The sequence below is a fragment of the Ammodytes marinus genome, assembly GCF_949987685.1.
Source record: "Ammodytes marinus genome assembly, chromosome: 19".
Lineage (NCBI taxonomy): Eukaryota > Metazoa > Chordata > Actinopteri > Uranoscopiformes > Ammodytidae > Ammodytes > Ammodytes marinus.
The window spans coordinates 3,541,519-3,613,607 of record NC_137223.1 but is presented as its reverse complement, the minus strand read 5'-3'; the positions used below and the strand labels follow the sequence as shown (position 1 = coordinate 3,613,607).

The 72,089-nt window shown below is 42.1% G+C and overlaps 2 protein-coding genes across 2 annotated transcripts; one reads left to right on the top strand and one right to left on the bottom strand.

The window, feature by feature from the left end:
- Positions 1–15,830: 15,830 nt before the first annotated feature.
- Positions 15,831–39,741, top strand: kcnk10a (potassium channel, subfamily K, member 10a; the record flags this gene model as incomplete). Its single annotated transcript, XM_080048181.1, has 7 exons — positions 15,831–15,885; positions 18,602–18,987; positions 32,429–32,546; positions 34,229–34,389; positions 36,754–36,946; positions 37,471–37,613; positions 39,070–39,741. 7 exons carry the CDS (start codon positions 15,831–15,833, stop codon positions 39,739–39,741), a joined length of 1,728 nt encoding a protein of 575 aa, XP_079904307.1.
- A 5,480-nt stretch (positions 39,742–45,221) lies between these two features.
- LOC307266239 (B2 bradykinin receptor) lies at positions 45,222–47,328 on the bottom strand (the record flags this gene model as incomplete). The annotated part of the gene is made up of 2 exons (XM_080048213.1): positions 45,222–46,292; positions 47,323–47,328. 2 exons carry the CDS (start codon positions 47,326–47,328, stop codon positions 45,222–45,224), a joined length of 1,077 nt encoding a protein of 358 aa, XP_079904339.1.
- Between the last annotated feature and the right edge of the window lie 24,761 nt (positions 47,329–72,089).

The following is a 72,089-nucleotide window of genomic DNA, read 5'->3' as shown; positions in this document are numbered from 1 at the left end:
GAAGTTTTAAATCTTAAAATTGGTTTAAGATGCATGTGGTTACTGGCGGTAACATGGGTACATACATACATTCTGCTGGAAATGCAACCGTAGCCATAAACTGTACTTTGCAGGTTTGTCCAAAATGGTTATTAATTGTAAGATACTTGGGTGAGGAAATGATTGTATGGATACATGGGCACAGTAAAATATACCTTGAGTGTCAGTTCTGCTACCCTAAGTGAACCTGACGGGCCATTTTGTTAGCAGCCAAACAAACATTATTATTATTATTATTATTATTATTATTATTATTATTATTATTATTATTATTATTATTATTATTATTATTATTATTATTATTATTATCCTATTGTCTTAATAAAGAGGATAAAAGGAGGCGTGGTGATACTGAATAAGTTGTGTGCATCACTGCTCAACCAAAAACAATGTCAAACTACTGAATAGAGACAATTACAATAGCAATAATATGAATATACTGACCATATACTATAAGAGCCTGGTTTTGTGTAGGGAAAATAATATAATTAGTATATCTTTAAAACTGTGTCTTCTACCAATAACGTTGGCAAACCCAGGTTATAACAGTGTAGATGTGTTATTTTGTGTTTTTTTTTCTTGTGAAAACATTATTTAAATTGAACTACTATACTACTGGCTAACTAACTTGAACCTTAAGGCCTATATTTTCTATTTAGATCAGTTGACAAACACAATTTACATTGTGAAATATTAATGACATTTAATTTGGCTCATAATATACTGTAAAGTGTATTTTTTTTAATTGTTCCACTGCATCTATTGATCAGTAAATGGCTAGAGAATAACTTCACTTCATGCTGTCTGGCTCTGAAATTTCATAAAGGGATGACTTTATGTATAATTCACGCGCATTTGTTCACTTTAGGTTTTTGCTTCTTGTTCAAGCCATGAATGCTGCTAACCGATGAAGAGAAAAATATCTTGTTTATGTATGCCTGGGAGAACTGCACTCCAAACAGAGAATGATTCATCATCTCTGTGTCCTTGTATTATTCCTTACTGTTTCTCATATTTTACTTCCAGTCCAGTTCTCATTATATAAAATTACAAATAAATTTAAAAAAAACACAAAAATACCAAGTCCTCGTCGTTCATTAATGTTGGGCCCTGCTCTGTTCTGTCACTAAAGATCTGGTTGGTCATTAACCATTCAATGCACTGGAGTGATTTTGTGTGTGTGTGTGTGTGTGTGTGTGTGTGTGTGTGTGTGTGTGTGTGTGTGTGTGTGTGTGTGTGTGTGTGTGTGTGTGTGTGTGTGTGTGTGTGTGTGTGTGTGTGTGTGTTTTCAGTCCCTTGGGCAATGTGGACCAAAGCCAGCAAGCTTATTATGTCTCCTTTGGAGGATTTTAATTGTTAATTCAGAACAAAGAATTTTGCTCAGTGACCAATGCTGTGCAACATCCCATGGTGTTTGTGGGTGTGTGTTCATGTATTTATATACTGTATATACACCATCATCCACAAATACCCTCCTTTATCCATGGTACCAAAAAGAAAATGAATAATACAAACAAGGGTAAGTGATTATTCAAAAGATGTGTTTAAATCTGAGATGGACCAGGTTAAGAATTAAGCTGTGATTCTTTTTGCAACACAATAACTATCCTACAAAAAAATAAGCTGCTCACTACAACTTTACCACACAGTTAAAGACCATGTTTCCTAATTGCTCTTGATCTGACACTTAACTTCAGATAATTTGATGATTTAGGATGACACAAGTATGAACTATTAAAATAGCATAAACAAATCACTCCTTGACAGAAGAATTGATTTTTTTACTGGTCAATCATAAGGTTCAAGACATGAGCAGTAAATGTCCCTGGCTCAAAGAAACATAGATAAAAGCTCATAATCATTTTGAAGCCCCTGGCACAGAGCTGGGCATAAATTTAGTGCTATCACAACCTGATTTCTGCCACACATTTTAATAGGCTGATGTATTGTATGAGTGCATGGCAGACCTGTTATGCCCCCTGCTGGCTCAGCTGGTGATCTGCATTTCCTGGCTGGACAGCGCAACACCGCCATCTACTGGACAAATGACCATACAGTTAGTTGTCAGGTATTATGGTTTGTGACAAAATTCCCCAGTTTACAGTGTCATTGTCTGACAAGCACTGTTATGCACTGTTTCCTTTGCCTTGTTCCTCTCATTCATATGGCCTTTTAATTCATAGTCTTCAACCCAGTGGGAGCTCTGCAATTCCTAACCATCAACTTCCTCCAGTGGTGGACAAAGTACTCAACCCCAGTACTTAAGTCAAAGTATAGATACTCCTGGTCAAATATAACTCAACTACAAGTGAAAGTTGCCCAGTCAAAATGGTACTCAAGTTAAAGTACCAGTGTGTTTACTTTTAACAATACTTAAGTATTTAAAAGTACTAAGTGTAAATTTCTGCTAGATAATGGTTAAGGATTAACGTAGGACTGGGGCTCCAACAAGACAAGCGGATAAAATTGAAAAGTGAAGTGACACATTTGAGGGAATTTTGGGCCTTTAGTTGTAATATTAATGGTAAAGATTAATAGGTCATATATGCCTATCTTCTGTGTCGGTCTCACAGACTCTAGGTCAGCCTTGGAGCCTGTTAGGAGACACTCAGGTCAGTTGTATAGATAAAGTCTCATCTCCTTCTACTCCAGAATGTTATGGTTCACTGTGTTCAGCTCTGAACCAAAACATTGGTACGCTTGGTGCCCGAGCCGGGGAGGTGGTAGAGATAGCGCAAGGTTAAAACACAGCTCTAAGCATGAGTTTGTCAGAATTGAAGTGCAAGTCATGAGAGTTGCAGTCCGGTTCTCCATGGCCAAGTCTGTAATAAATATCGCTTCATAATTCATCTAAGTCTCCTGAAATATTCTTCCACCTGAGTTGACCTCCAACGTTAACAGAACTTCCTTCACAACACATATTTCGCTCGAATTATCATTTTAAAATGGTAAATTTTGGAAAATTGCCTTGATTGATGGCCATGGTTGCTCTGTCTTGGTCATGTGTTGTTCTCCATCTCTAGCAACAGGTTCTTCTCCTGCCATCACCATTACCACAATTTTTTATGAATGAAAGAGCGCACCTGGGTGACGTATTTTGGTTTTCACTTGAACACTATCTAAGAGCGGGTACTGTAGTTGGTTTCCTCATGTGATGAAACTAGCATGTGGCTAATTGCATTTTAGAAAATAAAAAAATCAACAGCGGACTTCAAAGCTTTGCTTAGCCTGAACGTTTCTTTTACTTTCTTTGCCTCCTAGAAATGAAGTGGAGTCAGAAGTACAATTTTTGTCTTGGAGTCAAAGTCAAAGTTTCCCCAAAGCAGATACTCAAGTAAAGTACAGATAGTCAGAAAATGTACTTAAGTTCTAGCCTGGAAATCCAGACCTGCCTCTGGCAAATAAAAATTTGCTGGGCCTGTTGGTCTGGACACTCTCCATTGAAGCTCATTAAATATGTCCAAAAATCTGGAGCTACCAATCAAATCGATTTGGGCGGGCGGGGCTCTGGGGCGGACGTAACCGGATGACGACAGTGCTGTGCATGCGCCGTCCAAGCTGTGATAGTAAACAACAGAGATGGCTTCGGCCTCGACACTTACGATTTGGAAGACTCAAATCTTTCATTAGCAAGAAAGAGGAATGTTCTGTTTTGCCGACCGACCACGCCAAAAGTTCAATTTAATTAACAGTTAACCGGCTGTTCGCTAAACGAACGGGCCTTAATACATCACCTTGTTCATTGCTCTGATTGGTTGCAGTGCTATCCAATTGCGTGCAGTGGTATTTGAAATGCACGCGAAGGTGCCCCCCCTTGAGTTAGGAAGGTCTATTGATCGTGGCCAGACCCTCTATCGTTCTAGATATGGGTCTGGATTTCCAGGCTACTTAGGTTCTGTACTCAAGTAAATTTACTTAATTACTGTCCACCACTGACTTCCTCACAGGTGCATGTTAATAAAGAACAGGTTGATATATATATATATATTTTTTTTTTTAAAGATATTTTTTTTGGCATTTTTCAAGCTTTATTTGACAGTACAGAGTTGAAATGGGGAGACAGAGAGAGAGGGGGGGATGAACTGCAGTAAAGGTCAACAGGTCGGACTCCAACCGGTGACCACTGCAACGAAGGCCGGAGCCAATATGGTACGCACTCTATCCACTACACCACCGGAGCGCCCCGGGTTGATATTTTTTAGGGAGATAATTCTAGTGCTCTTTCTGGTTCGAGTTCACTGTAGATGTTTAACCAAGATATGTTATTGACATCGTTTAAGAATGCTTCCTGAGAAAACCCTCTGTACAACCTTTTCAATACGACTCTGGGTGGCTTAGGGTATTTTACTCTTTCTAATTGTTACTACAGTACATTGTGGTCATTACAACCTATTGGAACTTGCAGCATTGGTATATAAATCATCTTTATTTAAGAAATGTCATCTATACAAGATATATATATCCTGGCACCTTTATTAGTCTAGTAGTTTGCATTATAACCATGTATTTAAAAAGGTTGACTATGCAGCATTTGCATTTAAAATTAAATCATTGAGTCGCACAAAAGTAATCAGACTCAATTATCACTTCTGCCTCACTACAATAGGGGTAGCGTGCCGTGTGAGCAGGCACCTACGTTTGGAGGAGGGAGAGAGGACAACACTTTCCAGTTAGACATACAGTACATATCAGTGTGTTAGCCACTGAGCTAACCAAAGCTCAAGGAAGGAAATGGAGAGGCTTCTGCTCTGTGCTCTGGGGCCTCATTTATCAAACTGTGCGTAGGATTTGCATCAAAAGGTGGTGTTCGTAGGATTTAGAAGTGTGTGTGCAAAGAGATACGCCTGTTTCCCTTTGTAAATCACAATCAATCCTAAATGTGGGGCAGCTTTCAAGGTTCATATCACGCCCATAAATGCCTAAAAATAGTCCTTGAAACACCCCAAATGAATATTCATTCACAAAATCATGTTGGAGAGAAAAAAGAAAAAAAGAAACTCGAGGTGGAGGTGCTGATAAGGGAAGTAGAGACACCGAAGGCTATTTTGTTCGGAACCCATACGTAGTGTCGGCATTACAAATGCAAAAAGCCATAGAGTGGCAAAATGTGGCCGATACTGTGAATTCATCTGCGACTGAGGGTCGGACAGTGGCTGAAGTTAAAAAGAGAACGCTCCTACTCAGTTGCACACCATAGGATGCACATTTTTAAGTGATTAATATGTTCATCTCTGTCAGAGCAAACACTGCATTAGTATTATCTACGTGTACATCTCTAAGTCTTCAGCTACCCGGCACAGCCAGCACTGCAAGTCCATAGTTTCTGTATCTAAAAATCACCCACACTTGAGGACTAATGAGAGCACAGCAACATACATACCATTTTGAATTATATTTTATACTTGGCCTTTATTTGCTGCCAAGTCCTCCTCACCGTGGTATTGCAGCTAACACAGAACACAGATGAGTAATACAAATTATTTGACAATTGGTTATCTTTCACAGACATAATTTGACCAAGGAAATTATGCCTATAGGCCCATGTCATATTGATTTGTTACAAATATATTAAATTATTATTAATTCATCATCATTTCTAAGTGTACGTTTCAGATTTGAGAGCTTCAATATGCAGTCTCGATATAAAAGGTGATTTAATTGCATTAAGTGGTGAATAGTGTTTATTTAGCCTACTAACAAATTAACACGATCGATAATGTTTTGCCAACACTCCTTCCTCGCCTTGTTGGCCGGACCTGTGTTTGATTTAGCTGTTATTATATTTTTAAACTCCTCATATGAATTCCTAATGAGAACCTGCTCGTCTTGAGTAAAATACGCCACTCTGGACCTTTCAATTTTGCTCATAAGTGTCAAATGATACGTTCAATGCCCCTTTTATGTGAACGCGCACAGATCCTTGACAACCTGGTTCAACATAGAAAGTTGATAACCGCCATCGTGATATACCCATTATCTCTGATAAGGGCTTTGTGTTATGTTGAACCAGATCAAGAAAAGAGAGCCGGGCTCTGTTGAGTTTGCTTCGTAGTACACCCCTCAGAACTCGGTTCATTCACAACAAATGAAACCTCCTTTCCCTCACAAGAGAACGTCACGGGAGGTGCACAGCAAGCAATCAAGCACAGGTGTGCCCCATACCAATCAAGGCACAGTCTGGGAGCCACAAAATTAACAGAGAACCGAAATGAAGCTTTCGAACATCAGAATCCAGGTTTTTAAACACATGGATGGTGCACAAATGCTTATCAAGAGTTGATTCAAAAGGTTTTCAGTTCAAATGGACATAGCCTCTCATTTTACGGCCCGGCTCTTGGCCACAACAAATATGGAGACACACTCGTGCCAAGCGCATCTGTCGTACAATAAAACGCAAAATGTGTTATTTTTAGTTTTTAAAAAGCTTTAGAGTAGTGCTGAAAGGGCAAATACATTCTAATCATTCAAACCTCTGCAGAAACTTATTTATTTCATGGGAGAAAAAAACAAGACAGGTGTTAAATGTTTAAAATGTACCATTATCGGACAGTTGGTGGTGTGTCGGTTTCTCCTCCACCACTTATGCCCACACCTCCAGTTGGTGTTGCATTTCAGAGCAGCAACACTCTTTTTAAGTCAGACCACTTTTTCTTCACCTATGTAAAGAAATTGCGACATAAAATTGCATTTGAGCGATAACACTGATAATACACCAATCAGCTGGAGATCGTTTGTCAACACCAACGCTGTTCACAGCAGCAGGTATATCCTTCCTAACGGCTGCCTTCTGACGTTCTTTGATTTTAATGCTCTGAAATTAAACACTTTTATTTTTTCTACTTTCGCTGTTTTGCTGTCAATTTCTAATTCAGAGAAGTTCCTCTTCTTTACCATAATGTGCATATCCATGTCGTAAAACCTCTGGGCGAGGCCTCTAAACTGAGAAAATATAGGGCCGTGATATTCAAATCACGCTTGTTTTCAACCGCCACAATGCCGATCTGGTGTACGCTGAGATTGGCGAGGTACGACTGTTCGATAAATCCCACGTGATACCTGGCGTAGGGTGATATTTGCGCCAGAATCTGCACTAGTTTCCACGCAAGTTTGATAAATCAGGCCCATTGGGTCCACAAGGTCAGGGGCCACCAAAGGCACAGCAGGGGGTCTCTCTCTCCTGATGGTGGCGATGTTATGGAGGATTACGCAGGCCGATGTCACTTCACACGCCCGCTGTGGAGTAACCCTCAAGCCACGAAGATAGTTAAAGCAGGACTTGATGACCCCAAATGTCATCTCTATCCTGACCCTGCATTTACCGAGCGCCACATTGAAGGCCCTCTGTGGTGGTGTCTGCAGGTCAGGATAGGGGGTCATCAAGTACTTTGCGCTGGCATAGTGGCATAGCCCCTGTCCCCAAGCAACAGTCCGTCATAGTGTCCTGTTAATAAAAGGAGAGAATAATTAATTAAGCATTGTCAAACTCAAACAAGCAATATAATGATATATTTAGAAGTCATACCTTGCTCAAATAGGTGTCCTAGAGATGACTCACGGAAAATGCGTGAGTCATAGACTGAGCCCGGCCACTTAACGCATATTGAATGAGATATTGCCTAATTTGCATACTTTATTAAACGTTTTAGACTAAGTGTAATACAAAAAGTATTTCTTATAATATGAAGATTAATCTGGTAAAAAAGTATGAGGATATCTATAAAGGAAAAAAAGTCCCATTCACCACGTAGTGTGATACTAGTGTAACCTGTTGTGGTCATTTTCAGGACTTTCCCCCCCGGATAGAGATTTTGTCACACATCCCACGTTGTTCACTGGGGTCATATTAGTCTATAACAGTTGAGATATTCTCCGCTAAATGAAGCGCATACAAAACTTTCCCAGGACCTCCACTAAGCCTCCGACCAAACCTCCTGACAATTTAAAAACACAGTTTTTAAAACATGGAATAAAACTTTTAGTCTGTGAAAGTCCAAATAACAATGGACCAGAGTCTCAATTTGGTCACAGAATGGACAGTTCTCGGATAAAGTGGGGTTGATATTTGCAATGAAAACATTCACTGCCAGCGCCCCCTGCAGGATCCTCCACTGCAGGTCTCCTGTTGTCTTGTTGAGTGGAGGCTTGTAGAGGAGCCTCCACACAGGCACACGGCCCTACAGCCTCTCCTTCCACGACGTGTCCCTCCTAGTGCCCAGTTTTTGACTGTAGATCCACCCTTGACTTGGAAAGGCCCATGGGTTTCACCAGTCGGTCGGGTCTACTGACAGACCGAGCTCTGGAAACGGATCCCCTTCATCCTGTACATCCGCCCCATTGAAGTAGTCCTGCAGCATCTCTAGCTGGTCACTGGTCAGTTTGGTAGTCCATTGGTTCATGATGCTTCTGGTTCGCCAGCTGGACCTCAGGCCCAGGAGAGAGCTACAGCTTCAGTGTTGTGGAGTCCGGGCCCTGGCACGTCAACCACGTCCCTCAGCTCGACGACCCCAGTGGAGCATAGGCACTTGGTGAGGCCAGGTCTGCTGCTATCCTGCACATACAGCCGGGCCTTGCACACCAGGGGTTACTCCAGGAGCCAGAACAGAGATGCTGCGGTCCCCAGTCTGCCCCATTTAAAAAAGAGTCCATGCTTTAAAAACACCATGGTAAAAAGGAGGCAAGTTACAAACACGAAAAAAAACCACAATTCAATAAAAACAAAGATTAATCTAACACCAGGCTCGCTATCTTCCTTAAAATGATACCTGTTACCTGTCTCCAGATGACATCATCATGGCCCCGAGAGGTACAGGCTGGACAAACTGCAGCCTGAAAGCCGCCGTTCTGCTCCCCAGGTGTACTAACCCCTGCCCCCCCTCTTCTTTTGGAAGGTATAATACACTCTGAGGAACCCAATGCAACCTATCCCAAAAGGAATTTAAAATGACAGTTTGGACTTTTTGCAACAGAACAGCAGGGAGTTTCTAAACGTCTAAGTCTGTGCCCCAAGGTGGAAGATACAAGATAATTGATTATCAGGACCCTTCCTCTGTACGACATGTGGCGAAGGAGCAACCTCTACTTAGCCAGCTTCCCCTCCACCTTCTCTAGCACACACTCCCAGATGTTCTTTTCTGCTCATCCCCCAGATGAACCCCCAGGTATTTAATTGACAGCAGCTTATAATCCACGCACGGCAGCGAGACCGGCATCCAGTTCTTGATCTCTTGCAGGTCTCCTTTCTTGGGGCAGCAGAGTAAGCACAGCTCTCCTGCAGCTCTGGGGGAGAGAGGAGTCCTTAAAGCTCTCTGAGAAACCCCCCAGCATGTCCCATTTCAGTTCTGCCAGAATTTGGGGCATACACATTAATAAATACAACAACAAAAAAGCTAATATTTTGCCTTGACCACCAGCAGTCTCCCCTTCCCCTGCTCCTCCACCACATGAGATAAGGGCACAACAGATTTTGGGAAAAGGAGAGCCACTCCTGCACTTGTGCTGCTAAAATGGCTTGAAATGACTTGACCCTCAAACTCCCTCCTACAGTCTGTTTCATTAAAAACATCACTGTGAGTCTCCTGGAGCATTATATATATCATTATATTCATTTTTTTAAGTGTAAAAGATTCAAACAGGCAAGCCATCTTCCTCACATCTCTAGCTCCATTTAAATAACTGAAATGAAGTCCCGGGGTGCACCTTTCGGTGCAGCCAATGGGACACAACAGTGGGGAAAAGAGGTGTGTCAAGGTGGCGCTCTTTCGTTACTTTAGGAAACATAACTTCAAAGGCCAGTGTCACCAGGGGGTGAGTGGCACTGAGAGGGGGACACTGTCCAGGCTGGGATTTTTACAATACCTTCAAAAGAAAGTCCTATTTCATGTAACTTGCAAACTCAGCGGGGGTTCCGTTCTGTGTCCGTCTGGCTGAAGATACAGTGTCCCTTAAGTCAACATGCTGTAAGGTACGAACACACTGCACTCCGCGGCGGTTGGCCGCGCGAATCGCAGGTTCCGCGCTGTGTGATCATATTGGCTCATTTGTGTCCGCCGCCCGACCAGAGTAGTCTTCTCTACTCTGGGGATATGCTGGCGCTGGTGCTAACCGGTGCTGAGGGGACCAGTCTGCTGTGCTGATGGTGCTTTACCCAAGCTAACCGGTGCTAACTTGGTTCATAAAGCAAAACTGATAGCTGTACACAGAACAGCAGGCAACAGACAAACTGTGACTATTATGTTTTCATCCATCTTAATTTCCTCTGTCCGTCGTCCCGAAGCGAGTGACGTCGGGAGGAGCTCAACGCTGATTGGCTATCAAATCCAATCGCGGCCGGCGTGGTGCCGCGCAAAATACATTGACTTTGTGTGTAAACTCGCCGCGCGGCGGTGTGCAGTGTGTTTGTGCCTTTAATGGGCGGCCGGCGGCGAGTGGCTCACGCGGCGCGACCAGGGCGGCGCGGCCGCCGCAGAAGTTGAAAATATTGAACTTTTTGCCGCCGGCCGCGCCGCGATAGCCAATCAGCGTTGAGCTCCTCCCGACGTCACTCGCTTCGGGACGACTGACAGAGGAAATTAAGATGGATGACAACGTAATAGTCACAGTTTGCTCCCACAAGTTCTGTGAATAGCCTATGTGTCTGTTGCCTGCTGTGTACAGCTATCAGTTTTGCTTTATGAACCAAGTTAGCACCGGTTAGCTTGGTAAAGCACCATCAGCACAGCAGACTGGTGCTCTCAGCACCGGTTAGCACCAGCGCCAGCATATCCCCAGAGTAGGAGAAGGCTCTGGTCGGGCGGCAGGCGGCGGACACAATATGACCCAATATAAATCACGCAGCGCGGAACCTGCGATTCGCGCGGCCAACCGCCGAGTACAGTGTGTTCATACCTTTAGACTTTATTTCTCTGGGAATGCACTCTGGGACTAGCATTCACTTATGGATGACTCTCCATCCCAACAAGACAGAGGCCATTGTGTTTGGACACCCTGGTATGGCAGAACTTGCCTCTAACTTGAAAACATCTGTAGAGAGTCTTGGTGTGTACTTCGAAAATGTTTTTAAATTTGATTAGCAGATTTCCTCAGTGGTTAGATCCGGCTTTTACCAGCTGAGACTTATAGCAAATATCATCCCTCCCAACGATTTAGAGAATGTAATACATGCATTCATAACATCTCACCTAGACTACTGCAATTATTTTTACATGGGCCTAGACCAGTCGTCCATCCAACGCCTGCAGCTTGTGCAAAATGAGGCTGCTTGCCTCCTAACAGGTACAAAAAACAGGACTCACAACCCCTGTGCTGCGTTCCCTCCATTGCCTTCCTGCTCGCTACAGGATTGATTTTAAAATGTTGCGTCTGGCTTTTGAAACAGTGCATGGCTTGGCACCAAGCTAGTTAGATGAACTGTTGCATGTTTATGCTCTTCCCAGAGCACTGAGGTCCTCCAATCAACTGCCCCTGGGTGTGCCCAAAACAAGGCTCAAGACCAGGGGTGATCAAGCTTTTTCAGTAGCAGCACCGACCCTTTGGAACACCTTAGCCCTTAAAATAAGATCTGCCCCCACTTCCGAACAGTTTAAATCATTGTTGAAGACACACCTCTTCTCTTTGGCCTTCCTCTCTAGATGCAAATGTTTTATCCCAGCAGCTTCTACTAGTGCTTTTATCATTTATTATATTTTAAAATGTACTTTCAATGTTACTTTTTTGCACACATACATATAGGTGAGAGAGGGGTGAGATGTGCCACTTTTTACTCAAAGTGACTTTAAAGTGAGGCCTTGACAGTAAAGTCTCCAACTCAAATATGTACATATATTTCAGGGTGTTGTGCATCCCCGGCAACAATAACTTTGGATCTGAAATAAACTGTTTAAGAAATATAGCTGTTGGAAAAAAAGTTGTCTTGTGGCACAACTTGCCCCCGGTGTGGTGTAAGTTGTGCCACAAGAGAGAATACCATGGGGTATGTGCCATTGATATATATCTCATAAACTGTAATGCAAGACAAATCCATTAGACAATCACTTATTTAAGGTTTATTTAAAATAAATAAAGTAAATAGTTTACAAAGATTGAAGGACAATTTTCTTAAACAAGGCCTAGCAGATCTAATGGTTTTACATGCAAAGCTCACAATGACAAAGTCACTTCATCATCTTTCTGGCCATCACTCTCATCAGTGGTGTCGTTAAGTGGAATGGAGATGTCAGTCTCTTCTGAGCTACTGTAGACAATCACTTTATTTTGGTGACCAGCGCATGCAGCCATGCCAATGGCACAACTCTCAGAAATGTACTTTGCACTAGCTGCTCCGCCCTTGTAGAACCAACTGCCACCTGACAAATGTGATTCCCTCTACATTTCTGCCTTTAAATCAAGGCTCAAAACCCATCTGTACACCCTGGATTTTCCTCCCCATTAACTATCTTACCTCTGCACTACTATCTTTGTTTATATGTGGATGTCGGAGCTTTATGTCTTTTATTTTTGTTATTGTTAATTTACCTCCATTTTTTACCTACTGAATGCACTATGCTCATCACTTTGATCACTGATCACTTTCAGTGCAAACTGTTATAAATGTGCTTTTATAAATACATTTTACTTACTTACTTACTTATAACTCACCCCAGGCCCTCTGGCACAAATCACCCAAACCCCAGAATTTTGGATAATAAGCATGATGCAGCAGTTTAGGGCTGACATCGTGCTAACTATATAGACACAAAGTGTAGCATACTAAAGCACTAAAACATGTGTCAAATGTTTTCAAACGTGTCTATAATTGTCCAGGCACAATAATCAAAACTTGGTCATGGAAATTTTACTTTTAAAAGCAAAAAACAGTTTTTTGAGCTTAAATGTGCTTATATCTTATTCCATGTTTCTCCCTTCTTACATGATGTGTCAAATGGATGGCTCTTAAATATGTGGTCACATTTCCAATTTCTTCTACAGTTTTCTAGAAACAAGGGGTGGCACAACTTCCCCACTGGGACAACTCACCCCACTCTCCCCTACATACAGTAGGCCTATATACTGTGTACTGTTTCTGTTCCCATTGTTGAGAAAAATGCATTACATGAAAAATGATTTATTAAGGATATATTCACAAGTTACACAAATCATAACTTAAACCAGCAGTCATCCGTTTAATGAATAATTCATCCTTTCAATAGTTTAAGGACACTCACAGAACACTTGTCAACCTTAACGCACAGAGCTGTCCACAGCAAGGAAATGAAATTAATAAATCCAGATCTACTCTTTTGTCTTTTGTACAAGCTGGTACCCAACAACCAATGACAGACACTGCATTTACAGGCAAGCTCCCATTGGTTAAGTTCTGGCAGTAGTAGCTGAAACACCATCAGCTATTTTAAAGTATACACAAAATAATCTGACAATATTGAGGTAAAAGTATATTAAATCAACCAAATCAAGCAAACCAAAAATACTGGAATAGTGACAGAGGAGGAGACATTGCTGACTGACTGTTCATGAAGTGTCTGAGTCAGATGTGAGTGGAATTCTCCATGGCAACCCCCTCGTGTTCCCAAGCCCTTTTGAGGGTCCTTACCAGCACGTGCCTGCTCCAGAGCGAGTGCACCAAAATTGGCTAAGAGATACAGGTATTGGGCATTTGCGGCGGCCCCAAGCAGTTGGGCACAAAATGCTTTGGCACACCTATTCCCAAGAAGGGAAACTACCAAGGTTAATGATAACAAAGTTCCCTCTGGGCTTTTCTATCAGTCTGAGAACACAGGACTGTGATTGGGCATGTATTAGTTTGGATTTGAGTTGATATGGGTTTATGTTTAGGACTATAACTAAAAGGGAACAAAACATTTTGTCTGCAGGACTAACTTTTCAGTTAAGTGTGTTAACGATAGCATTGTCTTTATCGATATTTTTATTTTATTTTTATTTTCATTGATCTTTTGTTTTAAGTATGGTTTTGTTTTCTTTATTTGCTGGTCTTTCCTATTTAGTTTTTATTTTATTTGTATTCTTTAGTTTTGCTTCTGATGTTCTCTGTTGTTGTGTACTTTATTGTGTTATTCTGAATGTGTCAGGCCGCAGGAAGAATAGCTGCTGTCCTGCTGTAGCTAAAGGGGATCCTAAAAACTAAACAATCACCTCTCCTCTCCTCTTCCCCTCATCCTTCTGCCCTTCCCAAGCAACATTAGAGCAATGACAGATAATGCAGCAGGCACACAGGATAAAACTCCACAGCAGCAGAAACCAACCATACTTAGCACATAAAGTGGTAGTAGTACTTTCCTATTTGTACAAAATGAGAATGATGATCATAATTATGATAAATATTAGGCTTTCCACAGCCCGATGGTCCCACAACCCTATGTTCCTGAAATTGGCGATTAGGTTCAGGCATCAAATCTGGGTGGTAAGGGGACAGGGAGAGGTTAATAGGAGTGAGACACACACACACACACACACACACACACACACACTGTTCTCTATTATAGTTAGATTACTTAGAAATGTGGGACCATCGGGCTATTGTTATCACAAGAGATCATAACTTTTTGCATGGATGGAAATTACAATGGAATGGTGTAGTGGTCAGAGCGCTGGCTCACTGCTGGCTGGATTTCTATCTGAAGGCTGTGTAGACAAACACACACAGACACACACTGTCTCGAACCCTGGACAGTGTTTTGGCACAGTCTGGAGCCAGGGTTGTAGTGGTGTGTGTGTGGTAAAGAGGCACACACACACACACACACACACACACACACACACACACACACACACACACACACACACACACACACACACACACACACACACACACACAGCCAAATATAGTAGTAAGATTGGACAAATGGTCAATTATTTATGGCCACTTTCCTGCTCAGCCCCAGCATAGTCGAGGTGTTTTGAGAGATGGCTTCCATGTTTTTGGACCGGCCCATGAATAGTTCCAGTGTATTTCAATCCCACCCATCTGTATAGGCATATCAAATGTAGTAGATTTCATATAAGGCTACTGTTCTTTACATTACCTAAATCACTAAAAACAAACAAATCCATCATGGTGGCCTTTCTTGTCCATGAATATTTTCTTGTAGCCTATAGCATATGTTTGTCACATTCCAAGTCAATGCGACTGAGTTTTTATTTTCATCTATTATTATCATTGTTCTTTGGCTGTTTCCATTAGGCGAAACTGCATTTTATTCCTTTCGGGATATAGCCTTAAGTCATCTTTCATTTTTTAACATTCCCTTTCTCCTCTCCCCCAACTGTTATTTTTCAGTAAACAGACGGTCGTGCTTGTAGTAAGCTACGCAGCCGCCTGGCACAGTGGTGCGCCACGGCGTGAACGCCCAACAGAACCCCACCAGAAGCAGCGCTGCGTTAGGTAGAGGTGGGCGCTGACAGCTCGCAGTGCGGAGTCGTTACCCCGCTGCATCCTGACGTGCGGGCCGACATGATAGGACAGACATCCATCACAATGTGAGCGGTACATTCTTCAATGGAGCATCGTCTCCCGCTGCGCGCGCCCACGGTGTTTACCTCCACACAATGCAGACTCTGATGCGGAGAGCAGTGGGTGTGTGCCTTCAAGACCGCCGTGATTGAAGCCAGAAGACGAGCTGCCTCCAGCAAGCCACTACGGCAGAAGAACACGCCAAGCATGATGTGTTTTTACTCGCTGCCTCGCCTCTCCCGGTTAAAGACGATGGAATCGACCGAAAGGACCCCGACAGACTAAAGATATAGATTTCACCTAACAGCACCAAGCAAGAGTAATCAAGATGAAATTTCCGACTGAGAATCCAAGAAAACCAGGGAGCGTGAACCCCCCACCAGGTTAGATTGTCAATTAGTCTTTTCATATGACTTTAGTAGGCTACATGCTGCAGTATGTCTATAGGCTAAACATTGGTGTCCAATATGCATTACCCGTTAGATTATTTACGGAATTGGGATGAAAGTTCTTATTTTAAGATCATCTCGTTACTGCGTGTTTTGAAATGAAATGCGGCAATCTGTTCCTTTTATAGTGTCCTTATAGCCTTAACCTGGTCTGCACCCACACTGCATGTTTTTACCAGGCAGCACCAGCAGGCTGTGCCAATCAAATATTAATGTTGACCAGAAGTTGACTTTCCACAGAAATATGGCAGCGTAATGGTTGATGGTTGAAGTTTACAGTGGGAGAATACCGCAGCTGCGTCTTCACTGTGGCGTCGGCATATTGATACATGAGGGATGGGAGAAAAGGGGGAACTGATTTTACATAAACTGACTATGTCCATAACAAGGCTTTCACCTATACTGGAGCTGTCAGTCACAACAGCTTTAATGTCATGCAGATTCACACAGGGTCTGGTTAAAACATTATCTCATCATCCATGCCCCCCCAAAATCCTGCATGTTTGTCACGTTCTCCTACAGCGTCAGCATCGGGATGGGTTGCCAACCATTGCAGCCTGCACAACATACCCCATCTATAGGTCCAGCTCATGACCTTCAAGAGGCGAATCACAGTTGTTTTCTTTCATTTGAAGTGTTGCTGCCGGACCATTGGTTCCAGGGTTTTCTGAAAGCAGTTTCACTTGTGTGAGCACAGAGCAATGGAAGCAGGTTTTGTATACTGCTGGCCGATGACATAATTCACAGGAATCGTTTCATTTAAAAAATAAATTGTATCAGAGAACTGTAGCGTCACAGCACCACAATTCCCTAACAACCATCTGTTACACAACGTTATTTAGTGAAAGATAAAACGTAAAAAATCCATCCCTTTGTTATTCCGGCTGTTTGTAACACTGAGAGCTAATCAACACACACACACTGCAGTCTAACTAGTCAACAGCCAGGGATAATTGGCAGCATAGAAAGGGAAGGTGTTGCATTTTTCTATATTAGTACTCAACACTTGTAATGAGGTACACCAATGAGGTGAAGGTAGGTAAAGCCGCCATTTGCTATGTAGTATTCCTTAACTCAGCGACCAAATCTCACTCTCCTACTTTCACCTCTACTATGGCTATGACTTAGTTTTTACTCAAAACTCCATGTGCTAGTGAATATTCAGTTAAAGCTGTGGAAAAGGCTATATAGTCAATAGATCTTGAGCAAAGATTGTCTTTCCAAATACCATCTGACCAAATGGGCCTTGTGACTAAACCTGTCATTATTTCCATTAATGATGAATCCACCAGTTCACTAATGAACTGATGAATAGCCTGTGGACATCACTATACCATCACGAGGGTTCATTTCTCATATTTAACAAAGTTCCTTCACAACGGCAGAAGATAATATACAACAGTATAGTCCACAGAAGGACTAACCATGTTGTCCACTAAAGAAGATTATAAAGTATGTGGAGCCCTACTTTTAAATAGAAAAACTACTACAGGAATCGCAGACAGAAAAAAGGTCCATAGCTTAGAAAGAATGTTTTCAGAAAGTTGGTCATGAAGAGACTGTCAGTCTGATTTGGAAGGCATGTATTTTTGGTTTTCCTCCTGTTGTTGTCGTCAGTGGAGTGTCAGAGTAGAAAGGTAGATAGAGCAGCCCGGTGGAGCGTTCTGCTGTCACATACTGTAGAGCTGCTGCTCTCTTCTGCCTGTCTGCCCTGAATAATGTCTGTCAGTCCTTCTGATGAAACACAGAAAAGCCTACTGTCTATGAAACAACAACTGGTAAACCGCCACCCCCTCCCCCAAATGGCTTCTGGGGTGACAGTCCTTCTGCCTTCTGATTTATTTGATAGTAGGGTTGGGCAGTATGGCGGTACATACTGCACAACGGAAGAAATGTATCTACAGGTAGATTTGGCAATACTGTTTTCTGTGGAGGAAAAAAAAAGTATCCGCCGCGGGAGGCAGCTACCATTCTGAGTCGCCATAGTTACACCATTGCCAAATGAGAGTAATCTCTTCTAACACTTAGGGATGCCCGCAAAGCAGTACAATGAAGATGTGTGGCGCATCCACAGCTTCAACACTAAAGCAGCTCCTCAGGCTCAAAGTAGTGTGGAAGAATCTTTTTCCAAAAGCACTGCATACAACAAAAAAATCTAGACAATGGCGGGAAGTAATTCATGCCATTACGACACACATGGTCTGATTTACACTGTTGAAAAGACAGAGAATTGGTCAGCACCCTTGACCTGAGGTATGTAATGCCTAGCTGCAAGCACTTCAACAAGGTTGAATAAGAATATACTATGTTGTGATACATTCTGTTCCTGGACCATACCGCTGCCCAACCCTATTTGATCATCTTTTTCAGTATTCAGCCTATCTGTGATTACTTTATACTCCCCATATGTGCTGATCTCAGTTTTATTGGCGGCTTTCTTTCTTTTTGTTTTCCTGTTCACTCAAACTTCTTTTTTTTTTTGCATGAAGGTATAGCAGATATTTTGAATTCAAAGAAATTGTTGTTGCCAGTGCTGTTAAGTCATTCATGTTGTTCACCTGTTGTATATCAGAGCGTACGTCAGTGGAAAACATCACTGTATCATGCAGGTATTCCAGCACACATTTATTTATTTTTTCCTTTGTTTCAGTGGCAGTCCAGACCAACCTTGTCCCCCCAAAGAAGATGCAGCCCGGGATGCTTCAGTCCAGCCTGGTTCAGGCCAGCATTGCCACCATGCAGAACCCCATGGGCTGTGCTGTGCCGCGGCTCTCTGTCTCCTCCCGACCCCCCAGTGTGGTGGTTAGCATGGAGGCAGTGGCCGATGGCTCCGCCACCTTCACCATGATGAAGCTGAAGACGGTGCTGGCTGTGTTTGTGGTGGTGGTGGCTTACCTGGTGGGAGGCGGGCTGGTGTTCCGGGCGCTGGAGCAGCCCTTTGAAAACAACCAGAAGATCACCATCACAGCAGAGAAGGCAGCCTTCCTGCACAAACACCCGTGTGTGTCCCCGCACGAGCTGGAGGCTGTCATCAAGGTAAGAGCAGCCGTGGGTCGATACTACTCCAGCCTTGGATGTGGTCCCTAGTGTGGACTCAGGTCTACTGAAACTATAGCTTTATATCGATGTGACGATATTTAAGCTCCACAACCAGTACACTCTGCCAGCCACCATGGAATTGGATACAAACCACAATGAACTTTGTAGTTACTACAAGTGGTAGCTTTGTGATCTTAAAGTAGCTACGAGGAACTTTTAAATATTTAAATAAAGTCACATTTTTCCTTTGATGATTTTGAGAATTTACGGCCTTTTGTGTTGGTTCAAATTAATATAAATGATTAATGTTTCACATATTGCCTGTGTTGCTTCTTCGCCTCTTTGTGGCCTGTTAGGAGACAATGTGAGGTCAGCTGCATAGATAAAGACTCCTCTCACTAGACTCTAAGGTTTTTATGGTTCACTGTGTTCAACTTTTTTGCAAAAGTAGCGTAAACTGAAATATATTTTGTCAGCAAAAATGTATATTTAGTAGTGCTGTCAGTTTAACGCGTTATTAACGGCGTTAACGCAAACCCATTTTAACGGCGTAAATTTTTTTATTGCGCGATTAACGCTCGTCATGGCCTAGGAAACGTTGTGGTTTTTTCACAAGCTGTTGCATCAACTAGTAATGTTAGAACAACTGAAACACCACAAACTATTCATATGGCTCGCCATTAAGTTACTGTTAAGTCAACCGGAACATGTCCTACAGCGTAACTTCACATTAAAATCATTTAACTGGCAAAACGGCTAAACGTCTAGTAAATTCTGACTTTTATTTTGAAGCAGAAACCGGAACGTAGCACTCCCTAGCTCAGCTGCGCGACCTTCACTAGTCTTCCATGTTGTGACTCTGGGACTACGCGGAAAAAGAACAGAAAAGAAAGCTTTTCATTTGCAAAAGTCCAACTTATAACCCTGCACCCCCACCAAAACCTCCATTAACGTTAGTGGCAGCCGCCAGTCATTCATTTTCACTTAAATTTTCGCTATCAAGGGTGACTTAAGCCTCGGCTGCTTAGCAGCATACCAACCAACCACCAGCACACAAGTGTATGGTGTGTCCACTCCACAAACAGTCTGAAATTAGTCGTGGATGAACGACTCCCAAAACATTTAGGGAGCAACCACCTTAATACTAATTAGTTTTATATAGACTAGGCTATAGTCTATGTTGTTTTATGGTTTGGTTTTTAAATAAAAAAACGAAGTTCCAATTATGTTTGTGTATGCTGTTCTGGGGGGGGAGGGGGGGATATACATTGTTGTCTATTTGCACTGAATTGGAAATTATGATATTTTAGAAGAAATACACTGAATTACAAGGGTGTAGAGAATGGGTGTGAGAAAATGAGAAAAAATAATGGGACAAAAAGAAATCAAGGGACATTTAGGCTAGAATAGATAACAATTTGCGATTAATCGCGAGTTAACTATGACATTAATACGATTAATCGCGATTAAATATTTTAATCGTTTGACAGCACTAATATTTAGATAAACAAGTTATATATACAACAATTGTAAAATACAAATTAAACGCTCATTAAAAATAAATTATCATATGATTTGAACTTTGACCTGGTTTGCCTGACCTTTCAAAGCGCAACCGGTGATATAGGCCTACCAGCTGTAGGCTATGTGACGTTACCAGAGGCAAACTAAAAGGGACACCAAGAGCAGTAGGGAGAGATAGAGATGGAGGAAGAATAGATCATTTATTCCCCTTGACTTAATAATACAACATGTGCGCGATCTCGGAAAGAAAAGCAATGCTTGGCGAAATGCTAACATTAGCTTAGCCTAGCTGTTTGTGTAGCCTATGTTCTCTATGCAGCGCTGCGCCCATCAACAGTGACTGGCTTGCATCATGGGAATACCCGGTCAGTAATGGATATAACATGGACAGAAAAGACTATAAATGTTGTATCTTTGTATGAATTTATAAGCCTCCGAAAAAAAGGCACGTTTCGGGATGAATTGAAAAGCTCTGGACAGCTGATTTGGCACAACAAAGCTGTTCGCTTCCTCAGGGAAAAAGTTAGGAACTCCGACTTACTTACTGTTCAAAAGTTAATAAATTATCAACATACTACCCAGATAACTCTTGTGCAACAAACTCGGTTTCAGGGAGTGCATTGGGATTTTTAATGTTGTTTTTGATGTTTTGATGTTTTTATTTTTAGAACGAGTATTCGATTACTCGCTCGGAAAAACCAAGGAGTATTCAAAATGGTAAAATTGTATTCGGAACAGCCCTAGTGTGCTTGGAACCCATTCCAAGCCTGGAGCCTTTAGAAATAGCAAAAGGTTCAAACACTTCTCTCAGGAAGTGTCTGTCAGAACTGAACGGCAATACTTCCACGCTGTCGTCCAGTTCTCCTTGATCAAGCGTGTAATAAATATTACTTTATTATTCATCCAGTGTCTCCTGAAATCGCCTCGTAGCTGACCTCTGACCACTAAAGAGCTTTCATCATAATGACCATACAGTAAATGACATGTGACAGCAAATTAGTCCATCAGTACAAATAATGCTATTCGTAAAATCACTGCTGCTTTTGCCAAAAAGGGCTGCTAGAATGAACCTAAACTGAAAGTTCCTTGAAGCCCCTTTAAAATAATATTCATCTAAGCTTAGAAAAATCAATAAATTAAAACTTTTTTTTTTCCTTTCTTTTTTTAAATTTGGAAAATTACTGAATTTATTTCCAGGAGTGTGGTCGACATGTGCTACTGTAGGCTACTAAAGCAGATAAAACAAAAAATTATTGTGTTTGGTTACAATTTTTATTAATTTAGCCTAACTTTAACTGCTCCCACCTTCAGTTTCACTTTTGTTTTCATCTCCGTGTCAAACAGCTCAGTCCAAAAACAGATGATCGCTAGGCTAGTTATGATCACTTTTAAGTCGAAAGGCAAAATTATGAAATAAAGGTCTCTCTTCCCCTCTCACGGTCTATCTGTCTGCTGGTCTTTGTCACGGCAACAGCATCTGCAAAAAAAAATAAAAAATACATTAACAGCCCCCACCCCCCATATTAAACGTGTACACGAAAAAATTGCAGCCATGTAACCGTTTAGACAATTTTGTAAACGTTCACACCCCTAGTTCAAACCAGGATGAGCCAGCTGTCCACAAGCTCAAACCTAGCCTTGCTTAATACACAGTACTAAGTGGATATTAACACATACAGACTGTGATATCATATCTGACTCTAAACTTAAAGTCCTGGTGAAAGGATTGATGGAAAGAGTTCTCAAAATATTCTGCCAATAACGTAATAAGAGTATAAAGTGAAGTTGTAAAGTTGCAGCGACTACTATTCACTTTGAAACAATGTGTCGATGGAAGTTCAATATATTGTCCCTTATCTATTATTCATCTTTCAAAGTTAGTTTAAGAATGTATGTAACATCTTGTGTTACGGTCACAACCAGTCGAAGCATTTGCTTTTAATCGGAAGGTGCTACAAATAAATAAATATCTTTACTAGCTGCAGTTGTTTTGTAATTGTTGAAGTCTGTCTTAAAACGATAAGAACATTGAAATAAATGAAGCTTCTTCTTGCTGTAATTTTTTCTCCTGTTTGTATGTATGGATCCAGGAGTTTTTCCCCAGTCAAGCTTAGGGCAGAGGGCGTCGTGTATGGACTGTGAAGCCCTCTGAGGCAAACTGCCTCTCTCTGATATTGAGCTATGTATGTAAATAAAAACATTTCAACGTTCAACATTTCATTGTTATTGATGGGGGACAACATCCACAGTTCTCATTCTGTAGTCTACATTTGATCTGAAGCTAATGTTTCACTACAATCTGTACACAACGAAATGGATATTTTCTAAGGTGTCACTCTTTCTAGTACAAAATGACCTCTTTGTGTTTCTATCCATCAGTGCAGAACTAGTGTCTAGGGAAAGAAAAAGGGTAACATTTGTTATTAAAGACTGATGCTAGAAGATGTCCACTTCCATTTGACTATTGTTTTAAGACAGACTCCATAAATTGTAGTGAATCTCTAGTTGGATCCTGTAGAACCAGGGAAGTAGCCTGAAAATCCAGACACGCATCTAGAACGATGTAGGGTCTGGCGATGAGCAATAGTAGACCATCCCAACTCAAGAGACGGCACCAACGCAATGAACAAGGTGAAATACTAAGCACCTTTCGTTTAGCAGCAGCGGGGCTAACCGGTAAATTAACCGACGTCGGTCGGCAAAACCGAACATTCTTCTTTCTTGCTAATGAAAGATTTGAGTGCCGTCTTCCAAATCGTTAAGTGTCGAGGCCAAAGCCGTTTCAAACAACGTATCCGCATTCATCTTTGTTGTTTACTATCACCACATCGAGGGCGCATGCGCAGCACTGTGGACACCCAGATACAGCCGCCCATATTAGATAGTAGGATTTGATTGGTAGCTCTGAATTTTGCGACATAGTTAAAGAGTACCAATGGTTCGTGCCCAGACCAGTAAGCTGAGCAAATATATTAACCAGCGGCATGCAAGTCTGGATATCCAGGCTACCTGGGAAGGGCTTTAGCTACAAAATGGTATGCGATGGGTTTACGAATAACAGGACAACTGCACTGGATCAGCTGTTTACAAAGCCTTTGTATAAATCCTTACTTTTTGGGGGAGAAGACACTGAAGGTTATGAAAAGTCCTGGTGAGGTGTCAGATGGTGTGTGTGTCACTGGTTCCCTGTGGGCGTTGGGTGTTCTCTCTGATTGATAAGAACTTGAGTGCTTGTTATGATGGCTCTGTCTTTTAGTATGCATGCCAGGATAATATGACATCCTTCAGGTCCCAGCTGTTGACACCAGGTGTTCCCTGTGGTGTTGTTGAAAAACAGACTTTATGGTTTACTGACAGTGGAGACGTGTGCTGAATGAAACCTGACCCGAGGGCCTGTCGTCTCAACATCTATCAAGGATTCTTACTATGGAAAAAGACAAGTGGCATTCAGAGCAAGAGCTTAAGAGACTTGGTAAAACATCAATATTAGAATATGAAAAGAGACCCAACAGGGAGTATGCCATCAATATTCTACACATGATTCAAGATAAGGTTGATCCCCTGCTGGATATTCTTACTGTTAGTAGTTGGTATAGTGCCTTAAGATTTATTGAGGGAGACTGATCAGTGATCAACACTTGTTTTTGTTTTGTCATGTCAAGAAGTGAAAATAAATGACAACACATTTTTATAGACTATCCTGTCTTGGAGGTCTACAGACAATTACATTGACTTCATGCTTGTGTTGTGGTCTCACATGCACTGTTAACTGTGGGACTGTATAGACAGGTGTGCGCCTCTCCAAATCATGTCCAAACAACTGAATTTACCTCAGGTGGACTCCAATTAAGCTGTAGGGTGATCAGTGGAAACAGAATGGACCTGAGCTAAATGTTGAGCTTGATCGTAAAGGCTGTGAATACTTATGTACAAGTGATTTTCTTTGTTTTTTATTTTTATAAATTTGTAAAAATCTCAAACAAAATATTTTAAATTATAAGGGGTATTATGTGTATAATTTTTTGTGGGGAAATTAATTTAATCCAGGGTTATTCCAGGCTGTAACATAACGAAATGTGGAAAAAGTGAAGCGCTGTGAATACTTTCCGTATGCACTGTATATTGGCCTTTTTCCACAGCATTAACAACCTGGAACCTGGGGATTCCTATTTTGAAGAACCTAGTGAGGCTTTGGTTTGAGGTTCTTTCTTGTTTTTCAACTGTATGTTACGTCTATTATTATGAACTACAGTCATTTTGGGTTGTAAAGGGTTGACTGACCCAACCCGGTTCGGCTGTTCTAAATACGAAGACTCATAGTTTCTCATCTCAGAGTTGGTAAACTCAGAGTGGAGGCATGAACGCAGAGTTCAGGTGGTGCTGATACTGATCAGAAAACCAGTTAAGATTGTTTTTCAGTTTGCTCCACTGCATACATTATGATCCTTTTATTTTTTTATGATCAGGTTTTTTCTTTTTGATTTTTCCCTCACTATAATGGAAGTGACAACGTGTTCACATTACTGCCAGATGCTGCAACATTATTTAGTTAATCCCTTTACCACTGACTCAACTACATTCTGATTGACCTCTTCTGGCACATGATCTGTTTGTTAATCATCTTTTTTCTTGCATGCAACAGTAAAATGTTGGCCATGTACTGTGGTTGCATTTGTATGTGTTGTGTTGTAATAGCACTCTGATGGAATAGTCTTAATCAACAGCACTGCTGCCAACCCTTTTAAGTACTATGATTTGCTTTTAAAATCACAGTCTGATCAAAGCCTAAATTTAGTTCAAGAAACTGTTCCACAAGGCGAGTGGAGTGTTTTGCTCACGTCAAGTCCATGTGGTGGAAAAAGGCCACAACAACTAAACAACTAATGTATAGTTGTCATCACATTAATGTGACATGGTTTGTGTGTGTGTGGCTATTGATTATTATTTTTTTATATGTTGCCACCTTCTTCTGTATAATCTGTCGGCCTATTATTTGGTGATTAGAAATCAAGCCTATCGTACTTAATTTTTTTTTTTAAACAATATTTCTCCTACAAACTACCAGAGGGCAGACCTTAACGGTCAATGAAAGCCAGATCTCATAAACAGATCTTAATTTGACTTGTCTGCAGCACTCTCACTTTAGCTAACAGCAGGGCTTTTCACGGCCAAACGCTCACAGCCACTTGTAAAAGCAGCATGGTAACACCCAGTTGTTTGGCTTGGATGGTTATTGACCTCAGCAGCAGTGAAACCCTGTATGATAATGGACAGGAGAGCTGCTGTGGACCAGAGCCAGCTCCATTCAATAGTACACAAGAGAAACACATAAACATAGAGCAGCATAGTGAAGCCTCCCACCTGTGTGACTAATAGCTCTCGCATTTGCCACAATTGGAAGTGAGTGCTATAATTGCATGCCTAAGTTCTGAAAGCTATCTTTGAGTTGGTCATTAATCTTGTTTATACAAACTAGAGAAATGTCCCAGAGTTATATCAGGTATCAGATCAATTCCCCTTTGTAGAAAAGACCTGCTGATGTAGAATGAGCTGAAGGCTGCAGCCTGCAGGGAGACAGAGGGAGTGCAGCTGCTATATTACATGTATTTACATAAAGAGATAGGCCAGGGTAATACCCCCAACAAAGGCCTACAGACTACACAAACAAGTAATACCGTGATGTAATACAAAATTATGAAAATAATACCTATCTGTCTACCTCACAGTTGAAATTAAATAAATGTGGCTGGCACTGGCTGCTAAATTTAACATTATAAAGAATGTATTAGCACTAGTTTCTGCCTATTTTACTTATTAAGCTCTTTAAAGCATTCATGTTGTCTCCTTCAGAATGAGTTGTGATATGGATCTTCCTATATATTCTTAGTCATGAATACAAGGTGTGTGTGTGCGCATGGTGACTATCATGAGTGGTAGCTGTCATTTAAGATACCAAACAACCAGGGAGCAGAGCAGTGTGTGTTTGTAAGCAGAGCGTCTCGCACTGAAATGAAGCGTAGGTCCCGTGTGCAGAGAAAACAGGCTAAATATGCACTGAGCTCTGTGCAACGGGCACCTGAGTCGATACCAGTACCAACATCACAGGGTGCTAAAGGAAAGTGAGTCACTGCAGTGGGTTTCAAGGGCCTTTTGAGAAGCAGGGTGTCGAGTTTGGGCCACGTCCATACCACACAACTTTGCAAGGAGAGGAAAACACACATTCGCCTGCTCATAAAAACTAGAGGTGTGACGGTACCCTCATCTCACAATACGATAACATGAAATTGGGTTCACGATAACGATACAATATGATATTGTAACGCTATTTAAAAAAAAACTTCAAAAGGAAATATATGAAAAATATTATTTTATTTTAAAAGTCAAAAATTCAGACCAATAAAGCTCCATTGTGTAATATGCATGAAGGCGCTTCTATTATTGTATAAGTGTATATAACTAGAAGTGCAAACAGACTGAACATATTTTCTTCTTCAGGCATGAGACAAGGCTAAGAGCTGGCTACAATACTACAAAGCTTTAGATACTCCATGTTCTTTTTCCAGAATATACAATACGCATGTCAACAGTTTCTGCTAGCAGTTGAGAGATGTCCTAAGTCACTAAGAGTAAATCACAGACAATCATTTGATGGTGTTTTGGAGAGATTTAATGCTAGTGAGCTTTATAAAAGGTACCTTTAATAACTGTGAGGGTTTAATGATCTTCGTAAAGCTATATTTGGAAAGTATAGACATATTTATTATATTTCTATTAAAAAAATATATTAATTCAGCTCCGTTTCCTGCAGTTGCTGTCGGTGTACGACGCACTGAAAGTTACTGTTGGTGTCACGTTTGGGTTTAATTTCCTACTAGAGTAGACCTAGGCCTATGTGGCGCTTCGCAGCATCTCCTCCGTTCCACAGGTCCGTTACTGTATAGTTGCGCGTCTCGCCTTTTTCCTTCCGCATGCACTTTGCGATTTTGCCAGCTGTTGTTTCTAAATGGTGAATTTCCCGGTTCGTCGCTGTCTGGCTATTGCTGCATAGTCCTAGCCTGGCTCCGCCCGCCCGCCTACTTCCGGCCAAATTTCATTTTCCCTACAGTAGTCAGTCCGGGGTTGCGTTCCGAATCGCATACTTTCTACTATATAGTATGTAGAAAAAAGATTTAGGATGTCCCGATTCTTGTGGCCAGATTTAGGATGGTTAGAAGTACCCGGATGTCCTACTTCATGCGACCAAGATTGTTAGTGTTGAAAAGTGCATCCTATTTGGGCGATTCTGACCCACAATCCAGTGCGCACGTGAAGTGACGTAACATCGACGAAGCCTCCATATGAAAACAAACGGGGATGCGACGGATATAAAAGCAAGAGGCAAGATCAAGGCGCAATGTTATGATGAAATAAGAGAGAAAAGTATGTCCCAATAGTATGCCTACTGCATCCTAACTAGATTCTTTTTATCGTCAGATGTAGTATGTAGAATAGAAAAAAGAAAGAATATGCGATTCGGAACGCAACCTGAGTGTACAGTGCATTTCCCAGATTCTCCGGAGAATCTACAATCGTCCAATCAGCGAACAGAGCGAGTGGCTGAGAACGATGACGTCGAAGTCGCGCTCCAGTTTCAGTTGAATGCTGCGTTCCTTTATACTCGGAAGAAGGAGATTTCCGACTTGGTAGTTCCGAGTTCCGACCTGTCTGTGTTCCAGTGCATCTGCTCGCGAAAGTATGGGCGCCTAAAACCTTTCTCGTCCAAATAACTAAACGTTAGGCTCTAACAAGTTACTGTTGCCAGGTACCGGTAGATTCATAGACTACAATATGTAGTGAAGTCGGAAATTTCCGAGTTCCCTGTCCAACTGGAACGCACCGTCAAAAGCCGGCTCATGACACACGTGACGACCAAACGTGATGCGATTGGTTGGCTAATCCAGAGTGGCACTGGGCTGATCCAATAGTTTTAAACTTCGACAGACACCCGCCTCCAAGTGAGTGAACGTTTGCCAATTACAGCACTTCCAGACCTTCTGTACAAATGAAATGAAGTACGATGGTCTGGTTGGACCAGGCTAGCATAGTCCGCCATTGAGAGAAATACAGTGAAAGTGCATGGCGTGCAGCTCTTCAATGAGGATATTTTTTCCAATTCAAATCATTGTAAAATTTAAAACAAATAGGTCTATGTGGCGCTATTGTAGGCTAATTGTGAACGAATGTGTGCACCATCTCCTCCGTTCCACAGGTCCGCTACTGTATAGTTGCGCATCTCGCCTTTTTCCTTCCGCATGCACTTTATGATTTCGCCGAATGTTGTTTCTAAATTGTGAATTTCCTGGTTTGTCGCTGTCTGACTATTGCTGCATAGTCCGCCGTTGAGAGAAATTAGTGAGAGTGCATGGCGTGCAGCTTTTCAATGAGGATATTTTTTCTGATTCAAATCATTGTAAAATTTAAAATGAATAGACCTATGTGGTGCTATTGTAGGTTAATGGTGAACGAATGTGTGGGAAACCCTGGCCTGCAGTATCTTGGTTTCATGTTAAATCAGTGTCACTTGTCATTAATTATATATATAAAAACTATTTACTTTAATACAACGACACGATATGGATATCTCCCACAGTGTTTCTATCTTAAATTCACTCTTAGCTCTCATTCCCTCTCAGTCAATCACTGTGGGCATAGAAGGTATGAACATGACATCATCCATAGCAACAGGGTCAACACTGCCCTCTAGTCTTAGCTTAGGAGTCCCTCCCATTCCTTAGTAAAAGTTGGTCTTATCAGCTCTGTGAATAGGTTTTAAGAAATTACTCCTTACTAAGAACTTTTAGTGCTCCTTAGGAGTACTCTTAGCGCTAAGATAAAATGTTTTGTGAATACGGCCCCTGGAAAAGTTGGTCACTACAGCTCAAAACTTCAACTCAATGCCATTCCGCAACCCGGTTCATGAATGAATTCCTAATTATGTATGGTATTCATTCTAATCTTTCCCCAGAAAATTAATCAATTTAGAGGGCAATCAAGAGTATATTCGAACCTTATATCCCGCTGTACAGCTTTCAATACTCTCCAAGTCTTAGGTAGAGCTTTTACCAAAGTCTTATTAATTTGAATTGCTTCAATATGTTAAGATATGTACAATGGAAAGTTGCAATATTCTTGCCTATCTCAATAACACACACACGGAAAAGAAGGAATCCAATTCAAGGTTTATACCTGATTTTGCTGCAACTGTTTCACTTTCTCCTTCACCCTGATACAGACTACACCACACTGTTCTTTGTCCAACTGTGGTACTGTTCGACTTATATAGCGTTTTTTCTAGCCGATTTTCTCAGCCCCAAAGCGCTTTACATATCTTACCACATTCACACACACACTCATACACCGATGGCAGTAGCTGCCATGCAAGGCGCTCTCTGAACCATCGGGAGCAATTTGAGGTTCAGTGTCTTGCCCAGGGACACTTCGACATGTGGCGGGTAGGCGGGGAATCGAACCTCCGACCCTGCACTCCAGAGGCAATCTTCCTACCCACTTCGCCACTGCCGCCCGAGGACATGGCTAGGACATGTGTTGAGGATGGAGCAGGACCGCATCACAAAAGTTGCCTTAAGATGGACACCACCAGGCAAAAGAAAACCTGGGAGGCCAAAAACCACCTGGCGCAGAACTGTAACAAAAGAGCTGGAACAGATGAACCTGTCATGGGGAGAGGCCCAACATGCTGCCAGGGGCCGAATGCAATGGAGAGTGCTCATTGAAGCCTTATGTCCCATAGGGGACGAAGAGGAGTAAGTAAGTAAGGTTGCGTTCCGAATCGCATACTCTTTCTTTTTTCTATTCTACATACTACATCCGACGATGAAAATAATCTAGTTAGGATGCAGTAGGCATACTATTGGGACATACTTTACTCTCTTATTTCATCATAACATTGCGCCTTGATCTTGCCTCTTGCTTTTATATCCGTCGCATCCCCGTTTGTTTTCATATGGAGGCTTCGTCGATGTTACGTCACTTCACGTGCGCACTGGATTGTGGGTCAGAATCGCCCAAATAGGATGCACTTTTCAACACTAACAATCTTGGCCGCATGAAGTAGGACATCCGGGTACTTCTAACCATCCTAAATCTGGCCACAAGAATCGGGACACCCTAAATCTTTTTTCTACATACTATATAGTAGAAAGTATGCGATTCGGAACGCAACCTCAGTCTTAATTCAACTGGAGTTCTCTAACATCAGTGATGCTGTTTTCAAGGCGACCGTCTATCAGGATGTTCAAAATGTGACTTCCACGCAAAGGTTCACTGTTGACTTCAGTGGTGGTAAATCTTTTTTTACTGCACATGAATTATTAAAAACCACAGTGAATGGGGTCAATCCTCCCCTTTCCCTTAATAGTCTTAATATAAAAAAGCACATAATCATATCAGCTTTTATACAGTATAAGAAGCACAGCACAGATACAAACAAGACTAGGTGAATACCAGTATATGGCTGGAGCTCAATTGGTTTAGTGTAAATGACTGTTAATGTTTCTGTGTAGTAGTGAAGTAGACGTACAGTAGGCCTACACTCTTATGCAGTGTGTATATATAAAAATATATATAAATATATACTGTATATGAAGAACCTAATAAATTATATTGAAGAAGGTTGGTGAAAAAGGTTTAGTCGTCACAAAACAAGCTCTGGTTTGTTTTATATTTGAGGGGATTTATATTAGTCAGTAGGCTTAAAACATATTTTACTGAAGGGTGTTGTGGTGTCTGTGGACAAAAGCAGCACTGTTTTTATGGCACTAGCTGTTCTAAAGGTATTTTCCTGAGTGAGCGTACCCGGACAAAGGCATTAAGAAAAACTACATACAAAATAGTGTTATAGACTTTTTAAATTGAATATTATTGGTCTAGTTTGCTGCTCCTTGTAAATTAAGATCAGAGCGATAATGAGACTGATTCAGAAATATTTTACCTTGTGGCTACTTTAATATTACATTTAAAAAGTCCTTGTAACAAAGTGGAACTTTTGATGACAGTTTGAATCTACATGTATGGGTGTTTTTTTTTTTGGTTGTGTCCTCGTGTTTGCCCTTCAGCTAACCACACAGCTATCTGTCACACCCTGAGAGTGGCTCACTGCACTGACACTCCATCTGCCAGGACAGACACTTGCTGGGCAAACTGGGACTGAGTGTGATGATTCCTTTTGACACCAGCGCTGTGTCCATGCCCTATCCCGCCACCTCCGAAAACCAATTGACGGATTGGTAGACGTTTCTGGAATTTTATTTTCGCAGACTAGTCCAGGTGTTACTGTCGTCCAGGCAGAGTGATGTTGACGCATGGATTATTGAACCAAACCTAAATTCTGTTGATCCAGTCACACATTGAATTGTTACATTTAAGTCCCAATGAAATACCAATACAGATTTTGTGCAGTGATTGCATTACCATTTTTTTGAAGCTTTGGTTGGTGGGTAGGATAATATTATCTAGGGGAGGATCCACCATACGGTTCTTCATATCTCTAGTCAAAAATGTATTACTACTATGGCCTAATGTGACATAGTGAACAGCTACACAACTCAACTGATTCATCGAATTAATAAGCATGTTAAGAGAAGATGATCTTAGTCCCACTGTTACTCTACCGGGTCAGTTTTTTAACTTTGAGATTCTTTGGAAAAATGGGGCCTGACAAAACTGACATCTATCAAAAATAAAATGTAAATTAGAATAAATTGCAAAGGAAATATTTAAAAAAGTGAATGAGTGAGTGAGTGAATAAATGTACTATATATACAGTATTTGTACAAATTTGAAATGGATGTGTGGGGTGAATGGGGGCCCAATGGCAATTAAACTGTTGTACTTCTTCTCTACTTCTCTTCCCCAGCACTCGGTGGAGGCTGTGAATGCTGGAGTGAATCCCGTAGGTGATACCTCCTACAACTCCAGCCACTGGGATCTGGGGAGTTCCTTCTTCTTTGCTGGAACTGTCATCACAACCATAGGTACTGTGATTCTAGCAGCACTCAATGTCTAACACTCAAAAGGTTGATATAACTCATTCTAGGGAAAGCACTCTTATATTATCTTATTTTATGCTGCATGGTGTGCTGGCTGTTTAAAATGATTTCCTTGTTCTCCACCCTGTCTCTATGAAGTTATGCCACTAGATATTTGCGCTTGATCATTAGTAGCATTAGTCGATTTTTGTGTTTGACCGAGATGAATTGTTTTCGTTTGTTTTTAGGGGACCTGTCCAAACATACATTTATTATTTTGAAATTACAGTACATAACCTATTAAGACAATGTCTTTATATTAGCTTGTAGCCTCACAGAGCCAGCAGCTGTTTATGTTTATACCAACCACAGCCAGAATGTTGCGGATTAACTTTTCGGGAGAAAGGGCTGGGCTGGGCCGGACACTTCAAATATTACCGCTGTAAGTACAGTATAAACAGAAATGAGCATTTTGCTTGCGGTGTAAAACTATACTTTAACTATAAACCACGGATGTTTGCAGCGCTATACACGTCAAACGAGGTCAGTGTATTTTATACTTCATATTCTCAGGGCGGTGTGTCATATTTTAAGTTATTTGGCTGTTGAGCAACGGTAGGCTACATTCAGTGGTCAAACACATTCACACACATAACACAAGAGGGCGGTGCATCGTCAGTTGAATGCACACTCACAGACAAGTAGCCCTGCTGCTATGGAAAAGAAAACCCTTCTGCGGGGGGCTGACATGCAGAGCCAAACCATTCCCAGCCGATCCAGCACATGCATATGGAAAAACACCATAGTTGATCTAGAGCAGGGGTGTCCAAACTTTTTCCACTGAGGGCCACATACAGAAAAATCTACGAAGGGCCGGGCCACTTTGCAAAAATAACACATTTATCAGGACATGTAGCTGCTCTGATGTTTAGTTTCATAGTGTCTTCGTAAATTGTAATCCTTGTTCACGGCAACACTTTCCTAAACTGACACATTTCCCCTCAGAGCCGGCCCAAGCCTTCATGGGGCCCTAAGCAGAATTTTGGTTAAAGGGCCCCCTCTCCAATGTTAGCGCTGCCCAAATAATTGACTATTGTTAAATGCCATTCAGACACCCACCCTGCTATTGCCTCCAATGTCATGCTGGGTGAAATTAGAAGCCAGCCAAGATCCCGACCCTTGTAGGGAGGTCCGGGGGTATGCCTGAATCTGGTGCACTTTGAGAGGAAAATTAAGAGGCTTAATCTGAAGAATTTTGTATGAAAAAATAATTTGGAGACACTGTGTCAGATGAATTAGAAGCTATTGAAGAAGGACACATGGATTTTCTATAATATTAATTTAAATCCCTCTGGGATGGGCTTAGTGCTCTTTTTCTTTTATGGGACAAAAAAAATTAAAAGGGCCATATTACATTATATTTTTAAAATCGGACGCGGGCCAATAAAAAGCGGGCCAACTGCGGCCCGCGGGCCGTTGTTTGGACACCCCTGATCTAGAGCTTGTGTAATTGTGGGTTAACAGTTCAAAAGATATACGTTTTGGGGAATCTGAAAAGTTTCCAGAATTACAAACAATAGCTGATATGCATGTTGTACATCAAAATAATGTGTAAATAAATCTACCCATTGCTTTTGTTGGCTGCATGTAGTTCTTAAAGAATGTTTTGTCTTCTGTTTCTTTCCTAGGGTATGGTAACATTGCCCCAAGCACTGAAGGAGGGAAGATTTTCTGCATTCTTTATGCAATATTTGGCATCCCGCTATTTGGATTCCTCCTGGCAGGTGTTGGGGATCAGCTAGGTACCATATTTGTCAAAAGCATTGCCAAGGTGGAGAAAATGTTTCGGGTGAGTCACTTTGTAAATATGCCATTGTCTATTGGGAGTTTTTCCACTATATGGTACCCGCCCTACAATACCCAACCCTACCCTACCCTACCCTATGTTACCCTACTCGCAATTTATGGTTTTCCACTATGAAAAAGTACCTGGAACCTACTCCCTTGATGTGGTTCCAGGGACCAGGTACTTAATGGTGAACTGAAACACTGCAGACCACTGATTGGGTGTGTCATAAAGGGGCTGTGCCCTATCCTAAACAACAAACAGGCAACAAAATATAGCAGGAGACTTTCTTCAACCTTGCCCGCCTTGATTTGTGGGCTCACACCATTAAGATAATCCTTTATTAGTGCCACAGCTGGGTAATGTACAGAGTTGCAGCAGGAAAAAGGATAGTGCGACTACTTAATATACCTCCTAAACAAGTCAAGTCAATAAAAACTTAAAACTTAATTTAGCTAAATTTAGGTTAAAAAAGGCGCCCTCTAGACCGATATATTTAGAAAAGCCAACTCATTTGGCAATGTTTCAGGTGACGGATTGAGTTAAGACAGAGTTTAAGTTATTTAACTACTTCAAATAGTATATTGTCATGGCTGGTTATGCAAGACACTAGGACAGGAAATCAGACAGGAGATTGGTTACTGATGGGCTGGGGTGCTGGCTGATGGCCAGCAGGCTCAGTTTTCTGATGTGTTATATTCTACTGTCCATCTGGGAGGCAATTTTTACACCTACGCTATGAAGACACTGCCCAGTGTGCAAGTGTTTAGACTGACTCACTACTGGAGGGGATTTGAAACAGAAAGGTATAGATAGCCTTTTGCAGTTACTCCAAAAATAATCCATCTTCTGACCGAGTCTATTATGGTCAGTTCACGAGGTGGTCATCTACTATGATAGCAGAATGACTTTGGTGATGTATTTATGAAAGTAACCTACTGACAGTTATAGATAGGCAGACAGGCAGGCTGGTAAGTAGGGGGTTAAAGGCACACTTATAACAGCTAGAGGTCCAGGTAAACACATAGAGATACAGATTCAGATAAGAAATACTCTGACACAAAAGCATAAGGCAAGAAACGAATAAGGCAACTAGGACTTCACTGACAATGGCTGGTTAATATCTGGAGGACTGCTGAAGACAGTGGGGACAGGTGAGCATATGGATGGGCCAGTCTGATGATGGGGAAAGGAAGGGACAGCCCAGGGGCATCTAGAGTATGGATCGCTTGACTCACCACCCTGTGACGTGTGTCAGTCCACTGCTGCTCTGAGAATGAGTCTTTCAGAATAAATATTTGTTACCAGATCTAACTCTAGCACCTGGGCACACTCAGTGCATTTCCATGGCACAACTAGATTAGATTATCACATATATCGAACTAGACACTCGAACGGACCATGTCACTTGTCTGAGTTTACATGGCCTTTCAGATATCGGATAAATGTCCAATGCATGGCTGTCTCCACTATGCTAGGTGGCGCTGTAGCCCTTTCAACCATCTTTTCAACAAGTGTTGAAAGAGCCACGTCCGGTTCTCTTCCGTCAATAACCCATGGTGTAGCCATGGGTGTAGCCTATCACGCGCAGGCACACAAGCACAGAACGAGAAGTCCGATAAGCGATGTCCGATCCCTGTATACATGCAGAGAGAATGCCGACAACGAACGACTTATCTAGGTGTTCTTATCCGACATCTCTTGTCCGTTATTGTGCCGATTTGTGTGCGAAGTAGATCGGATAAAGGTGTTTACATGCAGTTTAAAAGTCCTGTTGAAGTCTTATTCGTTTAGTTACCCGATTATGAGTCTGCATGTAAACGCACTGACTGAGACAGAGTAGTTTTCCTCCCTCCCAATCAGGAGGATGCAACAACAAGCTATGATTGGAATGAGAATCAGCTCTGTTGGGGTTGTTGGACCAAACTGGAGGCAGGGAATTACGTGACTGAGCCTGAGCTTGTCTACCGGTAGGCTAACTAGTAGAGCGAGTGCTGTTAGCCTAGCTCCTGGCTCGTGCTAATGTTGCTAACTCGGTGTACGTCACGGTACTTCAGCTACATGGGACTATCTCCCTCCCCCCCCAACGTCACTACATGCCCTTTTTTGGTACGAGGAAGTGAGGCGGAGTCAAACTCTGGCAAGATGGCGGCGCGCACACGCCAAGAAAGAAGGGATGCTCCTCTGTGAACTGAGGTCGGCCATGATGCTTTATCCATTTATTATACTATCTATGGTTTAAACTCACCGACTCTCTCAACCTCACTGCCCAAGGAGGCCACCATGACACATCAGAGCCCTTCTGAAGCAGAATCAAATATAATGGCTCACATTGCTTATACTTTGTGTTTCGTGTTTTTCTCCCAGAAAAAACACAACCAGATCAGTCAGACTAAGATCCGCGTGGCCTCCACCCTGCTCTTCATCCTGGTTGGCTGCATCTTGTTCGTCACCATCCCAGCTGTGATCTTCAAACACATTGAAGGCTGGTCGGCTCTGGAGTCAACCTATTTTGTGGTCATCACTCTGACGACAGTTGGAATCGGTGACTATGTGGCAGGTGAGAGCATGTCATTCATAGGAAACCCTGTGCTTTTTAGTTTTTGAACATGTTATTGTTCACTAATAAATACATCAAAAGACATGCATAAAGTTAAAGCTGTAATCTTAGACTTTTGAGTGACGCTGTTGTTTCCAGTGGCCGTAAAATGTAATTGCAGGCGCTTCCGGACCAGGGTTTCTTTCAAAACCGAACATAATTGACTGTATGAAGTCAGTTATACGTGGACAATTGGGAACATCTTTAAATCAGAATTTGATTCAGTGTTCATTACACTGAAAATCAACTTCACTGTTAGAAGTTAAACTGTAATGTTGAGCAGAATCTATTAATGTACTTACACAGCCTCCTGTGTTGGTTGGTCTGACTGACTGGCCAACTAAACACATTGAACTCACCTGTGAATTTCTCATTGTCTAAGCTTCATGTCATGAAATGTTAAGATGCAAATGCATGTTGGCAGAAGCAAAGCAATGATCGAAGTACATTTAGTTTCACCGCTACATTGTTTGTGTTGTGATCAGGGGGAGACCGGAGGATTGAGTACCGGAAGTGGTACAGACCCCTGGTGTGGTTCTGGATCCTTGGTGGTCTGGCTTACTTTGCTGCAGTGCTGAACATGATCGGTGACTGGCTGAGGGTGCTGTCCAAAAAGACCAAAGAAGAGGTGTGCAATGATGCATGTTGAATGATCAAAGTTTTGATACTCATGTTATTCTCCTTGTAGGGCAAGCTTTGTCATCTTTTGATTTAGCATTTGCCAGTAGACCTGTTTATTATACCATGTGTATTAATTATTTTGTTCATGAAATCCTTCACTATGCTAATCCTGGCATGTTATTGACCCTCACACTTATCAGGGAAAATAAACTTTGGTTGGTGGAATATTCTGGGAATACTTTTTGAGATTAAGACCTAGAGCTAATGGCAATGCATATTAACCCCAGGTGTAATGCATATGGCCGCATTTTATTGTTCAGACGATGTATCAGGACACAGGTCACAAGTCTACAAAGCTGTGGTCTGTAGGACAACATTACTCTATATTTAGAAATACCGTTTCTTTGTTGGTTTTTCTGGACTATTACATAGAATGGTCACGTGGTACAGAGAAGTTAATGGTGAATACTTAAAAGGGCTTTATTGATCCTAGCCAAACATACTTCAAAGTAGTCTGTCATTTATAGGAAGCAGTGAAGAAAGCAACTCTTTCATCTAGGAACACAAATATATTCTTGTGAGTCAATGAATAAATGAATGACTCCATTATATTAAATTAGGAAATGATTCATTTTCTGTTAATCTAGTCGATGACTATAGTTACGCTATTTAAAGACACTTTTTCAAAAAGTCAAGAGAGAATGGATATGAACTAACACATAATCATTTCGAAACCAATACCATCGCAACACATAAAAAAATATGCACATTGTGGTGTTACATAGAGTTGCATATTGTGGCTCTAGTTCTGCCATAATCCGGTAGGCCTTTCCCAAAAACACTGCCAATTATTAGTAATGGCTTTCTGACAAGTTGACTGGCTCACTTTGTTAGCAGCTACCTGATCAGTCTTCAGATGTGCCGTAAGGACAGTTCTAAACTAACAGTGAAGAGCCCCAAATACCTCAAAGCACTGCTACTAAGACTCTATGGTGTTGTGATTCACCTCTATTTTTTTTGTTTATCAGCATAATTTACTGTTTTCTTGTTACATTTTGCATTGTAATAGCCATAGACTTTCTCGTCCCCCTGAAACAAAACAATGTCTATCCACCCCTGTTTCATAGCTCAGAGCAATTCATTTGAATAATTTGTTATTGCCTATGAAGATAAAATGATGTCATATTCTAAAGAAAAAAGCAAATATTAGAGGAAACTAATGTCCAAGGGTATCACTGATATAATGCGCGACAGACCTTAGTCGTGTCACTGTTGGTGAAACTATGTCTGTCAAGATTAACAATAAAACAACAAATACATTTATGTCAAATAAAATGTCCTGGATCAGTTCTTCTTTTTCTATCTTAAAAGAAACATATCATTGTGCTGCAAAATGACTCTTTAACAAAGTATACAAACACTGATGAATTGTTAATAATGTAATAACTGTCTGTGGCCTATAGGTCGGAGAGATCAAAGCTCATGCAGCCGAATGGAAAGCCAACGTGCGAGCGGAGTTCCGGGAGACGCGTCGGCGTATGAGCGTGGAGGTCCACGACAAGCTGCAGCGCGCCGCCACCATCCGCAGCATGGAGCGCCGGCAGCTGGGCCTGGACCAGCGCGCCGTGTCCCTGGACATGCTGTCCCCCGAGCGCCGCGCCCTCTTCAACAGCCTGGACACCAGCAGCCTTAAGACCTCCTCCCAGGAGAGCATCGACATCAAACTCAACAACCTGCGTGTGCGCGGGGCCGCGCACTGTGAGCGGCGCTCCAGCCACACCACCACGTCAGAGGACAACATCTTCAACCGCCTGGGCTCCGTCACCAAGCTGGCCAAGAGGAACCGCAACCGAGACCTGAAGAAGAACATCCCCCACGAGGCCCGCCGGCCGCACAGCGAGGCCTACGGCTGCAGCACACACACCTTCGACTGCAGCACGCAGTCTGCCGATGAAGGCAAGAGGAAGGACGAAGATGAGGACGAGGACAAGGAGTGCAACACTAGCTTGTCTGATTTTCCACTATTCGTAGAGGCTTGCAATCCACTGAATGGCTTTATCCCGGAGCAGACCAAAGAGAGTGAGAGTGAGAAAACACTTCAATCAAAAGAGCTACATATCCAGATGGGCCCATAGGCAGTATGTCCTCCTATAAAAGGAGGTTTTAAATACCACCGTTAGTGCCTAAAGTCTTCTTTATTCTTATGTGTGCTTAAGCAGGGACTACACTTGTCCCTTTGTTATTAATACTGTAATTTTAACTTATTCACTGTGCCCTATGTTTCTGATTGACACATATTGTGTTGTACAAATGCAAACTAGGTAGGGTTTTCTGCAAATGTGCTCTGCTAGATGAAAGTCATCTTACTAATGAAGAATATTGTCACTTTTTAAACTCGTGTTGCCAGCACATTGTTTTTCAGAGCTCATACATGATTGATTTTTGTCTGGTGTGTATTTTATTTTTTTACTGTACATTATCCAACATTTAGCTACTGGATTTACTCTGGACCTGCACACCACGTGTTAATGAGCTCATACAGAGACAATGAAAATACAGATAGAAAAATACTGTTGGATTGATTTTTTGAATACTTGAACTAGTACAGACTTTGTGCAAAGCTTCAGAAGAACATAAGAGCCTAACTTAACCATGAGGTGATGGGCCCCTGCTGAGGCTGGTGTGGCCGGATTTGAACTCTTATTTGCCTTTGCAGACATTGTTGTTGTGATAAGGCTGATGTCCCAGTTTGCAATTAAACTGTAAAGTGCAATGTTATCAGTGATCAAAAATTGATGGCCAAACACATTATTGTCAGATGTATGACAACTAGACTAGAGAAGTTGTGATACATCTGGAATTCTCCTTGGAAATAGACAGGGAGGTTGTTCAGTCACATATAGTTTAGCTCTACAAGCCAAGTCAGCCAGGAAAGATTTGAGATTGGAGCGCTAAATGTAACGCAGAATTATAAATCAAAGAAATTTTGAGAAAAACGGAACATTCTCAACATATAAATCATAATAAAGGGTCCCATTTAATGGATGCCAAAGACATGATTGGAAGTATTTCAAAAGAAGTCCATCGTGCAAATTAGAACTCTAACTTGGTGCTATGGCTGCATTATATGTGGCTCCAGTCACAACAAAGTATTACACAGAGAGACTGATGAACGAAAAAGCTGCTGTGGAAGAGTAGAATGGGAGAATGGGAGGAGCTTGATTTTTAATGTTAACACTTCCACTATGTGTTTGTTGTCATGCTGCTGTTCATGTTGCCTATCGGAGCTAAAAGAAATTGCATTGAAATGTAATTGAAAATGATTGAAACACGCCACATTGTTGTCCGTGCATGGTCCTGAGCTTAGCGAAGCTGTGTCTCAGTACAATGTCAAACAGTGCTACCTAAATCACGACCTCTTTGAACACTATCTCAGGGCTTTGTTGTCCTAATGTTTTGTTGATTACATTGTCTAAGAAGAGCTGCATTCACACTTTGACAGGATGAGGGGGACAATCAGGACTGCTCTGAAAAATGAACGACAACAGAATGGAAGGTAAGCCATATTGCAAGAGGAGGGAGCACTCCGTCCTCTGAAATGGAACACCAATGAAATGATGGATGGGTTTGAGATCATAACTGCTGTTACTGTGAATGTGTATTGTTTATTTGTTGTTATTCACTCGAGCATATGCACAGACACTGAAAAAACATGGAAGTATGGACCAACCATTAGCTTTTTGTCCTGAAGCTTTTGGAGCTTGGATTTGGGTTCACTCCTTATCAACAACCCAGAAATAGCAAGAGAACTGAAGGAACCTTAGTTTGGACAAACGCATGGCTCCTACAACTACAGAATGAAATGCTTGGCAGGCTAAGTCACCTGTCAAATCAAGTAAACATCCTCCCAAACATACTTCTTAAGAAGCCTTAATACCTCTTTGATGGATTGTCAAACGCACTCTAACGATGCACCGAAGGAAAATACGCTCTTGAGAACCAAACGTTATGGAAAGAAGAAGAAGAAATACTCCTGCAGAAAAGTTAGGACTATTTTGAATGGAATTCAATGCAGTTGGAGACTTTTTGCAGCCAGCATTCAGTGGCCATTAGCGTTACTGCCTGTTCAGGCATCGACAGCAGCTTTCAGCCCAATGTGGTGGCTGCTTGAGCATGAAAAATCAATTCCGCAAAGTACAAACAATTTCATACTCCCACAGTGTGGCATTGAGGAAGAATTTCACCACATGCATAAAAACATGTGAACTGTACCCCTGATTGTATTACAGTGATATTATGATGCTCACATTGCCTTTTTTCACATACACTCACGAGCCTCATATTAACTTACTCACTATCAATGTATGTACACTGTCTGTCTGATCACTGTTCACATCACCTAAGCCAAGTTCTAGGCTAGTGTGAATGCAGCAAAAAAGCAAGGACTACACGTTTTTAAAAAAAACGCTTCTTAGATCTACAAAAATGTCAAAGCTTAAAAAGAAAAACCGAGACATGGGACAAAAAAGGCATGCTGTATTGCAAAACTATATTATGTATATGGTGTTGATTGTAAGCCACCACATGCTTCAGAGGATGATGCTTACCATGTTTTTCTTAACTGCCTGTGTTAAGACACATGCACTGTGCTTAGACGTTGCTCACAGTATCGCTCCTGCAACCATTACATTAAATGTAGTGACTGCCTTTTGGAAAATAAAGATCACTGAATGAAGTGCTATTTCGGAGTTTGTGGGAGTGTATTTCAATGTCCTTGGGGTGGTTTTGAGTGTCAACCCTCTTTGTTTGAAATCTACCTTCAGTGGCTTCTATCAGGGTGGAAAGAGGATGGATCAGTTTCGCGGGCAGTGTGCCTGTGACCTCTGCTCAACTTTTATCTGTTTACTCTTTTCCTTGTGTCTCTCTCTCTGGAAACTCTTGGGAGAATGTTTACAGATAGTATCCACCCTCAGACCTTCCTATCTGTCTGATTTATAAGCCTCATTGGTTAAAGCAGGTAAACACCTGGGCAGAGGATGCTTAGTTACTGAGTTGGAAACAGAATTGTATAATAATCCACGTTTAACTTTGAGTAAGAGCTTTAAATTTGTTCTTTCCATTCATTAGCTGGACCTCAGTGGACAGTACACCGTTTTTAACATGTCGTCACGTAACTTAGTTTAGTTTAGTTTTATTTGTGCAGATAAACAAGATTAAAATGGCAAGAAGATGCGCATAAACATACATAAATGCACGGGTGGGACAAAAGAAACCCCGAAGGGCTTATAAGGGATGTCCACCTGATATTAAAATACAATAAGGTAAAGAAAGAAAGTAAAAGAAAAAAAAGACAAACAAAAAAAAGAAAATTAAAGAGCTAAAACAACTACAAAGTCATGTTACAAAAATGAAAATACATTTAAGTACATATAGTAAAAAAGCAAAGTACAGATGTAACTAACAAGCAAAAAGACAATATAACATACATTCAGTTTCACACAGTATCGTAAGCTTTTAAAATGAGGTACATTTTAAGATGTTTTTTGAAAGTAACTAAAGATGAGTGTTTACGTAGAGTAACAGGAAAGCTGTTCCAAATGACTGGACCTCTATCCCTAATTGAAAACTGTCCAAGATTTGTTCTGTAAAATTGACGGTGAAGGAGATCTACAGATCTGGTCTGATGACTATGGATCTGTGACCTGGTTATAAAAAACTGTTAAAAGAAGAGGGAAGTAAATTATTGAAAAACTGGAAAACAGTGAATCTTTACTTCCATTTTAATGTTGAATGCATCACTCAATGTAATACTAAAATGATTTTTTTAGCCAAATCTGGACCTTGAAAAAAAGTTTTTCATTACCTGCATCTGATGTTGCTATTGTCCCATTTTTGGTGTAGCTTTCATCATTGTGTCTGCTGTTCTCTTGATCTGGATTGGCTGGTTTTACCATTCACATTAGCTGCACCCTTCTTGTTACTGAACTTTTTTGTTACGTCCATTTTCCACAGAGAAAGAAGATAGTTTATATCAGGACCAAGATAAATGAAGAATTACAGTAAACTGAAAACAGAAATACCCACAAAACTCGGTTGACTGTACCGTCGTTACCAAGAAGTCAAAGGCAGTCTAGAGATTCACCAGCAGAGGGTGGAATTAGACCACATCAGAGACGGAGCCAATCCTTTAAAAAATATGTATTCTTTCTCAGAGCCCTCCTTCCCTTCGGCTAAGAGGCTTTTGTCGAATTTTACAGAGCTTGCACACTTTTTACTTATATATATATATTACTTGATTAATTTAGTTACATGGTTAAAATATTAATAACGTTCATTAGAGAACATTGAACAGTCTGGACAATTTCCATCTAATTCTATTTTAGCCACGCCCACTTCTAAATCTGAAATCCAGAAACAAATACTGTTATTTATTTATTGACATTTACAGATATATAGATACATATATAGACAGCAACTTTGCATTACACTCCTATTGACACACACACACACACACACACACACACACACTCATTTCACTGGTCTTCATATGATGTGTAAATATGATATAATTTTACCATGCCTAACTTTTATGTCATTTAATTCAAACATAATGTTTCCAAAATTACACATTGTAAAGAAAGTTTACTTTACTACATGCGATCATGTTCTCACAGTACTATTAATGTACAATATTATATATGTGAGAGAATAACTGTTTTGAAATTATGTGTTGGCTTTTGTACCCATAAGGACCCATGGTGACATCCACGTCACACACACTTTGAATGTCCTAAAATGTTCCTCATACAGGTTTATACTACATTTTTACTCATTAAGTCCCTTAGTGACATATACATACTCAACATCCTGGTGTGGTTGTCATGTGACAGCCATGTGACTGTGACAGGAAGTGACTTCCCAAAGATTGCAGTGTGACAGGTGCACACAATTACAAAATACTTTTCACCTCTCTCACTATCCTCCTCCAGGATGAGACATGGCTTGCATTTGAAAACACATATCCTGAAACAAGCACAGAACAGTCAACTTTATGATGCCTGTGTTTACGTGCATAGGGATGTACATGACGCATCCCTACAGCTGACTGAGTGGCAGAGTCGGGACACCAACCCTCCCTTTTAATGGCCCGCAGCAATATTCTTCTACTTCTTTTAGCAAACAGATACAAGGGGGGGATTTCTAAACATTTTCCATCCGTGTTCCTGGCGGTTGGTTCAGTTAATAGTACAACAACTGCTCATACTTTCTGCTTTGCTACTTGGCTCCAGAGTCGGCTTTCTGCCCCCCCCCCCCCCTTTGTATGACGACCCCGCCCACGTTCAGGAGGTACTATTTGCAGTGGAAAAATTACCCGTGCTGCTACCAAAACCGAGTTGAGCTGAGTCGAGTTGAGTCGAGTAGAGCTACATGTGCGGTTTGACTTTGAACTTCCGGAAATTCTGTCTGTCAAATAGCAGGTAGCATTGTGCATGGGGATACACTCATCGGATGGACGCCAACAGTCAATCACTCCAGGTGAATGCAGACCTCTCATGAAATGATGACAGTAATCTGTTCATTCAAAATGACGTTGTTCAAAGCATGCATGTCTTAATCACAGTTTTTCAACATGTATTAGCTGTGTTCCATTGAGTCTATTCATTGAGGTGAAGCTTACAGACAAATATCTCATGTCTTTTGACCACGGGTTCAAAGTTTTTCCGAACACCTCTCTTGCCCTTCTCCTGAAATGCTTCCCCACAATGACAAACAGGAAGGGGTTAATGGCACTGTTGCTGTAGGCCAGATATGTGGAGAGCTGTATGCCGATGTCCAGGACATGACCCCATAGGCATCCAGGTGTGAGCTGGAAGTAATCCATAGTGTCAAGAAACAGCATCACCTGGTGTGGGGTCCAGCAGACAAGGAAGACAGCCAGCACGGCCAGGACCAAGTGTGTGGCCTTCCTCTCCGCCCTCACCCCGTGCACTACTCTGGCTCCTGGGTTGTTCAGTGCAGCCACAATGTGACACGTGCAGTAAGATACCACCATGACAGGAATGAAAAAGCCCAAGACGTTCCTGGTGATGTTGTGGTATAAAGTCCATGCTGGGTAGGGGTAAACCAATATGCAGCAATCCACGCTGGCTCCCTCTACGAACGATACTGTGCGGAACAGCACAGTGGGCGCGTTTACAAGGAAGCCCAGGATCCAGATCCCTAGGCAGATACGCCTGGCCCAGGCAGCTCTCCTCAGACGGCTGGGGAACATGGGCTTCACCAGAGCCAGGTAGCGGTCCACACTGACCAGCATGAGGAACAACACACTGCAGATGTAGTTCATAGAGATGGTAATGTTGACTAGCTTACAGAGGACTTCTCCAAAGTCCCACTGGTAGCCTCGCCCAATGGTGACGGCCCAGAAGGGAAGGCACAACATCATAACCAGGTCAGCAGCAGCCAGGTTCCCCAGGTACACATCGGCCACAGTGCAGGGCTTCTTCTGCAGACAGAAGACAAAGAGAACCATGCCATTCCCCACCAGGCCCAGGGTGCTGATTAAACCCAGGTAGGCTGGCTGCAGGGCAGACAGCCAGAGCCAGGCTTCTGTGTAGTTATTGCAGGAGTCTAACTCTGGGTCCACAGATGAGACCAACCAATCTGATCCATTCACACCCATTGGAAACTGTGAATGACAGGGATTTAGAACAAATCTGTGTCATCATAAGCAGGAAAGAAAACATACTGTATAATACTTAACAGAAGTCACATTGCCTTTTACTTGAAGAGGAACATAGCACAATATTTAAAAAGATATATATTTTATTTCATGTATATTAACCCTACTGTCATGACAAATTTGGTTACATTTAATTTTGTTGGGAGGGTACACAGTAAATTTTGAAGTGTTAAAATAACACTAAAAGAGTTAAATTTAACACTATTTCCGAGTGTATTTGGTCCCACTCAGAATTGGAGTTAAATTAACTCTTTTCAAAGTGTTAAAATTTTAGAGTTAAATTAACTCAAAATAGAGTTAAAAATACACTGTATAGTGTTATTTAAAGCTTTATAGAGTACTTTCTACACCCGTTTTTAACTACCGAAATTGACACCAACACTAGGAGGCATTCTACTCCAGCTGTTGTTATATTAACTCAGATAGAGTTAATGGAGTTTGACACTGCATATTTAACACTGGGGAATTTACTGTGTAAAATTTGTTTTGGGTAAGTGGTTTCCCCTAACAAAAAGTTTGATTATATTGCTGTTTTTTAAATAATTATCGCTGTTTAAAATTGGTGTCATTAATCAAAACAGAGATTGGGAGTCTATTCATCCACAGAACATGGTCAAAAAATGTTTCCCCCTTTCATTCAAATAGTAGCAAAATAATTTTAAACGACAAAGTCACATGAACACAACCCACGGGTTACTTAGTCTAGACTCTTGCCGTAGTGTGGTCTGTGAACCATGCTACCCTTCTGTGTTAGAACAGTGGTGGCATAGAATGAACACATTTATTTTAGAGTTATATTGGGGGAAACGTTTTCAGTAGTCTAAAGAGTAAAACTTAAATGTTAATATTACTCAAACACATACATTGAGACACTGATCATTAGGAGTGGTCTCGTAAAAAGCTGTATGTCCTGGGTTGCAGAAAACACGTAGTAAAACCTGGAGTATGAAGGGTCTGGATTCGGAAAGCAGCACACCGACATTTTGAAATCTTTTCATACTAAGATCTCTTTAATGGGATGCGATGTTTCTGGATGAATAGTAATTAGGTGAGCAATTCAAATGATCACAAAAAAGTTGTGATTGGTGTATAATCAAGTAATAAACGTTCTTATAGATTAAAACAAAACAGATGAATTTGTCATGTAGTGAACACGTTCTCTTTGTGATGACTAAATTGTGCTCTCCCAGAGGTTGAGCAATACAATTTCCCTTTCAATGGGAAAGCTTTATTAAAAGTGTCTTTACAGGTAATAAATTATGCCAGCTTTTTTTTTGACAGCTTACATTTTTTGGTGGAGACTGTTTAAAGGTTCCAACACGAGAGATGGCTAAATCCCTCGGTACAGTCGCTATTGCAGATATGCCGTTATTAATTAATAGAATATTAACTTGTCTAGAGCAGCAGTAAATAAAAATGTCCTTGGCATAATCCTCCCTATCTTGGCACGAGAAATACACTACATGTACATATACTTTCTTTTTGATCTGCTATGTAGAAATATTTTAAAGCACTTACCTTATTTCAGGGGCCCTCCAGATGTGACTTCTCTTTATTCCCAGCAGATAACGCTCATGGTGATCCAGCCTCCACTGGAGTGAGCACTGGGAGACTGGTACCTTTATAAACATGCAGACGCAGAGTTCACTGTGTCATCGCTCTTCCTACTTCCATCTGTTTCTCCCCCCACACAGCTACTGTGCTGTGTTCTGCCTCACCACTATAGCATTTACTGTCCAGCAGCATCAGAGTTCAACTACTGTTTGTTTTACTGGTTTGCTGCCCCGATGTGTCCAGGTGATTGGGTGTGAAGCAGAGCAGCAGTGAAGTAGATCATGTATTGTTAGCAAAAAGCCTGTGCTGGCATAGAAACAGGTTACAAGAAATATAAAATGACTTAGTTTCCGCTCACCATTTTGTGTCAATCCTACCATGACATCAGAGGCCATTCAGTAGAATGGCAAGATGCTCCTCTGTACAGTGGGGTCCTCATCATGTTATCATTAACCTGTAACAACAACAGGATCCCTATTAGTAATAGATCAGCTATCTACAGCATGTCCACTGGGTTGCTGGAAAGACGAAAAAGTAAATGTAATAGATAACTCAGTATATCGTTTCATAAGCACACATGCTCTCTACTTTGTCTCTGGGATGTCTCCCTAATCATTATTTATCAGCTGTTAAACCATTTAAAAAGCAAGCACACCTTGAGGGCAGAGTCCTAACTTGAAAAAGGTGCCCTGTTTCTGTCAAATCATATCAGATTGTATATTACATAGCCTATTTTGAGGTAAATGAATACATGCTACACACATAGTATGAGTATATATATATATATATATATATATATATACATGGTACAGTAGTGATATGTAGATAACGTCGTAATGTTGCATCCTCATTAAGTATGCTTACAAATTCAGCACTAAAACTTTACAATAAGGGTACATTAATTAACTGTTAGTTAATGCTATTAACAGTTAGTTACTGTGAAATAAGCATTTTCATGCTTGGTTCAGCATTATGCATAGTTTACCAATGCTTGGTTAAGCATTGACTAAGCATAAAGTTTAGTTATTGCTGACTCAATGCTTGTTAAGCAATCACTTAGCATCAACTAAAGGTGAATTAATGTACCCGTATTGTAACGTGTAACCAATTTGGCTAGAAGATGAGTTACTTTACTTTAGTAGAAAAGGTGGCAAAAGAGCTCAGTAAAGCCACTATCTATCTTCAGACTGCAGTGGACACAGGATAACAGCAACAGACCATAGAAGGGCTCAGTTTGACTGAGTTTGGCAGTGTAACAGTCTTAAATAAACTCTCACTTGTAAAATATGCACAAGACTGGCACTTAAAATTGAGAAACAAGAAAAGGAGAGCATCTTCACACAGCAAGGTTTGATGCTGAAGTTCACGTCTATAGTCAGCGTTAAAGATCGTGTCGGTATTTTTTGTTTCAGTTCTTAAAATAAAATGTTAGTTATGGATTATATTTAGGTGTATCTTACATTACTTGTCTTACAACCACATCCATCTCTTTACAAAGCTGAAGTGGAGAATATAATACGCCTACATTTGAATATCTTTGAGATGTTTACAAATATAACAGGATGAATTATTTGCATCAACATTCTCCAAACATCATGGTTGGAAAACAAACCCCAATTCGAAAAGCATGCAATTCTCTTTCATTTACATTAACAATAAAACATGGGCCAGAAATGGAAAAAAAAAAGTCAGCGCTAATTTCAGAAATGGAAAGATCCACTTGCTTGAAAAAAAAAAGAGTGAACATTTCTGGCTAGTCCATGAATGCACAGAGAAAACATAAAGATAGTATGTATTTCATATAGTGAAGGTATTAATATAACTACATATGTGTAATGCTTTTTTTTTTGTATTCAGTAAGAAGCAGGGTTGTGCCACCAAATGTTATCTCATTAAATATAATAAAGTTTAGAAATTAGTGTTCTGTTGACCACAGTCTGTTGTGGGGTTTGAGTTAGGATTCGGGCACATTCTGAAATCTTCCCTCTTTCACCTCACTCCATTAAATCACCACCGATTCAGTATAAAGTCAAGCAAGGAGACTGATTGGATGGCAGAGAGAGCAGGACACAGCAATAAGGAGAGCTACTGAGCGCAGTATGAACTGGTCTGTTGCCAGTTCTGCTCTCTGTCTCATTGTTTCCATCCCCCACTGCAGGTGGGATTTACCAGTAAAACACATATAGTAAATATAGTGTGTACATTACTTCTATTTTAAGTGTTTCTGGCATGATGCAATTTCTATTCCCAAAAATGTATGTACAGTGTCCACATGAGTTCTGACCCCCAGAGTTGCATTTTTCTCTACATGAGTCATCGTTACTTTTTTTTTAGGCACTTCCGGCACTATATGCACTTTCCTGACCTGTACGTGTTCTTTTAGGTGTCTTTTTATGTCTATTTTAGTTTTCGTGTATTTGCTGCTGGATACAGGAATAAAAATATCTATCTATCCATCTATCTATCTATCTATCTATCTATCTATCTATCTATCTATCTATCTATCTATCTCCATCCCTTTCTATCTCTCTCTCTTTCTATCTATATCTATCCATCTCTTTTTCTAATTATCTATCTTTATATGGCTAACTGTTATTTTCTCTGACGCTCTGGATCAATAATCAAGGCAGCTGATTAGTCACTTAATTATTGTACTGCTTTTCAATTATTGTACTGCTTTTATACCATTAGCGTATAAACTACTGCACGGATGAAACTAGACCCCAACTTTAAATAATCTGGGGGGGGGGGGGGGGGGCAGAGAGACATTGGCATTTCCTTTGGATAAATGAAGCTCAAAAGAAGCAAACTAGGCCATTCCCTGCTGCAAACGCCTCAGCATAAACCACTGCACTATACAAGGCTTGTACTTTGTCTTGTGTCACAATATTTATGTAACAAAAAAAAAACACTTAAAGCAGCTCCGAGTAACATTTAAATATCTTTTAAACAGCCTCATGTTTCCTCACATAATCATAAATTACCTTTAACAGCAAACAAGACCATCAGTGCAAAGAAATACGTTTTTATATAGTTTTTATTACTGCGTTTGGTCTGGTCACACACCCAGTCCGATTTTCGGTTCACGTGTGCATACTCTATGGTCACATATCCGTATTGGTCGCAGATTTCAGTGTGGCGCAGCAATGCGATTTGAGAAGCCTATCCCTCCAGGTGAAGGAAGGGGAGCGGGGCCCTTGTTTGAGACAGTTATTTGTCGTCATAATGACTGATAACGGGGCTGAACCATCAAAGAAAAAAAAGAAAATGCAATGAAGAAAAGCTAAAAGGGAGAGTGATAGGCGGGCGGGAGGGCGTTGCCAAGCAACGTATACACAATTTCACGGGAGCGAACCAGTGTTTACTCTTAAATGAATGAGCGGTAGCCTACTAAAACAAAGTTTACTTTGCCTCACCATCATCATCAGATGACCATTATTCATCTGAAATAGTCATTATTTACAACAACATAAACACATTACCTCATCGTGATCCATACTAACTGCCGTCTCTCGTTCATTCGCTTTCTGTGAGGACACGTAATCTTTCAGCTCCGTGAGAGGTGACACTGCATCAACTCATTGCAATCAGGTGTGTGTAGCACTGACTGGCATTAGTTGATGCTGTGTCACTAACCACTCTCACAGAGCCGAAAAGAGTCCGGTGCCCTCACACTTTCAACACACGAACATGCACTATATTGCTTCCTGATCATTTGAATCTCGCACGCCCGGCACGAGCTAGAAAACAGCTTCACGACAGCTGGCGTCGTAAAAATACTACCGCTTTTGTCCAAAGGGGCCGCCAACGTGCCATGTTACTCGTAGTGGCTTTAAGAAAATACATTTTTCTCCTAACAATTTCTTTGTAATCAGAGATAAATATGCTTTAATATTTATTTCATTTTATTTTCCACACTTTACTACCGGGGTCTTCATCAGAACTCTGGCTGTTGTCTCCTGTGATATTCTGACAAGGTTCTACCGTCTCGTCTTAATACCAGGAAAAAACAAACAGGTCTGTCTATGCTCATCACCAGCTCTCACATGAGGAAGGAATGGTGATTAGTATGTCACGGGCAATAGTGATTGAGCACACTATCTCCACAGTCATTTCCTCCCAGCAACAATGTTACACAACTAGTCCCAGAGGAGTCATACAACGCACACTGCATCCTGGAACATCGAGATGAGCAGAGAAACCAGAGCAAATCTATGAGTGAGTGTTGGGCTTTCCTTCACTTTATCTGACCTAAAGGTAACATGTCATAGCATGAGTAAGCCTTTGGACATCCTCAGTTGCAATGATGTAGTAAAATTCCAGCATGTACAGTCAAAACCGAAATGATACCCCTGGCAAAGTTTGACTTAAAGTTACTTTTATGAAACCAGCAAGCTTTTTCTTGATTGGAAATGACACAGGCTTCTCCCAAAAGATAATAAGACGATGTACAAGAGGCATCATTGTGGAAAAAACATTTTATTTCAGCTTTTATTAACATTAACAAAAATTGGCATGTCCAAAATTATTCAGTCAAAAGAAAAGCCTTTATTGGCTTTTAACGCTTCCTTTAATTGCTGGCCAGCTTTTTGCATGTCTCCACTGGTATTTTTGCCCATTCATCTTTGGCAATGAGCTCCAACTCTTTCAGGTTGGAGGGTCTTCTTGCCATCACCCTGATCTTTAGCTCTCTCCACAGATTCTCAACTGGATTCAAGTCAGGACTCTGGCTTGGCCACTTTAAAACGTTAATGTGTTTGTCTGCTAACCATTTCTTCACCATGTTTGCTGTGTGTTTTGGGTCGTTGTCCTGCTGAAATATCCAATGGTGCCCAAGGCCAAGTTTTTCTGCAGACTGCCTGATGTTGTTGTTGAGAATCTTGATCTCAATTTTTTCATGATGCCGTTTACTTTGATTAGGTTCCCTGGTCCATTTGCTGAAAACACCCCCAAAGCATTAGGTTCCCACCACCATGCTTGGCAGTGGGGATGGTGTTTTTAGGGTTGAAGGCTTCTCCTTTTTAATGCCAAATGAAGGATACATCATCGCGTCCAAACAATTACATTTTTGATTCATCTGACCATAAAACAGAAGACCAGAAGTTTTCTTCTTTGTCCAGATGAGCATTTGCGAAGTCCAAGCAGACTTTTGTGTGCCTTATCTGGAGAATTGGCGTCTTCCTTGGTCTGCGTCCGTGGAACCCAGCAGTGTGCAGTGTCCGTTTATTGTCTGACTTGAGACGTTGCCTCCAGCAGAGCCAAGAATAACCAGGATGGCCTTGGTGGTGATCCTGGGATTCTTTTTCACCTCTCTCACTATCCTCCTGGGGCCGGTTTCCCGATAACGTCCTCTCTTAGCGAGCTACGTTATGACTTACCAAAGTTGTTTACCTCTGTAGTCGTGGTTCCCGAACGGTGTCTTAGGAGAAACACTCCTTACATCGTTCGTACACTGCTGAAATCGATTGCTCAGAGTTCGATTTTCCATTTCCTGCTCATGTCATGCGCATCTGCATGACAACACTAGGCTATATTATAAAACGTATTGCAGTCTTTGTGAATAAAAGATAGCTAGAAATCCTTCTAGGCCGAAACATTTATTTAACACTAGAAGCGCCAGCGTTCTCTTTATATGTTGCATAATCAAATCTACCCGTGCATTTCTAGTGTAATATAAAGTCATAAATTAGTTTGTTTTATCATCATCTGTGTTTTGGTCCTCTTGTTTTATGATCTAAGTATCTTTAAGAACAATAGTCACGTTTCGTGGTGGGTCAGTAAGGAAACTGAAAGTAGATATCGCCAATAGTCTATATCAATAAAAACAGACGGCCAAAACAGCGTCCAAATGAGCTAAAATCCTAAATACAATAAACAGTAACATGGCACACTTATTTTAAGGTAAGCTTTAATTGATTATTAATAATTTTTTTTACACGTTTACATGTTTTGAGGCGGAGGATCCGACGCACTCTGCCCGGCTGCTGTCAGACGAGCCGTGTGGAACACAGTGCGCAGGTTCTAGCGCTAACCATGGTCGAACATACTACCATAGCACATAGGCCTACTGATTTAAAAAAAGATATAGAAACAGCGGAGGAGATTAAGATTGTTTCCAGCAATAATCTTCTTCATGAATGTGTGGCAGTTCCATGCGCAACAGGGGTCACTCGTGTCCGTTTTACGCATGGTGCTTTAACGGAAGGAAATGTGGGGGTCGTATCTCTGGCGATGCCACAGCGATCGCAGGGACTTTCACTTGTGTCATTAAACTTATAAATCTGACTGTATTTCATATCAAAGGACATCGCATCCATTCAGTTAAAGCTCCCATATTATACACTTTTCGGTTCTATTATACACCATATTATATGGTCTTAGTGGTCCCTAATACGTTTTTCTTTAATTGTTTGCTGAAAAAAACTTTCAGATAATTAAGTACGGGCACTCAATGTATTGAGGGCCCGTAATTATTACTCTCCACCATACTTATTCTGACTTCTGACTTCTGACTTCTTCTTATTCTGCCTCAAATTTCTAGCTGCTTCTCCTCCCACACCGTTACACGCAGACATGCAAAAATTTCACACAACGTGCGTCCCCACCCCCCGGGGTGTGCTATTATACAGTTTTTCCCATTTCCGCTAGGGGGCGCTGTTATGAAGTCCCGACTGAAGCGCTGTTATGAAGTCCCGACTGAAAGAACTTAGAGAGGCCACGCCCCGCACGCCGTAACTCCGATTGACTTGAAATTTCTCACACAGGTGTGTGTTAGGGTGCTCTACAAAAAAGCCTCTGGGACCATAACATTTCTTCGGGGAATATTAGCATAACCAGGACAATCCCCAGACGTCGCAGACACAGAATGGATCTCAACCAAAGTGCAAGACATTAACATCGTTAACATCTACAAACCACCTCCCAGCAGACTGGTCCCATCATCACTCCCGGATGTCCCAACCCCTGCCGTGTACACTGGCGACTTCAATAGCCATCACACCGACTGGGGGTACAGCAGCTCCAACGCTGACGGCGACTCCCTGACAGAATGGGCCTCAACGGTTGATGCAATACTCCTATATGATCCAAAGGAGCCCCGTACCTTCTGCTCTGCACGCTGGAACAGCTACACCAACCCAGACCTGGCCTTTGCTAAATGGCCCACCAGCCAGTCACTTCCAGTGAGACACATCCTGGACATGTTTCCCCGGTCGCACCATCGACCATCCCTCATCACGATCCCATCTGTGATCCAACCTGTACAAGGAAGGGATGCCAAGAGATGGAACTTCCGGAAAGCAAACTGGGAGCGTTTCACTCAGCACGTGAACAGGGCAGCTGCTGGTCTTCCACCCCCGTGCCCCAACAACCTGAACGAAGCCTATGAGTCCTACTGCAAGATGCTTCTGACTGCTGCTAAGAAAAACATCCCCCGCGGCATCCGCAAAGCCTACGTCCCCTGCTGGGATGACGAATGTGAACATCTACTTCGTGCCCACGCAGAAGCACAGAACAACGTGGACAGGGACAAAGCAGCAGACGAGCTCTTCAGCAGGCTTAACGACAAACGCAGGCAACGTTGGACAGAGACTGTGGAGTCAATCGACTTCACACACTCCAGCCGCCGGGCATGGCAGACCCTGAACAAGCTGACAGGAAGGTCTACAACCCCAGCACAGTGCCCCATCACAGCAAACTCCATCGCATCGCTACTGCTCAGTAATGGCCGGTTCCCCAAAGCCGATAAGGCCTTCACCAGATCAACATCTACAAGAGCCCATGAGTTGCTCAGGGCCCCAGGATGTGACTCCGGTCTATCCATGGACTTCTTGGCGCAAGAAATGGAGCAGGCCATCCAATGCCTGAAGACTGGCAAGGCCCCAGGTGTGGATGGTATCCATGCGGAGTACATAAAACACCAAGGGAAGAATGCGACCGACTGGCTCTGCTTTTTCCTCTCCGCATGCCTTCGCCACTTAAAGCTGCCAAAGATCTGGCGTCGTGCCAAGGTGATAGCCCTGCCCAAGCCTAACAAGCCAAGCAATGTCCCCCAAGGATATAGGCCCATCTCACTGCTCTGCATCCCATTCAAACTCCTGGAACGCCTCATCCTGGCTCGTATCACCCCAGTGGTCGACCCCCAGCTACCTAAAGAACAAGCTGGCTTCCGAAGCGGCAGGTCTACAACAGACCAGGTAACCCTCCTGTGCCAAGACATCGAGGACAGCTTCCAGACAGGGGAGAAGGCTGGCGCCGTCTTCCTCGACCTTACAGCCGCCTACGACACTGTCTGGCTACGCGGGTTACACCTGAAGTTACTGATGACCATCCCAGATAGGCATATGGTGAGCTTTCTAATGGAGATGCTAAGCAACCGCAGCTTCCGGCTACTGACCAACAACGGCCAAAGCAGCAGGGTGAGAAAGCTCAAGAACGGCGTCCCACAGGGTTCAGTGTTGGCACCTATGCTGTTTAACATCTACATCCATGACCTACCCCCAACAACATCTAGGAAGTACGGTTATGCAGATGATCTGGCCATCCTACTCAGCAAACCATCCTGGCAGGCAGTGGAGGAGGGCCTCTCGGAGGACATGAACACTCTGTCCTCGTACCTGAAGAACTGGCGCCTCAAACTCAGCGTGGACAAGACTGTGTCCACAATGTTCCATCTTAACAACAGGGAAGCGTCACGCCAGATCAACGTCATGGCTGACGGCACCCGGCTACAGTCTCAAGCCTCCCCTACGTACCTCGGCGTAAAACTTGACAGAACACTGTCATTCAAGCAACACCTGGACAGTGCCAAGGCAAAGACCACCGCCCGTACTGCACTTATACGTCGACTAGCCGGTACAACATGGGGAGCCACGACGAGGACACTGCGCATCTCCACCGAGGCCCTGGTCTTCACTGCTGCTGAGTACTGTGCCCCAGTCTGGTGCCGCAGTCCGCACGTAAAAAAGCTTGACACTTCCCTCAATGAAGCCCTACGTACGGTCTCCGGATGCCTACGAGCCACCCCAACCCACCAACTACCTGTTCTAGCTGGAATCGCCCCAGCCGAGATCAGACGGGAGGGAGCCATGCTGGCTCTTGCTCAGAAGGCACTGACGAGTGAATCCCACCTCCTCCACAAGACCATCACGGAGAGACCACAGCGCAAGCGCCTCAAATCCCGCCGCCCATTTGACATACATGCCCAGGAACTGCTCAGCTCTACACCAGCTGACACCAGCAGAGCTTCCTGGGTCAAGGCCAGATGGACGGAACAGTGGAGAGCAGCAGTACCATCCAGACTCCACCGCTACATTGAGGATCCCACAGACGTCCCCGGCGAGCACCTACCCCGCAGGCAGTGGACAACCCTCAACCGCCTGAGGACAGGTGTGGGACGCTTCGGAGAGTCAATGCAGCGGTGGGGTCTCGCGGACAGCGCCCACTGTGAATGTGGAGACCCCCTACAGACTGTAGATCACGTCCTGACCAGCTGTCCCAAACATCGGCCACCAAATGGCGACCCTGGCCTAACGAACCTGGATGACGAGACGCTGGAGTGGCTTGCTACAACCGAGCTGAGGATCTAAAGACATACGCAAGAAGAAGAAGCATAACCACAATATTGTTGTGTTTTAACCACAACTTTTTCAAGTTTTACTCTATCGACACCAAATGTCTCACGAAGCCCCGGGGGACTATGACGCACGTCTCCGAAAAATATCAGTAGGATAGCTTGGAAAACATGGCCGCCATTGACTAAAATGTTTACGCAGGGGCGGGGCTTAATTACAAATTGGCCATAACTCGTTGACCGTAGGTCCTATCATCGTGAAACTTGCAGGATACGTGCAGAAGACATGTGCTAGCGTGGCCCTCTAAGCTTGTCGGGGTTAACCCATAGGGGGCGCCACAAATGCGAAAAACGTCATTCAAAAATGCAATGTTTGCCAGGCCACGCCCCTTTCCCCCTGACTCCGATCGACTTATCATTTGTCAGACGTGTACAGCTCGCGTCGCTCTACAGTAAAGTCTCTCGGATCGCAGGGGTCGGCCGTGATTTTTTTCCTTCCCCGATTTACACGGGCGGCCCGTACTTTCAAAATCTCCGCGGGATTTCTAGTTTATTGTACTATGCTGATGTTCAGCTAATCTCACAATGGCCTATTTTTTAAAAAGAGCTGCAGCTCCCCTCGTAAATATACAATCTATATGTATATATACACATATATGTATATACACACATATATATATACAGTATCTCACAAAAGTGAGTACACCCCTCACATTTCTTCACATTTTTCTTTATATCTTTCCATGGGACAACACTGAAGAAATGACACTTTGATACAATGTAAAGTAGTCAGTGTACAGCTTGTATAACAGTGTAAATTTACTGTCCCCTCAAAATAACTCGACACACAGCCATTAATGTCTAAACTGCTGGCAACATAAGTGAGTACACCCCTTAGAAAAAATGTACAAATTGGGCCCAAAGTGTAAATATTTTGTGTGGCCACCATTATTTTCCAGCACTGCCTTAACCCTCTTGGGCATGTAGTTCACTAGAGCTTCACAGGTTGCAACTGGAACCCTCTTCCACCCATTTATGACAGCATCACAGAGCTGGTGGATATTAAAGACCTTGCGCTCCTCCACCTTCTGTTTGAGGATGCCCCAAAGATGCTCAATAGGGTTTAGGTCTGGAGACATGCTTGGCCAGGCCATAACCTTTACCCTCAGCTTTTTTAGCAAGCCACTGGTCGTCTTGGAGGTGTGTTTGGGGTCGTTATCATGTTGCAATACCACCCTGCGGCCCAGTTTACGAAGGTTGAGTGCACGTGGTCAGCGTCGTACACAGAGGTTGGCTTTGGAAAATAGACGTATGAGTGCTGCCAGCATTGCTGAAGGGCTTGAAGGGGTGGGGGGTCAACATGTCAGTGCTCAGACCATACGCCGCACTCTGCATCATTAGAACATCATACTGGTCTGCATGGCTGTCATCCCAGAAAGCCTATTCTAAAGATGATGCAAAAGAAACCCCACAAAAAGTTTGCTGAAGACAAACAGACTACGGACATGGATTACTGCAACCATGTCCTGTGGTCTGATGAGACCAAAATACATTTATTTGGTTCAGATGGTGGAGCGGCAACCAGGTGAGGAGTACAAAGACAAGTGTGTCTTGCCTAGAGTCAAGCATGGTGGTTGGAGTGTCATGGTCTGGGGCTGCATGAGTGCTGCCAGCACTGGGGATCTACAGTTCATTGAATTCTAACATGTACTGTGACATACTGAAGCAGAGCATGATCCCCTCCCTTCATAAACTGGGCCGCAGGGCAGTACTGCAACATGATAACGACCCCAAACACCCCTCCGAACGACCACTGGCTTGCTAAAGAAACTGAGGGTAAAGGTTATGGACTGGCCAAGCATGTCTCCAGTCTTAAACCCTATTGAGCATCTTTGGGGCATCCTCAAACAGAAGGTGGAGGAGCGCAAGGACTCTAATATCCACCAGCTCCTTGATGTCGTCATGAATGGGTAGAAGAGGGTTCCAGTTGCAACCTGTGAAGCTCTAGTGAACTACATGCCCAAGAGGGTTAAGGCAGTGCTAGAAAATAATGTTGGCAAAACTAAATATTGACACTTTGGGCCCAATTTGGAAATTTTTTCTTAGGGGTGTACTCACTTTTGTTGCCAACAGTTTAGACATTAATGGCTGTGTGTCGAGTTATTTTGAGGGGACAGTAAATTTACACTGTTATACAAGCTGTACACTGACTACTTGACATTGTATCAAAGTGTCATTTATTCAGTGTTGTCGCATGGAAAGATATAATGAAATATTTGAAGAAATGTTAGGGGTGTACTCACTTTTGTGAGATACTGTATATATATATATATATATACACACACATATATATATATATATATATACACACACACACACACACACACACACACACACACATATATATATATATATACATATACATATATATATTGTATATAGTTGTATCGTTTTTAACAGTTATTAAATACAGTCATCGCTGTGTCCGTTTGATATGAAATACAGTCAGATTTATTAGTTAAATGACACAAGTGAGAGCTGAAACATCCCTACGGTAGAGCTAAGAAGGCTCTGAGGGCGCTCCGGACCAACCTTACCAACGTATGACATACAAAAGAGATTCGTAGCAAAGAACGTTTCGGGAAACAGGCGAAATGTTAAGTAGGAACTCTACGTAGGGGTTACGAATGACGTAGTGTTAAGAAGGCTCTAAGAAGGCTTCGGGAAACCGGCCCCTGGCCAGTACAGGTGTAACTTTTGGCTTCCAACCACGTCCTCTGAGATTTTCCACAGAACGGAACGTCTTGTTTTTTTAAATAATACTTTGCACTGTAGCAACTGGAACTTGGAAACATTTAGATATGGCCTTAAGCCGGGAACACACCGCACTGGCCGCCTGCGGCGGTTGGCCGCGTGACCGCAAGAGGCTCGCCGCTTGATCATATTGGGCCATATATTCCTGAAGCCGACGCCGAGATCAGACCCGTCACACTTACGGTGCAACATGGTCCAGCTGTGCCAAAAAATACAGATGGTACACTGTGTACAGCGGCAGTCTTGTCACAAATATCATTAAAACAGCCTGAACACGCACCCCGATCGCAAATACACACACATTAACAGCAATTCAGCAACATACTAAACACATTAACAAACAGCAGTGTGTGCTCAGCAGCACAAATAAAGGCAGACATCAGCCTACCTGAAAGTGAAAGTGTGCCGGCTGACAACACCGGTGCTTCGCTGTACTATATTGGAATTCCACACGGACACTGCCGTCAACTTTGGGTTCATATTATCCTCAGGAACAGCACACAGCTGGGTGAGTTTCACTATGCTAACCGGCGCTGCCTTGGCTAAAGTACAACCAACAGCTAGATGCAAAATACACATATTTGCAGAATGTATTGGAAGCCCTATGTCCTCACTCCACACGCCCACCTCGTCTTGCAGACCGCAATCTCAACGCTGATTGGCTGTGGAGGCGCGGCGCCGTAGAAAAAGATGAAAATGTTCATCTTTTTCTGCGGGGCCGTGTTCGCCGCACAAGCCTTCGATACACGCTCCTCGATGACACAATTTCAACGCGCCGCAAATGGCCGCGCTGCCGATTCACGCACCTCTCATGAGGCGCGGCCACGCGCCGGCCGCTGGACGCCGATTATGGGGTGGACGCGCGGCCACGCGCTAGTCCATTGACTTTGTATGTAATCTCGCCGCGCGGCCAGTGCGGTGTGTTCGCAGGTTTATAGCCCTTTCCTGCCTTGTGAGCAGCCACAATGCACAGCCGCAGGTCCTCAGAGAGCTCCTTTGTCTTAGCCATGACTGTCCACAAACCAACTGCAGCAGAGAGCTGCTGTTTTTCACCTGTTGAGTTGATTAAAACAGCTGTTCCTAATGAATCATGGTTATTAGGATGCTTTAGAACAGCTTGGACTATTTGGAATGGTATACAACTTTGGATTTTCCCATAGACTGTGACAGTTTGCAAAGGGTATGAATAATGTTGGATATGCCTTTTGGTTCAAATGTAAATAAAGGCTAAAAAAAAGTCCACAATGATACCTCTTGTACATCATCTTATTATCTTTTGGGAGAAGCCTGTGTCATTTCCAATAAAAAAAAAGCTTGCTGGTTTCTTAAAAGTAACTTTAAGGCAAAATTTGCCAGAGGTATGAATAATTTCGGTTTTGACTGTACAAAAAAAGGTATGTTCCTAAATGAATGACCATCACTCATTTGCTTACCATGTTTCACACAAGAGAAACCAAGGAGTTCTGCTTATTGAATCATTCATTTATTCCAATGGAAGTAGCCTATAGAATACAAAGAAAGAAGGTATTCTGATAATGTTTTCCCTGACAACAGATCACAATCTGATTTACAGCAGCCCCATGTCTGCTAATAGCTCCTGTGATAATGACCGGAGGAATGTTTCTCTCTACTCCCCAGACAGTGACAGTAACTGAGTCTCATCAGACTATCTGGTGGGGCCAGACCTCCCATCTGCTTCAACAGGAGCTGAGCGGGCAGGTAGCATGATGCACAACAGAGACAGAGACTCTGAGCTGAGAGGACACCAATCCAGAGAACAAATGTGTAAGAATTAGTTTGATTAAATATAGCTGTGAAAGGCCTCTTATAAGACCAATAAATATAAATATCCTTTAGTTAGTTGGTTGTTTGGTTCACCAATTTGATCATTTTAGCCTTTGATTCACCCTGAAGTGCAGCTTCAATTCATTGTAAACATATTGCTCACTGTTTGCATAAATAAATCATTCACTTTTGCACTCACTTTTGCTTGTTGGTTTACATACTGGAGCAGGAGTTATAGGCACTTATTTTATGTTACATCCCACTAGACTGGGGTGTTACACCTTCACTTCTATGGTGCACAGTTTAAATGATGTTGTGTAGGCTACTGGCCCATGATGGATTGCCTTGTTGAGCGTAGTTCTGGGGCTTTATCCACTGAAATAACTACCCCCTCCTTGTCTCTTTTTGGCCCAGCCAAGTCACACTCCTGCAAGCTGTTTACTCTGACACATTCTTCCAGACCATATAAGGACTTCCTGCTGTCATCTCGTCATAGAAGGAACGGCCCCCTTTATTCAAAGCTGCAAAGGGGAACAGAACAGCCAACGCATCACAGTTTGTATAACCACACATTCACTCTTTCTGGAAACCACTCATCCCTCCTGTCCACATTCTTTAACAGGAGTCAGATTTCCATGACTTAATCTTCTTGGTATTCTTATTCTGGCGATGTCAGTACATCCAGCATAGAAATAGTTACTATAGTGGCCTCTTTGGTGGTAAGCTGTTAGTTGAGTAAATTGATGACGATTTTCATTTATTTAGTCTTTTAATGATCTAAATATCAGCAGCCGTCGAGGTAAAAAAAAGTATTCATATCAACCTCCTGTTTTTGCGATGAACTGCAGCAAAAATAAACTACACATTGATGTCATTTAGGTTCATTTCAATCAAAACCTTCAATTATATTTTCAGTAGATTGGAATCCTGATTGATTTGAATCTAGTGGATTATTTTGAGGTGAGAAGTCTGAGACTTGGAAGAAAATAGCACATTTTAGAACTTTCCATAGGGCAGCTCAAATCAAGACATTTTTTTTTGTAGATGTTTGAAGTGTGTATTGGAGGTTAAAAACATTTCTAGATGTACCTGTATACATAATCTATTATGGACATGCTAGTCTCGCAAAGCCAGACCAAACTACAGCAAGTAGTATGGTCTGGAAGCACTCCGTTTAGAGCCGTCTATTCGGGGGGGGGGGGGCGAAACCCGGCTGGCCTGTTTTTATTTCTTTAAACCAATCACAATCATCTAGGGCGGGGCTAACCCCGGGAAGCAGCAGCGGTGTCCATGCAAAATAGTGCCGGGAGGGAACTTATTTTGATGGAACGTCTTCACGTCCAGAGGCTGTCAGAGAAATGGCTAAATCTAACCCGCAAATGCCACAAAAAAATGGTGGTGTTGTGTTGCTTTCAAACCAGCATGTCAAGACACCATACACTTTAGCCCCCGAGGAGCTCACGGGATAACTTAACCGGAAATAACTAGCCACATAGTCACGCAGTGTTATCTCTGGGTAACATTATCATCGGCGGCCCGTTGTCCTGTAAATCACCAAAGAAAGGGAACGGCGGATCTTAATCTAGCTGACAGCCCGCGGTCGTCCTCTGCATGTCACTCCCCTCTCTGCCCCTTTTCAACTCTGTCTCTACACTATCAATAAAGCATAAAAAATATCAAAAAAATATAAAATAAAAAGTAACATTATCTTCCAACTGCAAGCCTAAAAGATGGGAGAGGGATGAAACATGATCATTGATGAATGTTAAAACAATTAAATTACATTAGAATATATTCTAGGGAAAAGTCACTTTATCAAAATATCAAAACTCCCCACCAGACAAAAGACTTGAGAAATAGTTACATCATGTATTGTATTCCGTACTTCAGGCGGCTCCGAAGTCTGCTGAGTCAGGAAAAGGGTCAGCAGGTACTTGTACGCAAACCCAGGGTGATGATAAGTATCTGCAAGCATGTGTTATCGTCTGAGGACCTGATAGCAGCAGAGTGGGCAGTTTTTGCAGGAGGAACAGCTTGTAGTCACAGAATTTGTTTCTTCTTCCTGTGATGCAGACCCATCTTCCAATGTTCTGGTCTCATACTCATCCACATGTGATGCCTTAAGCATGTCCCACTGTCCTGCAAAAGTGTGTAGTTCTGAATGAAGGCTGTTCGCTGTAGCCCTAGAGTTCAATTTGAGCATACATTTGCTGAGGTTTTCAAGTGCATTACTGGGAAGTGTTGTCCTGATCCGAACAAAGTTCCTGGGGTCCAGCCATGCCAAATCAGCAAGGAGAGTGCCATGGGTGAGAATGCGTCTGTGGATGGCCTCATAGCTGTGTCCAGAATGGTATTGTGCACATTCACCTTGTTGTGTTGCATCTCTCCGCATTGCTAAGTGCCTCATCAAAGACATGGCTCTCCAGCCATGTCTTTTTTCTTTACTCATTTCTGAGGCAGTGCAGACTCCACTTTTTAAGTTTTCCATTTGTCCATTTAACAAATGTGTCTGCAGGTGCCTTCACAGTTCTGAAATCCGTTGTAATGCTTTTGAGGCTTACTTGTGTGACAGTGACCATACGATAGGCAGAAAGGATGTCCATACCTTTTTTCTGCAGGTACTTGGAAAGTGAGGTTTTTTCAAAGACTGAGGAATAATTGTGCATTTAATATGGTTTCATATTAGAGGAGATCCTCTTTAAAGCCTTGGGCTCTTGCATGTACAAACTCTTTGCACTATACCTTGTCCTAACTACGAGATCTTGTCATTCAATTTCTTCACCTTCAAAGTGCAAATTAACACCATAAATCAACGGACCAAGTAGGTGTAATGGATGATATTTTCTTTTGCTTGCTATTCAATGGCTTCCAGTGTGAGCACTGGATCAATGTAGATGACGTTATCAGGTTTTCCAAAATGTCCAAACACTTTTTGAAGAGCATCTTGCTTGGCCCACAACCGTGTCTCACCAATTGGAGAGAGGCGCCTGTGGCTTTTATCCTGAGTTAGATTCTCCCATAGATTAAACCTCTGATAAGAGTCCTTGATGAACACGGCTATTTCATTTAGGAGATGGAACATGGTATTACTGTGCTTGATTGGCCAGACAACTCTCCTGACCTGAAACTCATAGATAATCTATGGAGTATTGTCAAGAAGCAGATGATACACACCAGACCCAACAATACAGACAAGCTGAAGGCCACTATCAAAGCAATATGGGCTTCCATAACACCTCAGCAGTGCCACAGGCTGATAGCATCCATGCAACGCCGCATTGAGGCAGGAATTCATGCGAAAGGGGCCAAAACCTAGTACTGAGCACATATGCATGATTATACTTTCTAGAGGGCCGACATTTCTGTATTGAAAATATTTTTTTATTGATTTAATGTAATATTCTAATTTTATGAGATTTTGAATTTGGGGTTTTCATAAGCTGCAAACCATAATGATCAAAATTATAACAAATAAAGGCTTGAAATATCTCACTTTGCATGCAATGAGTCTATATAATATATTAGTTTCCCCTTTTAAGTTGAATTACTGAAATAAATGAACTTTTGCATGATATTCAAATTTTTCGAGTTTCACCTGTATATGGAACCACACAAAGACACACACATATGCACACACAATCATTTCACAACAAACAGACAGACACAACCCTTACGTATCCATATGGATCCTAACCTTTCATGTGTTGCTCATATTTTGTATGTATAGGGCTGCAACTCTAAAAAATGTCAAATGATAAAAATTCATGTTTTTTTCTTGTTTTGTTTTAGGGAGCATTTTGACGTATCAGTAAAAGCTAGAGTAAAAGGATAATTCAGCTAAATGGGGGTAAAAAGTGTAATTTTTTTGTCTTAACTTTGCGATGCATGGCTAATATCATCACATTTACATATCTCTGTCAACATGGCTATCGTTTGAAAAGGAAAGGTTATTACAGGTTTGATTGCTTTCAAATTGAGCCATTTTTTACATACAAGTTTGGGTGTGTGAAGTTTGGCTGTCTGTACACACACACACAAACCATAATTTCTCAATATCTACATATAAACCACACACTGGTATCCCTACCAACACACTAACAACATTTAGGTTGAAATATTTTTCGACATTGACCTTTGGGGGACAACAATTTAGCAGGACTGACAAGCAGGAAAATAGCATTCATTCAACCCCATGCAAAATATACCTAAAGGGCACCACCTGGTAGTTGGGGTCAAAATCACACATTTTGATGCCTTGTGTAAAGGATGAAAGCACAAAATAATAAAAAAATATATTTTACGCTGGTTTGTCAGCAGGATCAAATTTGGAAAAATAGGCCGTTTTGAATGGAAGTCAATGGGGGCCGAAAATGGTCTTAGGGTCTTCTATGTAACAAAAAAATGTCCTGCCTTTATTATAGGTGCTATGAAGTTGCTGAGTAGAAATTCAGAAATGATCTGCCTAAAAATTAACCCTGGCCAAAATGTATTAGGCTAACATAAGCACAGCCAAAGTTATTCAAAAAACAACAAAAAAAAAGGCCGAAAATGGTCCCAGGGGTGCATGAGGGTTAAACACATTTTCGCTTCCGGGACACACCAGGAAATGGTGAAAATACAGCCAAAGCTGCTGGTATGAAGTAAATCTGACTTGTCAACAGAGTATTTATCTACCAGTTAACCAGTTAAAGCAGCAACATTCAGCTCAGCATTCCCCTCGGGAGACAGGCACGGTGCTGTCGGAGAAAACCAAAAGTAAGCAGGGACTTATTTTCTCCCAGTGACGAAAAATGTATATTTGCAGTTTGCATAACGCGTTTGAAATTCATATTAACTTTTGTGAACACTTCAAGAACGGATCATCAGTGCAGTCACGATAAAGACAAACACAATGGTCAATTATCATAGGCTTTGGTGGCTTGATTGATTCACCACGTCAACTCATGCACTGAGTAACATGAAAGAAAACACATACAACACAACGGCCAAAGACGGTTTGATAGCAGCACATGGATCTAGTAAAGATGAAACATCAGGTAACAGACTGACTGATTTTTGTGTTATTCTATTGTAAAATCACCAGAATGCGGGAAACAATGTATTTTAATCTAAAAAATTATCTGGGGGAGACCCCCATACCCTCGAATTTCATTTGGGAATAAAATCCAAATTTCTATGTTTCTAAAGGCATGCTAGTAATGCTGGGCTTACACTAGAGGACTTTTAAAAGACTTTGAAAAGACTGAAGACTGAAACCCTCTTACATCTGAAGATAATAAGTGCCTCACCAGGCGGACACAGGTTGCGACTAATGCCACTCCTCCTGTGTCGTGCTTGGTGCATGCGAGAGTGTGACAGTGTTTATGTCATTTCGCTTGAGCCAACCCCCTAAGACTAGCGATAATATCAAACCTGTTTGATAATGTTGGAACGTCAAGACGGAAAGAAGCCTGAAATCGGGTCAGAAGACCACCATACACAACGACTGAGATTTTGTGCGCGCGCCACAACTCCAGCACGACTTCCGTGATTTCAGTCCGACATTGGAAGATTGTCTGCGACTGTCAAATTGCGTGAAAAGTCGTGTAGTGTAAGCCCAGCATTAGGTGTAAAATGTTTTTGCCTTTGCTGCACCTAATGCAGAAACAACAGAATTATAAACTAACCACTGTGTAAGCCATATGTTTAAAAATGTGTAAATGCTATGATGCATATTCAAGAAGAGGCTAGGAGGGAATCATCACAGTATACCCACTACAAAAAACTAGACTATACCACTGCATGAACGGTCTCGCATCGGAATGGATGTGAGACAGTTCATGTTCGTGGTTGCAAAGGAGAGACAACTGGATGTCAAACAACATCCAAAATGAAATCCTTGAACTTTTCGCTCACAAGATCCAGCGAGAAATTGCAGCCAAGGCAACGTCAAGCCCCTTCTTTGGCATAACAGCTGACGGTTCTGCTGACGTTACGGGGAAAGAGCAGTTTTCCGGCAATATCCAATTTTCCGACGAGACCCTGCAAGTCCAAAATTACGTCCTTGGCTTCTACAAAGCTCCTGACACAACAACCAACATGCTGTATTTGTGCATTAAAGATGTCCTTGTGTGCCTCAATATCCCGATGGAGAGGTTGAAAGGCTATTGTTTTGATGGAGCCAGCAACATGTCGGGAAGGTTCAAGGGGGTGCAGGCCAGGCTGTAGGAAGTGTGTCCCGACTCGGTGTATGTCCACTGCGCCAAACACTCTTTCCATTTAGTGCTGCAAGAGGTTGCAAAGGAAGTGCGCATGGTTGCTGATGCACTTAACTCTGTCGTGAGGTTACAGTGTTAATCAATGAATCTGCTAAGAGAAAGGCCTTGTATACCTATTAGGATGTGGGGATGTGATAAACCTGCTTGCCCTGTGCCCAACTCGATGGTGCATAAGGGTTGTGGGCTGTCACATCTCCTTGCAGGATACAGCAAAATGCTGGAGACATTCAGGAACTTGGAGAGCTACACAACCGTGAAGGGGGAGACGCGTGCTAAAGTGGCAGGGCTCCTCAGTATTGACACCAAAACGTGCACGGTGTTTGGGTTGCTTGTATGTCTTACTGTCTTCCCACCAGTGGCACGGACTATGCAAGGCACCAAAGTTACAGCCCTGGGATCAGTGGAATCCGCCAACTTGCTCTGCCAGCGACTGAACACTCTGCGTCAGGATGCCACATTCAATGACCTAGTCGCCAAGACGAAAGTGTACAGGGAACGCTTTAATCTAAAGCCGCCACATCCACCGCGAATCACCAAGACCCCGGCCCGCTTTTGTCAATCTGAAGTGGAGGAAGAGCAGGAGTGCAGCAGGTAAAACATGGGTCAAAGGGGACAGGATAGTCTCTCTTAAAAAGTGTGCCTTCTTTAAACGCATATCATAAAACATCTTGTGCTTGTCTGGCTCCTTGTCACAGAAATGTGTGGAAAAGGGAGCTGTTTGAGGCCTTAGACCTGGTTCGCTCAGAGGTGGAGCGGCGTTTTGACCAGAGCAGGCTGTCATCAAGGCGGCGCAGGGGAAAGAGGTGGATGTTAGGGGCTCTCCGGAACTAACCCTCTTTGAACCAGAGCGGTTAAGCCTGGGGTTGGCAATGCTTGGGGATCTGTGTAGGGGGCAGGAAGTCACTACCATCCAAGACGTGGCGTCAATCCTCAAGTGACCTGCAGCCAAAAACCAGAGGCATGCTCTGTCGGAGGTGGAAAGGCTGTTAAAAGAAGGCTCTTCTGGCTGATCATGTGTCTCCTTTACACACATATCTGGAAAACCAGAAGTCGTATTGAAGCAGACGGTAATAACAAGTGAAGTTGAAGTGAACTGTTTTTAAAAATATTCTAAGAGAGCTCAGGTGGAGGAGGGCAGTCGACCAGGGGCCGGTTGCACCAACTGGTCTTAACTAAGCCTGGTCATAACTGCTAAGTAGGGCTTAGCTAAGACCAGGCTTAAGAATGGACCTAACGCCGGTTGCACCAACGGGACTTACGCCTGGTCTTAACTACGCCCGGTCTTAACCATGCGCGGCCATGTGAATGTTCCATGGAATGCGCACATCACCGCGTTGCTAGGATACCTCGTGCCGAAAACGCTATTATTTTAGCCTACTTGACAGACATCCGAAAATGATGGAGGATAACCGAAAAAGAAAAGGGAACTTCACCGATCTTGAGATACGAAAAGTAATAGAATTATACAGCGACCACAAAGAGACGCTCACTGCCAAGCAGTCAAATGTGGCAACTAACAAAAAAAAACAGAAGACATGGCGATTAATAATGGAGAGTGTTAACGGCTCCTCGGACTCCGGCTGTCACCGGACAGAGGCCGATATAAAAAAAAAGTGGAAAGACCTCCTGTCCCGAGCCAAGAAGGACATCTCCTCCACAAAACACCACCCTACCGGCGGTGGTCCTCCCCCGAAAACTTCACCTTATAGTGACATTATTGTCACTATTTTTGGGGAGGATTCACCAGCTTTCATCGGTTTGGACGGGGTGGACAGCGGCAGTCCTCAACTGTTGGATGAAGGTGTGTAGCATAGCACATATTTATTGAGGATGATGTGTTAGTTGGATAAGCAGATTGATAAACTAGGGCTAGACTTATTGGCCAGAATTTAAAAGATTCACATGTTGTTTCAGACTTGGCAAGTGTCACAAGTTCCCCGTCACCCCCACCACCACCACCAGCAGCAGCACCATTGGCACCAGCAGCGGCAAAACGTCCGATGTCCTCCCCAGCCCCGGCAGCGAAGCGGAGGAGACAGGAAGATTTGCAGCAAGAGCTCATGGAAAAAGAAATAATCCGCGTTGAAAAAGAAACAATTAAATTAGAGACGGAGACAAAAAAATTAGAATTGGAACAAACTAAATTAAGGCTGCAAATACAGTTGCTCCAGCAGCAAATTCGGCCCCAAACAGTTACGTTTGAAGACGAACTAACATATACAAACATTTAAAATAAAATAATTAATTCTTTCATTCATTCATTGTAAATGTCGCAGTATCCTAAGGTAGTGATGTCTCATAAACTGGGTGGTTTGTGCACTCCAAAAACGCAGTAACCTATTTTTCAAACATTGGTTGATTAATTTAAGAAGAGTTTTCAAACTTGAATGTTAAAGGTTCCAAAATAACAAATATATTCCTAACTTAACGAAAGTACTAAAGCAATAGCAATACAAACGCATACAATGTGGTATAAATTGTTTTTCCACAGCACCTTCACCTGATTGACATTGTACATTTTGCGAGCTCGGTCCAAGCCGATGCCCCTTTATCTTAATAATGATTAAGGCAATTACAACAAGAAAGGCCTATGGCTAACAGTAAAACAAGTGTGTTAATGTAGGCTCTAACAATAAAACACTGCAAACGAATGTAATTAAAATATGTATTTTGTCTTGTTTACAACGAGCAGGCATTTAGACGGGAAAGGTTATTTTTGACAGAAGCAATGCATTGAACATCATCAAATGACAAGGAGCTAATTGAGGTGTTTTGAGACTGTAGGAGAGATCTGTTTAAATGTGTCAGCCTATATAGAAAACATATACATAAAAAAATATATAAATAATAATAAACCATATATAGCCTACATAATAAAAAAATATCTACAACTGATTAATAATTTGGGCACGGACTATTTTTTCATTTCATTTTCATTTAACTTTTATTTATCCTCGAGAGACCAATTGAGGGGTGACCCTCATTTTCAATGACGTCGAGTCAAAACAAATTCAAAACAACAATACAAACAAAATATTCAATGCAAAAACATCAAATACACAACAAGTGAAGAGAAGAAAAAACAAAACGATTGAAACATTTACAGAGTGGGGAAGAGAGGCAGCAATTAAAAGGCATACAGTACAATATAGTCTAATTAAAACAGTTACAAGTAGAGTTTGGCAGATCCAAGATAGTCTGTTTAAATTGGCCAAAGGATATGAATGTATTTAGTTTAATTTTTAGCTGTAAGTTGTTCCAGGAGTCAGGTGCACTGAAGCTAAAAGCTGTCTTTCCCAGCTCAGACCGGGCTTGTGGGACATAAAGCATAAGCATGTCAGTGGAGCGGGTCTGATAAAGCCCATCTGAAACAAGCAGCATTTCTGTTAAATAACGAGGAAGCTTCCCAGTCAAGGCTTTGTAAATAAAAACATGCCAATGTGCATCACGTCTCTCTTTAAGGGAGGGCCACCCAACCTTCTCATATAAAAGACAATGGTGTGTGTCATAAGCATCTCCTGTGATGAACCTTAAAGCAGAGTGAAAAACTGAGTCTAGGAGTTTTAGACATGAATGTGATGCATGCCGGTAGACCTCATCACCGTAATCAAGGACAGACATAAAAACTGCCTCAATAATCCTTTTCCTACTGAACAACGGGAAGGTGGCTTTATTCCTATAAAAATATCCAATCTTTTGTCGCAGACGACAGACAAGATTTTTTATGTGAAATGTAAAAGAGAGTTTTTCATCTATCCAGAT